At 40.5% G+C, this 72,089-nt stretch overlaps 1 protein-coding gene across 1 annotated transcript; it reads right to left on the bottom strand.

The window, feature by feature from the left end:
• Positions 1-10,606: 10,606 nt before the first annotated feature.
• On the bottom strand, positions 10,607-52,512 carry ITGB1 (integrin subunit beta 1). Its single transcript, XM_031616036.2, has 16 exons — positions 52,283-52,512; positions 33,993-34,062; positions 33,674-33,759; positions 32,038-32,260; positions 29,932-30,102; positions 29,430-29,668; positions 28,414-28,569; positions 27,231-27,326; positions 26,281-26,370; positions 25,226-25,366; positions 24,902-25,104; positions 22,905-23,143; positions 21,381-21,603; positions 19,903-20,135; positions 17,961-18,127; positions 10,607-11,819 (listed from the first exon to the last, which is right to left on the bottom strand). The coding sequence occupies exons 1-16, from the start codon at positions 52,289-52,291 to the stop codon at positions 11,754-11,756; spliced, it is 2,412 nt and encodes an 803-aa protein (XP_031471896.1). The 5' UTR covers positions 52,292-52,512; the 3' UTR covers positions 10,607-11,753.
• Positions 52,513-72,089: the final 19,577 nt, after the last annotated feature.

The following is a 72,089-nucleotide window of genomic DNA, read 5'->3' on the forward strand; positions in this document are numbered from 1 at the left end:
GTAAAGGTGTGGCCATGCCACCCATGCATACAGCAAGATGTTTTCTGCTGAATTTTAATTTTCTTTGCCTGTTTTCTTTCCTGATTATTTTTATTTTCATTTTCTAACAGTTTTTTACATTATTTACCTAGTGCTAAGAGTTGGTTCTCCTTGGAGAACTACCCACAATGATGTCCATGTCTTCCTTGTTTCAGGAGAGGAAGGAAGTGTTAATAGTGACTTCATATATATGTAATTCCATTTATTTTCCAATGAGCATAATTTTGCAACTAGAGAAGTGATGATGACTTTTCCCCACATACACCTTATTTATCCACCTGTCATTTGATACTGTAATACTTTCTACCACTATTTCCAGTACAAAGGTCAGTCTTAGTGGCTTATAGATCCCACTATATACCACATTTTTCTCATTACTTTCCCTGGTACTGGGATTTTAGAACTCTAAGCTCTAGTATCACCACATTTTGAAGGAGGAACTTGGAATTTGGCAGCAGAACATCTCTGATATAATGAAGTGAATTTGCTGTTTTTATGACAGCCATCAAATTTTGGCAAAATAAGCTCCTGAAAAAACAATTCCCATCTGTTCAATGAAAACCACTAGGTGTCTCTTACTTCTACCTATACACTGCCCAATTTGATTGCCTTCACCTCCACATTCTGTTCTTCTACGGCTTATTAATTTTAGGAAAATTGTATCTATCTGTAGAGTTCTTCATTTCCACACAGCTACTACATACTACATATTAATTAGACACTTAATCTACTGCCTCTTGTAGGTTCTGCAGCCATCAGATCCTTAGAACAGCTCTTTCTATAGCTCTGCTTGCTAACAAAATCGTAGTTTATGCAGAGGGCTTAGAGCTCAGCAGAACTTCTAAGATTTCTGTCAATGGTATTAAAAGCTGTAGTGCTAAAACTAAGATTGTGGATAATGTTTGAGACTCTCCTTGTTCAAGAACCAATGGGTGGAGGGCATGCAGGTGCAGTCTGACTGGAATGCATATCTGCTAGGCAGCTGTGTGTTAGAGAAGACAAAGAGAACTTGATTAGGAGGAGAAAAACAAAGTACAGTGACTAAGAACAAAGAAAAAATTTCTCTGAGAGCCTGGAATTAATCTGTAATTGTTGGAATCACTGTATGCATTTGCTATCAGGAAATAGATGTGAAAATACTGAAAAGATGTGACCTCTCTTTTGGTTCCTGTGGGGAGAAAATAGCAACAGGTTCATGGACAGCCATTTGTGTGGACAGTCTGAACATGCTAGTGTTCAGAATCTGTATAGGATAAAACATTTGCACTGATTAAATGTCGAGAGGGAGGAGGCAGAGAGCAGAGTGTACATCTGTATCTCCATCCTTTTTACAAAATGTTTGGAGAGGTCTATTCATATGAAAGCAAAAGAAAAACAACACAGAAGGCCCAATTTTAGAGGAATGCTAAATTGTGAATTGAGGGTTCTTCTTACAGAAAGAGCCATCTGTACAACCTTCATTTGGAGAACTTTGGTAAAAGTAATGTACTGTGGGCCTCTAACTTAGTGCTTTTCTTACAAGTTCCTTGCTTCCTTCAGTGCATGAAGCACCATCCTCAGGGAATGAAATTGTCTGTAATATTTCCAGCTCATTTGTTTTCATTCACTGCACATTCAGTTTGCATATTCTGAAGTAGAAAAATGCCTCAGAAAATGAAAAGATTAAGGCAGCTGAATAATCTGCAAGTAGGACTCAAATTTTCACCTCCTGTACGATCCTGGCCCTGTTATCCCAACAAAACTTGGAAAACCAGTGTAAGGTACAATTTGGAAATGTCATGATTTGTAGTGTGAGTTAACATTCCTATGTGCATGTGAAGACAGTGGGAATCCTGTTTGGAGCACACCAAGTGCTAACATCAGAAAAATTAAAGCTTTGCTAGCTCATGTTAAACCTCAAAACAGGTCAGCACTTCTGACTTTTGTTTCTTTATCTCATGTATAAAATAACACCATGACCTCATCCATCACCAAAGCATCTTTGAAAACATGTCATTTACCAAGTATTCATGGTGGTGACTTGCACTGTAAAGAGGAAAAAGTCATGAGGAATTAATAATCCATTTCCAAAGTTGTGTAATATACATACAATGTTATATGAATGTGTATCAACACAGAACGAAACTACTTGTAGCTGCTGGTTGAGGGTTTTCTGTCTTGTTAATTTTCAGATACTTGATATTAGTTTTTCTATGAGACTTGAAGATGTGTGAAGCACAGATAATTACCAGGAATTAACATTTAGCAAGCACATTTATTTATGGTATTTCCTAACCCACGAAGACTTGGTCATACAACAGTACATATTTACATACAGTTTATATGCAAGCTCATTGCTTACACAACAGTCCAGTCTAGCAGTCTGCTAACGATTATGCTCATGTGAAGTACAGACACACCACCACTGTGTTTTCACAGGTGGTTCAGTGTCAGTATCTTTCTAAAAAGTGATTGAATTCATCTGGTTTCATGGGTTATGCTTCAGAAAATATATGATATAATGAACATGCGCAGCTGCAGATGTTTGTATGTCTGTATTTTTAGAACATTAACCCCTAGCATTTGCTCTTGCTTTCCCCAGTCTGCTGGGAAAGTGCTACTCCAGTTTGTCACGGACCTTATGGCAGGGATGGGCTTTCTGCCTGTTTACCCAGGGAGGATTTCTCCTCAGTGGAACAGAATGCTCTCAGTGAGAACGTTATATGTACCCCAAGGAGCATTCCTTAAATTTTGCGTCAGCTAAAATGCACTCTACTGTTGTATCTCAAACTTCTCCCTGAATCTTGAGTTTATACTTGATCTAAGCAGGTCGTAACGGGAGAGTATTCCGTTACAGAAGTTATGCTTAGCACTCTCCCCATCCTCTGCACTTTAAAAGAGGATTCTCTCCGGGGCCGACGCTTCAGGTCAGGTGCAGTGGAAGGAACTCGACTCGTTGTTTCCCCTCAGGGTCCGCCAGGCGGCGGCCGTTGCGCTCGCGCCCGCCCGAGCCGTTGGCCGCCTCAGTCAGCGGCGAGAGCCGGAGGGCTGCGTGCCGTGCGGCGGGGAGGTGCGCGCTCCCGGCACAGAGATAGGTGTTATAGGACTGTCTGAGCGGGGGAGCTGCGGAGGAAATCACCTCAGGGAGAAGCCGAGGGCTGCTCCCGTGGCAACATCTGCGCTCAGCCCCTGCGCCCTGCCGGGTGTCACGCAATGCGCCGGGCCGCCCCTCCCGGCTTCCCTGCGCTGTGACGGATTGACCCGAGGGGCCACCGAGACACTCAGCATCCCAGCGTGGTACTGGTATGGGTGGGCTGGCTTAGCAGCAGAGATTAGTACATTCAAGAACCAGTGTATTAGTTTAGCAAAAGGAATCCGTGAGTGAGTGATGGTTCTAAAACTTTCCGTTTCAGCTTTAATGGGTGTATAGTCCTGTTTTCCTCAATAATAATTTCCAAAAATAATTTCCTCAAATCCAAATAATTTGCACTGAGGACATAAAAGAATTCTTTCATCTTTTGTCTCAAAGATTTTGCCTCACAGGAAGCACTAGAATTATAATAGCATGCTTCTATCTTTTGCCTCACTAAGTGCAAGGACATCTCCCTCATTCTATGAATAATGTTTTAAAAGTTGCTCACGATGGCCTAATAAGCAATGGAAGCTTTCCAAACTGGGGAGAAGCAGCTGGAAATTGGGCTCACAGTGATGAAGCTGATGATGGAAAATGGGGAAGAAGTGTGTGGGCACTCGACCACTCTAGATACCACTGAGTTTGCCCAAAGGAACATTAGCATATATTAATGAGCCCTTGAAGAAGAGTGAATATGTATGCCTATGTACTGCATATGTATGTCTTAACTGTTTAAATGTAGAACCTGAACTGTCTAAGTTCACCTTGCTTGTCAAGTCACCAGGTACATATCCTGAGGATGCTTTCTAACACCACACTGGGGTCAGAGTTTTCTTCCCAGATTTTGGATGACAGTACAACATAGCGACCTTCCTCAGACCAGAAGAAGTCCTTGAAGCACACGGGCTGGTGTAGTTGGACAGGCACGTTTTTTGCTCCCCCAGGAATGACTGAGTACGTTTGGTGTGCTGCATGTGGCAGCTAGAAGAACTGCTGGAAGTGCACACAGTCAGAAATAAGAGGCCCTGAGAAATGAGGGAAGTGTCAGGACTGCCTGTAGTGACGCGTGGCTGAAGTGCTACCAAAATAATTGAGCACACGGCGACAAACAAAACAAATATCTGTCAGAATAGTTGAAGGGAGATTATTTTCACAGTGCTGTGGTCATCACAATAATAAATACATTTAGATTAGATTAAAAAAAAGATAGCTCAGACAGGCTCTGAGAAGTTAGATAATCATTTACCTACTCTGACCATTATCTTGATTTACTTAAAACTTTTAAGTACTTATTACTCAGATTTATTTATTTATTTATTTTTAAGATAGAAAGACTTGCAATTTGCTGAGAAGCAGTAACCCAAAAGGAAAGCCTTAGAATACTTTTCCTGTGTTTTCCACGGTGCTCAGAGGCAGCTTGAAGTTGGAGTTGTCCAACCCAATCAGAAAAGCCTGAGAGCTTCTACAGTTTTACCATTTCAGGAAATGGGATTCCATTGCAACACTGTGCTTCTGATTATTCTGGAGCTGTGTATGGGCTTCTCCATAATAAAATCAAAACCCAGGTTTGTAACCCGAAACGTACTAAGTGCTTTTTAATATTGTCATTGCATTACTTTTTATTTAGGAAGATTTTGATTTAAAATTATTCTGAACCTAAGTACACAATATTCTGTATTCTCTGCTTTGTGTTTATATATATATATATATAAAATCTTATGTACAAATTATGCAGGTGCACGGTCACTACAAAAGCAAAAATGCCTACTCTTAAAAGTAAACACTACCATCTCCTGCCTACTTATTTTCTTCATAGTTTTGTGTTGTTTGAAATCCATATCACAGTGCCACATTGCTCATAATGATTTGATCTCTTTAACAGTGTAACAGCTGGATTTAACTTCTCAGCAGTGTTTTCGGTACAGGTTTTGGTTGGGGCTTGCAAGGAGGTGAAGATATGTGTCGGAATGAGTTCCATATGTACCAGCGTCATACTCTCACTCAATTGCATGCTGCCAGCTATTACTGAAGACTCAGCATAGGATGCCTTCCTGTGATCACACTACAGCATGTGATTACATCCCATATGGCACTTACAAATGGCATTCTGGTGAATTCCCCGAGCTCTATTAGTTAGAGCTCACTCTTCTGCATAGGTTGGCCTAATCTCTTCAGTTCCAGTTCTGACCTAAATTCTTATCTCATTTTCATTGACATATACTCTTTTTTCCCCCATTTTTTTTTTAACACACAAATTTGTATATAAGAAGCAGAATTAATGCCAATAACCTATAGCTTTCCATGGCTTGCTTTATGCAAGTGAGAAACTGCACAGTGAGGGCTTTCTGTCTGAGCTTTAAGAAAACACAGGAAGTTATTGTGCATGTCTTCTTTATACCAGAAGTGACCCAGAAGGGGAAGGGATATACTGTCTGGTTCTGCATTGTTTAGGGAGGCCTAAAGCAAGAGGAAAATGTGCTGAGAGTTATTAAGAAAAATGAGCTTGAAAGAATGAGTTTATTCATTTGTAAGCAATATATCCATTAGCACAAAATCCATTTGCAGCATCTAAGGACTATTTTTATATTGGTCTGATGTACTGATATTAACTGGGTCTGTTCTTCAAGTCTAATGCTGTTTTTATTGCTTTTCCTTACCAGAAACAGGCAATATCACATTGACACTTCTCAAGAATGAGAGAGAATTTCCATCATCAGCTCTTGCCCCAGCCTTAACTGTGCCTGGGGAGATGAACATTTTAGTTTTCTATAGTCCTCAGCCTATCTGAAAAAATATTCAAATCTTTCCATGGCAGTAAGAAAACAAAATCAAAGCAAAGAGGTTTGTCCATGACCCAACAGACAAAGCAAGCAATTCGGTCTGATGGCACAGATTAGAAATAGTTTTGCTGAATTTGTCTGCGAGGCTGCAGTAAGCATTTAAGTCAGTTGCAGCACTTACCCTTACACACCCATGGTACACCTTGATGATGGCAGGAAACAGCTGCTGCTGCAGGAAATGGGATTGTAACCATGGCTTTCCTTCCTTGGTTCTCCTTCCTTTTTCACATAATATTCATTAACTGCAGTGGTACATTTGTTTGATGTGCGCTGGTTTATTTTGTTCTTAAACATATATGACAAATAATACTACTAAGTTTTAATCCTTCTAATCTTTATTTTTTTCCCCCAGAAACATATTTCTGTCTTCCTAAATGTAACAGAAACAATAACAGGAGACAATTTCTTTGTACACTTACAGTGGTGAGCTTTATCTTGTGCTTGCTAAATGGCATTTTGCCTTCAACACAGATTCTAAAATGAGCCTATTGATGGTGCTAGTTGACTTCTTGTGATACATGGCTAATTTATGATCAGCTCAGGTATTTCTTCAATTTGGTAAGTAGGTAGTCTACCTAGTGCAAGCTTTGACTATATTTATACATATATATTACATAAGAAGTAGATTCAAGTCACATGAGCTCTGAAAAAACATGAATGGTTTCAAAGAGAACTGAGAGCTAGTGGAAGAATTCAGATAGGACAGTATCATGGCAAGGGCACACTAACAAATCAAGAGTTTTCATAGAGTTTCTTTCTATAGCATTTCGTAAAGACAGTGGGAAGGCCTCAAGTTTGTCTAAACAGGGAAACAAGAAGGGTTTCTTTAAGTACATTGGTCACAAGAGACAAGCAAAGGGCATACCCCTTCTGATAATGAAAAGGGAAAACTGGCCTCCTTGGATGTGGAGAAGGCTGAAGTCCTTCCTGAGTTCTTTGCTCAGTTTTCACTGCCAGTCACACACTGGCACTGCCAGATGGATTTGAAGGGTGGACTGGTCAGTGTTAAAGAACTGCCTGGATGGTTGTTAACGTGAGGGTTGTTGTTAATAGGTCTGCATCCAGGTAGAAGTTGGTTATGAGTGGTGTCCCTAAGAGGTCCACCTTGGGACAAGTGCTCTTCAACATCTTCATCTTAAACTGGGATTGAGTGTGCTCTGAGCAACTTTGCTGATGACACTAAGCTGAGTGGTGCAGTCAGTACAGAAGGAAGGGATGCCATCCAGAGGGACCTGAACAGACTTGAAAATTGGGCCCATGAGAACCTAATGAGGTTTAATAAGACCAAGTGCAGGGTGCTGCACTTAGGTTGGGGTAATTCTAGACGTGAATACAGACTGGGAGATGGAGTCCGTGAGAAAAGCCCCACCAAGAAGGACTTGGGAGTCCCAATGGACAGAAAGCTGGACATGGAACTAAATGACCATCAAGGTCCCTTCCAACCCAAACCATTCTATGATTCTGTGATACTGAGTTGAGATGAGGCACTGGAAATCAATGAAAAAAGAAGAAATCTAGCGATGTTGAAAAGGGAAACAGCAAGATTCCAAAATAGTAGATGTTTTTTTTTTTCCTTTTTTCTTTAAGAAAAATGTGAAGGAAAACTGTAAAACTACGCTGAGATTAAGTACCTGAGTATCCAGAAAGACTTTTTTGGAAAGTAAAGAGATGCTGACATTTTTTGAAAGAAAGATTGCTCTTTTTCACAAATTTCCTTAAAGCTGATAACACCATGAAATGACATAATTCGAGAGAAGGACAGAAGGGGAATATTACAAGAACAATTAATGATGCTGAGCTTGATTTATTAGTCATTAGGATAGACACAATAACTGAAGATGTGTCAGCTGATGAAATTGCATAGACAAAGTACATTATGTAAGATGAGCAAAAGGCTATGGACGCTGCCCTGGGGAATAATGAGAGTTGAACAACAGTAAAAAGACTCACGAAGACTAAAAGAACAGTCTTGAAATGAGTTGGAACAAGAAAAGCCATCTTCAAGCCTAGTGGATATAAAGTGCCAGGAAGGCAAGAAAGGTCAATGGCATCAAAAATAGGAAGAAGGCAAGAAGAAAACATAGGAGAAGAACAGTGGAAATATGTGCCAGGGCACAGCAAGGGTAGACTAATCCACAGGGGAAGGCCATCCAGGAGATAACGATAGCAGTAAGACCATCGAGGGCAGTGCCTTCACAGAGGAACATAACCCAACAGTAGGTGAACAAGGCGAGCAATCAGTCAGGTAATGGTTATCAGGATCACTGAACAGGTCACAAGACAAGTCACATAGAATGGCCTGGGTTGGAAGTGACCTCAAGGATCATGAAGCTCCAACCCCCCCCACTGCAGTCAGGGCCACCAAACTCCACATTTCATAGCAGCCCAGGCTGCCCAGGGCCCCATCCAACCTGGCCTTGAACACCTCCAGGGATGGACGGGGCATCTACAGCCTCTCTGGGCAGCCTGTTCCAGCACCTCACCACTCTCATAGAAAAGAACTTAAGCACCCTTCAAGTTCTGGAAGGCCACAATGAGGTCTCACCACAGACTTCTCTTCAAGCTAAACAAGCCCAGATTCCTCAACCTTTCCTCAGAGGAGAGCTGCTCCAGTCTAAAATGATGAGAAAAGATCTGAAGTGGAGTCAAGCTCTTGGTCAGAATCAGGGCTGATGAGAGCAATCAGCTTCAGACAGCAGTCTGGTGTTTGTCAGAAAATCTGTAATAGCAAAGCAAGTCCAAAGTCAAGGCCTGAAACAAAGTCAGGTCAGGATCAGTGACACTGGTGGCAGTTGAAGGGATGCCTACAACATAGCTAAGGCAAGGGCCTGAAAGCTTTCACAGCTCCCAAAACAAGGAAGAGAACTTCTCAAAAGAGGCCTAGAGCTTGTTCTCACACAGCTCTTCTTGATGCAGCCTTCTGCCCGTTTTACTCAACTGCATCATAACAGAGCTATATGGTTCATACTATTTAATGACTTACAGTGGACTCCAGTTAAAGAGAGTTTTGTGAGTGCTTCCATTGGGGTAATTCCCAGTCCTACATCTGACCATAATTCCTTTTTGCTATTTGCAACATTTCAGATAGGAAAATAGGATAATGTGATGCAGAGACTAGAATAAGAATCAGTTGCATTATGATACAAATGAAAAGATAATCTCTGTTTTGCAGAGGTTAAACATATAACATATTTGGAAGGGCAGTGTTGGAAAAGGAGATAATAAAAGTACATTTTTTTCATGATTTATACACTTTTAATTTTGGTGTTGAGGTGCTATAGAAAAATCATTTTTGTTGGGGAAATGACAAAAACAGTATGAAGGAAGACAAGTATTCTAATATCCAAAATAAAATCTCATCCCTTGAGACCAAAGTTGAATTGCAGTTCTGTGAAGTGGATATAAAGAAGATCAAATAACGCAAATTGTACATACAATGCAGCACTCACTTTTTCCTTATTTTTGGTCAGACTAAATGCCACTCTCAGCCTGTTTAGGTGCTATTTGGAATGGCAGTACAAGAGAGAGCATTCACAAAGTAAGAAGCAATTCAGAGCAGTACTGTGGATTTTGTTATGAATGATAGCAGGCTAAACTATTGCTTCTTCCGATCTGTGACTTGGCTCTCGTTTGCACCAACCAGCAAAAACATACCTGTTGCCAACTCCAGTAGCCCAAGGGAAGTGAGGTTGCTGCAGCTCCATGTCCACGGGTCCAACTAATAGTGAGCCTAAGTGCACATTCCCTGCAAATGTGTACATGCAGAGAACACGCACACACCGCATGCATAAACACACACAGAGCATCACCAAAAACAGCACTCAGAAATACAAACAGAACCAATGGCCTCATCCTACTTCCCCTTTCCGGCTAAGCAGAATGAAGTGGGAAATACAGACATGAACGCAGCGTTCATCCCTGCAGTGACTGAGCTCAGACACTTGGTCTATCCAGCCGCTGGCCCTTGCATCTCTACTCTCCTCCATCACCACCATATGAGCACGTGCCGATCCAGCTGTGGGTGCAGTCTGAACTGCTTGAAGACACCAACATAAACACAATCCTGCCAATCAGTGGCCTTACACAACCAGGGCTGCCCAGTAATTGGCTCCTACCTCCAGCTGCTTCTCTAGGGGAGAGGCGCTTCAGCCACCCACATTTCAGGGAACTGGGCTGCTTCTGCCCTCAAACTGAAAACAGTGAAAACAACTTTTAAAACAGAGCCCAGTTCATTACCTTTTCTTTTCTTAAAAACAATGCATTATTTTTCTCATTTGCTGTGTGTCGTGCAACAATATTAGCCAAACAGTCCATTTGGTAGAACAGTCCTAAATTACAGAAATTCTTTAGCACACATGCTGTGGCTTCACATCAGTTGTCATTCCATGTGATAAGCAGATAAGCACTGTGCTGCACCCTGGCCTTCGTGAACTTGGTACATCTAACTTCTTTTACCCAAGATCAGCTTTACCTAACCTCCTCTCAGGTTTGATCTAAAAAACATGCTTCATACTACTACAATTTTTATTATCTCTTGCCCAGTCAGGCAGTTCTCTTTTTTCTTTTTCATTCTAAATGAGATCTAATTCTACAAGATAAAGAGACAGCACGCAAGTATTTTAAGGTACTTTTATTTAATAAATAACTTCAGTAATAGCACTGTAAAAAGTGAACATCTGTTAAAATAAAAAGGCACTTAAAACAAGGATATGACTATAATGTTTGAATGGTCAAAGGCAAATATACATGGCACATGGCAAAAATGTGTGACTTGTCACATGACGAACTATGCAATCTTAGCTACAGGGCAAAGGCAAATTTACAGCTAAGACTGCCCAAAAAGAAAAAAAAATACTTGTGTTGATACAAAAATATTACAAAGAATTGCAACCAAATACGTTAAAAAGATTAGGAGTGTGACAAAGCACCAGACTAAAGAAACATTACACAAGAAAGACACAGTGTGATGTAAGGCCCTTATGTGTTTTGAGGATGTCTTGGTAAAGCACTTCATGATACTGCCCAACCAGGGCTTGAATTTACAAAGAAAAATGAAGCAAGTTACCAGTCAGCAACTTTCTCAGTAATGGCACATGTTTTAAAGCTATTTTTTTCCTTCTTAGAATTCTTTCCAAACCCTCCCATCTTAACCATACCCTGGCAATAAGCAATTATAAAAATTAAAAATAAGCATGCTCACACTTTTTCCACCTTTTACGCTGCTCATTTCCATCTCATTCAACTTACCATCTACTTAATCACAGGTCTAGCAAGCAGAAGCCCAGTAATTCAACAGCTCCATGCTACATGAGTTTCAATATATCTGCAAACTCAAGCCCTGATTTCCCTGTAAAGCTACAAATTGTAATGCTAAATGGCTAGGCACAGCCCTCACGCTGATTGCTTTAACCAGTTCCCTCCCAGTCTTGTCAAAGCACTAGGACACCCTGTAGAAGATCTAGATTCACAGCATGGGAGTGGAAAAGGTCAAAAAGGCACCATGTGACCTTAGCTGACTAGGCTACACAGTCTCAAGTTTTTGTTTTTTTGTCAGACCCCTGGCACTGATTTTTTATTTGCAAAAGAAATTAAAAATAAACATAAAAAAAATTACATATGGTACATTCTCAAAACCTGAACAGGAAAACAAACCTATATGTAATGAATTAGTAAAATCACTGCAGTTTGCCCTAAATCTATCTTACTGTGACTACAAAAATTGCTATGCTGCATACAGTGTTGTGAAGTCATACAAGCAGTGTTCATTTTCCCTCATATTTAGGATTGACCACAGTTGTCACTGCACTCTTGTAAATAGGATTTTCACCCTAGAAAAAGAAAAATATTTGCATTAACATTCAGAGATGCGAAAAAAGCAGTGTTTTTAACAAGAATGAACATTAGTTTAAGAAATTACTCATTAACATTTTGTCTGTACACAAACAGCTTAAGTAAAGCTAGTTTTCCCTCTAGCAACTTAAAGGCATGCTCAGCTAACAAAGCAAAGCGTTAGGCACGATCCTACTCAGTTTGTGTCACAGATTTCTTTTTAAAGCTGCTGAACCTCATACCTTCCTATCTCAGGCTGAGCAGTCAGCTCAAGTCTGGAGCCCAATATGGTTTTTAAAGAACAGAAAGAGAACTGCAAACAATATCAGTTGAAACTATGACTATTCAATGACCACATTCTGCTATAATTAACATTTAAAGAGCTTATTTCATATTATAATTGAATTTTTGGAACAGAGAGGGAAGACCTGTACCATCTTAACAGTACATATTCAATATTCAGTGTTGAACATCAGCAATTGTAATTCTCCTTCTATTCCTGTAGGTCCCCTCCTCTCTCCTGGTATGCACAAAATGCACAGTTAAATCTGAAAGATTGCTCTAGTGATGCAAACATGTTTTATCTTAGTAAGTCTTAGTCCATTTATGGCACATCCTTGCACACCTAGGATGAATAGCTTAAACTGTAAATGAAGAGATGAATCTCATTTGAGGGAAGGGCTATTGCAAGAATTCTGCCAGCACAGCCTAGATCTCCTGTTCTGTGCTCTTATCACAGCTGAGCTTCAAGCTAAATAAATGTTGTTTACCAACATCAAACTCTTCTGTGCATGTACAAATAATTCCTGAGGAAGTTCAGTACAGAGCAGATGTCAGCCTAAGTACAGCTCTGGCCAGAACCATATCTGGTCTTCAGGAGTAGGGGAGTATCTCTCCCTTTGAAGTACCTCTCAACTAAGATGTCTTATTACACCATAATTCAATTCTACTCTATTCAATTACATAGCATTTAAAATATTTCAGGCTAATTTTTTTTTCCTACAGTCAATCAAAGGAAATCCTGCTCCTACCCCTTGCCCCCTACTTCTGAATGTAATTTTTTTTCTTTCATCTTTGATAGTCTGGCTTTTGGTGTGGAACAAACTGTGTCTGGTGGAGACTTATTGCTTTAATAAGGCAGATTTTCAAGTAGATTTTTATTGTTCTACACACAGCACTTGAGATCAGATGGCATAGAGGAGGTGTTCTGTAAAGTGTCAAAATCAAGCGATTAATATTTATACATAAAATGGGTTGCATCATGCCACGAGATGCTGCTCTGAATGATCTTTTCATCTGTAAGGAACTTGAAGCCCCTATAAATCCTTAATCAGTATTTTCTGCTAACTCCTCAAGAGTCAGCATCATTTGGTTTGAGGTGAAGCTGCAACTAGGTGTCCAGTGTAGGCTAAACTCAGTAATGGCAAAAGACTCTTCCATCAGATCCCAGGCAACGCTCTCTTAGTTAAAAACCTATCATCTACTAGTTCAGAAAGAAATGGGGGGTGGAGGGAAAGTATTTATCATGGAAATAGTGTTGCCGCTATCTCAGCCAGATAAATTACCAAGGCAAAATTTCTTGTGCACCCCCCTGCAGAATATTTTTATTCTAAGACTTTGCAGTAATAACATGGAGATGAAACTGGAGGGCCAAAAAGAATCCAACTGTGAGGGATGAGAGCTTTCATCATCATGTTTAAATGCTTGGCAACATTATGTTGACTGTTTTCTAGTTAAGTTTTAACACAGACTTCTCCCACCCCAAAACAGTAAAAAGTATAATGCAGAGAAAATCTGTAAGCTTAATAGTCTGTGTCATATGCAGACCAGAAAATACATGCAGAGCTTTTTAATAGCAAGGCATGGTACAACATTTGTTACACCATGCTTTCAACCTTCAACACTCACATACAGTGAGGTGTAAGTTTGCATTTTTTACTTACAAAAGAGAGATAACTTCAGTCAGTTGTCAGTCCAAAGTTTAGCAGTAAAACTTGGAAATTTACAGGGTGGAGTCGGTATAACTAATCTGAATTTGGAATCAGTTCAAAATGCAGTTTTCAAGATGTGACTGTAAGTCTAATGCTTTTTCAAGAGAAGTAATGATATGAAGTATAAGTGCTCTTTCTTTAGAACAAGGCTGATTTTACAACGAAAGTGAAACGCTGTACCGTCTTCCTGCACACTTGCATTTATGTTTGCAAGAACTCTCAGAAATGCAGTGAAATTTAGGTCACAGAATAAAGCACTTCACAAGGTGTCTCCCCATATCAGCTGAAGTGTCTCAGGTCCCATTACAAATAATGGAGATTCAGTCAAAACTGTTCAGCTCAACCTTACACTCCATCAGCTGAGCAGCTTATGTGGCTCTACTGCCTTTTATCAGAACAAACGTACCCAAATACTTCCATGAAGCAGGCACTGACAGCACTGGCCTTGCCAGCTGAACTCAGGCACTGCTTCTCAGCCCTGGCTTAGAGAGATTGAGCTAGAGCTTTTCATTAGAACTGAGATGGAAGTAGCAAATGAACACCTGCTAGTCTAACACAACCTTCACTCCACCTGGGCCCTCTTGCAGCTAGGACATAGAACAAACTTTCAGAGGTTAGCAGCATTCTGCTCTTTTAACTGGTAACTACAATATGGTACACCAAACTTGCTTAGATAAATGCTACTGCTCTTTAGGTAAACCCATTTCCTTTATGCCAATGCAGAAAATGCATTGATTTAAGCATGCAACATTAGGAATAATGCTTCTGCCATAAGCCCTTACAAATGAAAAACATCATGCACACTTATGCAACAACAACAAGATGGAACAGTAAAAACCAACAAACAATAACTATATACAAAATAGGGTGAAGTACGTTGGAATAAAGATAGAGATATTTACAAAAGTACCTTTATCAGAGAATAAGTGCCATGTTCTTATAACAGTGCACATTTTTAACTGGACTAGGCTGTTCAGAGGTAAACAGTTTAGCCTGTTGAATGAAGATGAGCTTACAACACAGGATTCTTCTCCACGGATTTACTGTTTCAACAGTCCCCTGGAGTACCTACCTTACTAATGGGTTAAAGTCCTAAATCATTCTAAGGAACTGCTGCCCAGAATACTTAAACTCACCCAAATACAGTGCTCAAGAGCTGGTTCTTACTATTTTCAGCTCTCATAAATATTTTTACTTGTTTTAGTCCCCATTTTACTATAATTCATAATGATGTTCTACAATATGACTGTTGTTCATTATTTTACAGTAACATAAGACAGGTACCTGTCAATCTGTAAATACAGCAATTGAATCTGTAAATACAGCTTGAGGGGCAATGCAGACGGCATCACCCTGTGACTGGTGGGAGAAAACCACTAGCATACAATTAAAAAATACTCTTAATGGCAATTTTAGACCCTCAGAAAATCTCTGTTATTGGGAAAAGGAGGATTTTCTCCTTTTTCTTCCTAAGGCCAACATACTGCACCAATGCTTTCCTGGTGCTTGACAAAACATAAAATGCATGCCTCTCTATCTCCAAAGTTCAGCCACTTCTATGAATACAAGCAAAGATAAAATCGTACTTGAAGACCCCCACTCTGTTATGTTCCTTTTAATCTTCACAGTGAGTGAAACAAAAAGGCAGAATTCAATCTTTCCATGAACAAAGGAGTGAGGGGAAAGCTTTTAGCAATAAGTAAATTTTAAGAAGAAATGGCAGCATTGAGGATATCATATCCTGGGAGAGTCACAGAGCAGAGAATGAGACCAAAGAATGGAAGTTACATACCACATGGTTTGTTACATGCGTGTTCTGCACACAACAGAAAATACACAACTCAGTGAACAGCACAAAAGATGGTAATGGAGACTCAAACAGATGGATTCCATGAAATGTTAGGAAGGAGCAACAACTCAATTTCCTCTCCAAAAAAGTGCAGAGAAGGAAAAATGGAAAGAAGGTGAACGTGGTTGGTGTGGCAAGCATAACAAACATTTTTTACCACCAATTTGGGATACACTGAGAAGTGAAATGATTGTAAAGAGAAAAGGAAAGTACATTTAGCAGGCTAGAACTCAGAATGCTAGGCAAAGTATTTGGAAATGTTGTCACAGTGAGCACAAGTAAGAACTCAAATACTTTCTATTCCTATTTTCTCTCCTCATTTTCTCTTTACAAAATCTTAAATGCAACGCTGAGAAAGGGAGATAGCAGAAAGAATGAAATTACAGAGATAGCTCCTTCTTTTCCACTGGCTCCTGAAGCCTTTGATATTTAAAGGGATGCACTGCCTTCCCTACCTGATCAGATTCTACTTCCTCCCTTTATTCCATATTTCTTATCCCTCAACATTCATTTGACATCCATTCCCTCACTATCATCATTCATCTCCTTCACCAGCAACTGGGCGTCTCAGGGAAGGAGGAGACCCCCTAAAGGGCTCAGGAGAGTGCAAGAGCAAAGTCCGTGTAGGTTATCTGTCACTTCTGGTTTACCATCTTGGTGTTTGGGGTGCTGCTGTTTCTTGTTGGGGACGAAGAGAACTGAAGTTAGCAGTTCCAAACAGAAATTAGGGGTTCTCACAAAGTTTAATAGGACTCAGAAACTGAGGCAAAATACATTCAGAGGGGACAAGAACATTTTCTGCTCTTGTGTGAATGTTCTTTTCAAAGGAGGGCCCTAAGCTGACTGAGCTACAAGGGCTGATACTACCAGTTCTAACAGAAATAGGAATTGAAAGAATTAGGTGCATATTTAATTACCAAAGCAGCAAAGAATATGCATTTGACACTCCAAATATGGGATAGTTCTACGTTGATAAGCCAAAGCAGTTGGCCTCACCCTGTGAGGCTACTCTGAATGTTTCTAGGCTTATTCTAATTAAAAAAAAACCCCAAAAACCAAAAAAAAAACAACAGTAGTATTGACAAGCTGGGATATCTCAAGAACATCTAAACTAGGTTTGAAAACATACCAGCTTCAAGCAAACTCACTGCTGATTTGAGGGAGTAGAAGATAAATCCTTCCCTGAATTTCTGTTTTTCTTCACAATCCAGAGAGCTTTGTAAATCCTATCTACTATTTTGTTGTATACCCACATATTTATCCACAATGAAAATAAATCCATAATGAAAATAAATAACTTGTAGAATAGTTTTGTAAGCCAGTACTGGTGGTATTAGTAAGTAAGCAATCCTTCTGTCAAAACAAGTTAGATTTTCAAATTGCATTCTTTAAAACCCCAGAACCAAAGCAGCAGTAGATAAACTGTGCAAGACTCAAATTGTGATTAACTGACTGTGACACACAGTGAGTTTGAAGTGACATGCAAAGGAAACAAAAGGAAGAAAATGAAAGAAGATACAAACTGAGACTTAGAGACCAGCTTTACGTCCATAGTTTGGGTTCTTGAAATTGTTAATAGGACTCTTGTATATTGGGTTTTCTTGCTGAAGTAAAAGAAATGGTCAATTTCAAATAATTCAACAGGAAAAAAAAAGTAACATTCTCAAGTATCACCCAAAAAATCATGCTATATAAACGTAAAGAAAAGTGTTAGTAACATTTTTTCCAGTGTAGAACTAATTCATTTTCTTAAATAAAAAGATTTCCTAAGAGATTTTTAAAAAATTCTTCTCATCCAGTGTACACGGGAATTAGCAGATGCCTACATTTTCCCAGAGCAGAAACCCAAAAGCATGCCTAAGCCTACGGACCAAAGGCTTACATTTCTGACATTTTTTTTGTTGTCAAGAGGTTGAGAAGATTTCAACAAACCAGTAGCAACCATTGTTTTGTTAACGAAATCTCTTGCTGAACTATTCTGTCACCATCACATTTTCTCTCTGAAATTTTATTCCAACTGAAGTTACTACTCACTTTTCTAAGTCAAGATGTACTTCTTGAAGAGATCTTATTTATTTTTATTAATAACAAATTACACTTGTTTCTAGTCAGCTTAAAATAAGGATACTTCTGTATTCCTGCCCTATGGAAAAAAAAATCGGAAACAAAAAAGGAGGAATTGGGAGAAATTCCTGTCCTACGGAGAAACAAATCTGAAACACGAAGGGCATTTGACAAAAGAAATCTATTCCTCACCAACTACCATAGCTGTCATAGAGATAAAAGCCTCCCCAGCTTACCGTATCCCACTTGGCATTCATCTTCTCCTTTTCAAATTTAGCAAATTCTCTTCTGTCATGAATGATCATTAGTAGTTTCCAAATCAATAACAATGCAAGTCCAATGAGAACAATTCCAGCAACCACGCCAGCTACAATGGGTATGATGTCAGGGCCACTAGGGCATTCTAGGGCACAAAAACAAGAGAAACATGACTTTACAAAATGGTACAGGTAATGACTGTTCAGATGCTTTTAAAAATGTTCATTTTGTACTTAAGTCATTATTTCAAATATCTGAGAAACGCTAATGCTACTTTCATGTCAAATTACAGAAGTTTGGAATAGCACATCTTTGGAACGTTCCAGATATCTGTCCTTCTATTTTTTTGTTTAATCTTAGCAATAGAATAATCATTATTTTGATGATGAAATCAACACACTGGTAACCTCTTAAGCTATCCATTTAGAGAACTTGGATAAAATAACTAGTAATTGTATTTAAACATGCAGGAGCTCTAAATCAAAGATGGTGCTAGAGGGACAAATGTCTAGTTTGTCAGTCAACAGCCTCTATAGAGAGCATTATAAGGAAATGGTGTTCCTCATTTTTTATCTCAGATTAGATCCATTACTTATTTCTACATATTTAGCAATTAACACTTCTATGGGACAATGTTTTTAGGATATTTTCTCATCTTAGGAATTGGTCTCTGCCAAGCGTAAAAAAAAAAATAAAATCTTTGGATAAAAATATTGCACATCTTCAAAATAAATAAATGTTTGAAAGTAATAACACAATTGAAAAACGCATAAACTAATGGGGAAAAATAACCTTGAAATTAACTGAGTTAAAGAAAAATTCTCAATAGTCACAAACTGATGGAGGGCTTCTGTAGAGTTCAAGGCACGGACTGAAGGTATCACAAGCAAAGAGAATTCCTGTTACTCCTGTGTCTATATGAACAGTGATTCCACACAAACTGTGGACTCCTAATCTTGGTAGATGCTGCTGTAGGGGTGAGAAGCGGGAAGAGATAGGGCAGGGATTCTTTGGGAATGAGTAAGGAGTGAACATCTGCTCCACCAAACCTAGCTCTGCCAGACAGAGCTTGCTCCTCTCATGCCCGTATCATACAAAATCCTCTTGCAGAATACAAACTCTGCACAAGGCTTGGTTCCACTCTTATCTAAGGCAACATAAATTTATATGGGAAGAAAAGGACAGGTTGGGTTGAAAAACCCAGGTGGGTTGACTTGTCCAAAGAGAATATGGTGATTAAGATCTTCCTCTCAATACTTTAGAAAACATTTCTAAAGAATTTTAAATATTCTTAATTGGAAGTGCTATTTAACTCAGGAAGAATTTAACAACTGATGGATTTTAAGAGATGATCATTCAAGTCATCAGATCCCCAAAATTCCTTGACGAGTTCTAAGCATATCAACATACAAACAAGGCTTATATTTTGTGTAAGGCTTATAAAAATCTGAGTGGTTTTTTTTTCCCCCTTTGGGTTTAAGACTGGTTTCCATTTGTTAAAAATAAAAAATGACAACAAAAATCCACATGCACTACTACTTCTATTCTGCAGTATAAGCTCAGTCAAAAAACAGAAAGCAAAATTCAGATACATACAAGTCACTGCAGGAGAAGTAATACAAGCCCAAAGGTACCAAACATGAAACACATGAAAAACAAACTTGCATCTCTGATTCAAAAAACAGACACACATAAAACCAAACTTGTTTCTGTCAGCCCAAAGCTTAGAAAAAACAGGTCTAGAGAGACTTCGATTTTTTAAATGCCACTTTGGTTCTGGATATCCACAACTCTCACGCAAGGAACAGATACTGTTTCTGAATGCAACTCAGGCAAAACAACCAGAGCTACTTCATAGTACACAACATCTGTGAGAATTAAGGTGAAGGAAGGAAGAGAAGGCAACATTAGGTTTCATACCTGGTGTCTCTACCACGTGGACATTGGCTTCACCAATTGAATTGACAGAGTATGTGAAGTAGAACCAGCAGTCATCAACGTCCTTTTCTTTGCAGTGAGACAGTGGATCGGGCTGGCCAGGCTGTGGCAATTTGTCTCGACTTTCTACCCGTGTCATGTTAAAATGCATGCATTCCTGAGAACATGTTTCCTTTTTTTCTCCCTTCTCGAAAGCTCTGCACTGAACACAGTCCCTGTGGAAATACATGATCAGAAACAATGCTTTCTCATATGTTCACAAAAACTTTTTAGCATTTAATGTAAAGAAATGTAAAGGAGGAAGAGAAAAAAACAACGTGAACATAAGAGCCAAAAAAAAAACAAACAAAAAAACATGACTTTTTTACCAGTCAGAACACTGATGTACCTTTAGATTAACAAAGACCCGCTTTAGCAAATTCCTGTTTAACCAAATGACTCACAAGCTTCAAGGAAAGGGAAGGGAAAAAACCAACCAACCCAAAAGAACTAAATGCCTAAAAGGAATCATATCTACAACTTTTTCAACGTTTCCACCAGGAAAATGAATATCTTTAGACAAGATAGGGTAGGAACAGAAGGTTTACAATAAAACACTATCTGAGATACTGGGCTAAAAAGGACAAACTGGGTGAGGAGTTTTATGGTAAGTTATCACTCTGAATACTTCACTGAAAAAAAGCAGACTGATCAGGATTTTTGCAGCAGCTGAGAGAATCCTTAATACCAGGAATCAGCATAGCCACCAATCATAAATTTATTTCAAAAGTTTGTACGCAGAAAATCCTTCACTTCCAAAAACCTGGATTTCCTAAGACAGGGATGCAAATTTCATTGGCCCTCACACATTAAGGTTTAGTTTTTTCCTGTAAAGAATAATTAATAATAATGTCTATTCGATAATAACAGCACGATGGCATTCTTTCAATGTTTTTTTTTTTTTTTAACATCTTAAAATAAAACAGAAGTCTTAAAAAAGTGCTCAGCTGAAATTTTAACTCTTCCGGAAACAGCAGTATACTTGTGTTTATTTCTGCTATGTGAATTTCAAAAGGCCAAGATGATGGGACTTCACAGCCTGTTGCATTAGGCCTACGCTTTCTTCAGCCCCACAGAATTTTGGCTGTTGGTAATCATACATAAAGCTGTAACCTGTCCAAGTCAATCAAATCAATCTGAATGGATAAAACTGATTTAACAACACACACAATTCAGTGCGTAGCACAAAAACAGCAGGGAAAGAATTTAAGACATAAATAGTCTATTTGGGATCAATCAAAATTCTGTTTATTTTGTATTTCTTGATCCTCATCCAACAACTTCCATTATCTAAAGGGATTACATGATATTCCTACATTTCAGGATAGAGCACCGTATCAAGAGTCTCATTTCAAAATTCAGCATAAGTATGTATCACAGAACCAAACAAACATATGGGATTTGGCTTTCTAGTTACTTACTTGTGCTCTGCACAGACACCAAGGCAAGTCTGACACATCTCACATGTGGTGCCTTGGAATTTGGGATCTGTACAATTACAAGTACCACATTCACAAGTTCCCCTTCCATTGCAAATCTGTCCGTTTGCTGCCATGCATGGAGTGGTATCCAAAGAACAGTCACAAGCACTGCCAGTGAAGTTGGGGAAACACTCACACACTCTGCATTTGCAGATACCATTTCCTGTGCATTGAAAAGATATTTCAGTGAAATATAGTCAAACATTAAACACAGTCATGACAGTAAGAAACAAATGTTTGCCACTTTAGGATAGACACAGGGAAAAGAGAACCCCAGTGGGCAAAAAAGGGAAGACACTAATAAAGCAAAAGAGCTACAGATTTAATTCCTTGAAAGAAACTCTACTTACTGAGGTTTCTCTCCTTTTCCCGATTTCCTACATTTGGATTTCCTTTCATAAATAAAATAACTGATCACTACCGTCTCTGAACCTATCTTTACATAAATTTATAAAGTAAGATCTAAAAAGATCTTGGACTTCATATCACAGAAAAATGAAAGACCTTAGCTCCCTAAAAACTCATTCAACTGCTGCAACTTGCATCCCCAACAGGGCAGTTTGTATGGAAAGATCTACGGCTACATCTCTCCATCTCCACAGGAAATAAAGTGCTTAGGTCATTGCTCATCTGTCACCACATATCATCTTAGGACAACACCACCATCGCTCCTATCCTCTGGACAACTGATGAGCAACAGGCGTACTCTGAAAGAACCAGGCAGACTAGGTATTCTCTTAATTCTGTTAAAGCTTAGTGGCTTCTTTGTTTTATTTCTGGATCAGAGTCAAGACTGAAGTAGTAGTTATATACCCACTGAACACTTCCACATATAAAGGAGCCTAAGGAAGTTAAAAGGCAAAAATATGTGCATCAACATTAAATTAGGCAGTAGGTGCTAAAGGATTTTCTAAATTGCTTTTGATCCCAGAATTAACTGCCATTTAGAATCTTGTTTCAAGCACTTAAGGTGTCTCCCTGGGTCTTGCACATTCTGAGCTTCACTCACCTCTAGAATAGCCTCAAGACAGCATCTCACTGGTATCTTGTCAAGCACCAATTCAAACACTAAGCTGTAAGTGAGGTCATTATCTCTTTTTATTGACACAGTGGTTAAACTGAGCCAGTACAACTTTATAATGTCAGGACAGTTGTCTCAGCATTCTTTACTATAATATCTGAGCATAATTCTGTAATAAACAGCAGAAGCCAAATTCATTTTACATCCTTCTTGGAGCTGTGATTTAAGGAAGATGAAATGTGTATAAACACATTCTCTGCTCATGACTGCAAAGGGCTGTTTTATTAACAGCTGTTTTCAACCACTGAAAGTCTGCGTGTTACCTCTGTTATCACGTAGCTATGTATTTTTAAGGTAAGTGCAACTACTTTACAGGCTACAGTTGACAGATTTGTAAGCTATTGATCACTTTTCTTACAGAGAAGTCTGAAGTAATTTCTCACCTCCACAAATCAAACCGTTTGATCGATCGCAGTTGAAGTTATCACATTCACAATATTTGCCAGAATACACTTCGTTGGTGTTTTCTCTTTTCTTGCATACGCACTGTCCACAAATGCACTCTCCATTGTTGCTGCATATTTCTGTACTGTTCTCCCTTCTGCAGTAAGCATCCATATCCTCACTATTTACTTCATCTGTACTACATTCACAAAGTCTTCCAATACGTCCTTCATTACATCTGCAAGGTAAGAACATGACTGAAAATGTGAAAATCCACCTCTCTTGGCAAATAAAACAGCTCTTGAAGCTGCTGGATTTAGCTGGATGAAAATGATCTTATATTGATAACTTTTTCCAGATGAGAAGAAGTGTTACCACCCCTAGCTAGATTGCTACATAACCACTATTAATCTGGTGTGACAGAACAATAACTACTTTTAAGTGACAATAACTGCTCGATGTAGCTGCTGTCAAATTTCAGTGAAAGAAATCTCCCAAGAATAGCAATTAGGCAGGGGAGCAGCTGATCTTCAGAGCTGCTGAGCACCAGCAAATTCAACTGGGACCTTTGGGATTCAGCATGCTCACTGTCAAGGCTAAAACACTGATGAACAAATGGAGGTTATTCTTGTTCAGCTATTGACAAGCTACTGTCAACAAGACAATCAGAGATAATGCTTCCATCACAAAATTGCTGCTGTTGCAAATGAAAAATGCTGTTCTTACCTGGAGATTTTACCCTTGCAACAAACCACAGCGACATCAGTAACAGTGATACTAAGTTTAATAACTCTTTCTATGGACAAGGATGGAAGAAGCTGCTTCCATTATTTAAAGGGAACATAAAAAATAACTGCAAAATTAAGCAGTTTATCTATTGTATATAGATCTGATGTAGCTTATTCCTCAGCTTACTTAATATTAAGGTATTAGTCATAACTCAGTCTTTCAAGCTCAGTAAGCTACTGTCATCAGCCTCACCAGGAAGACTGTCCTATACTCGAAGTCCCATAAGCTAGAAGTCAATAACGTATCCATTGTTTTTAATAAATAGTCACAAGGTTTTAAGAACAAGATTTATAACGTTTTTATATTTTTATTTATTTATAGATGCAGTTTACTGAGCAGGAACCATCCCATACAGCTCCCTGAAGTCCTGGGTCCTGTTTTCCTAGGGAAGTACTTAATTGCATTCAGCTCTTTACCATTCATGTCTCAAGCGTTTCCAACAAGAAATGCTTTTCATTTTTGCTGTCTTCAGAAAAAATGGCTTAAACCCTGACTTACTAAGTTGATATTTAACTACTCTCCTGCTGGGATTTAACTCCAGAAAATCCAGTATAATGGGAAAAAATGGAAGTTACAAAAGCATAATTATACAAATGATTAGATCTATGCCTAAAGATTTACAATGCAATTGAAAGAAATATTATAAGGCCCCCAAAAGTTACAAAGAAAGCAAGAAAAAGAGAGCAAGGAGGGGATAAGTCATCCAAAATAAAAGGCTGCTCTTTTTACTTTTCCCTTCTTTGAAGCAACTGGTGCCAATCTGGGTAGGAGCTCCTATCACAAACTAGAAAGCCTCTGAACTTGAAATCAGTAGACTTTACATTAGAAAGATAAAATTAAATCAGTATGAATATTTGCAAAAATATCACAAAGTAATCATTAATTTTCTCTGCCATAAACACAAACTTTAAAATTAAATGTGGGAAATAAAATAAAGCATTAAGGCCTATATCCTTTAAGGGATTAAATCAAGGCCAAATTCTAATTCTGACTTGTACAACAATATCAATCAAATAGTATGACTTTCAGCACAGATTATTTGCAGAGATGAGGTATGTCAAAATGCTCTACAGGAAATAGAACCATAACAATAATAATTCTTCTTCCACTCAAAAACTATTAAACTCAAATCATCTTCAATTAAGCAAACAAAGCTATAGTTCATATTTCCCTTTTGCAAAGATAAATAAGCTGTCTGTTTATCTACCTGCATGCTCCACATTCAAACGTCCCATTTCCATCATGGCAGGCGGGGCTATTCGGTTCTCCTTCGCTTTGACACAGACAATCACAGATGAACTGCAGATTGATTTCCACTTCTTCAGTGAATCCCAGTGGTTTAATTTTAATTGTTTCATTTTGTCCTTTCTTTGGACATTCATTTGCTGTTACATTAATCTCAAACCTAACCTGCAAACAAAAATAAATGAAGTCTCACTTTATTAAAAGGAACTTCGTACAAAATAAAGAAAACACCAAGCATTAGAGATTTTAAGTGAAATTTGAGAGTAGCACATGCATTGTTGGTTACCTCATCTCCTATTGAAATGTTGGAACATTTTCTTCCGTCTTCCTGTGTGTCGTTCACTCCATTCTTGCAGTATGACTTGTAACTGATTGTCACTCCTTTTGGTAGCTTACTGTTTTCCAGGATCACCTCTGAAGAAAGGGACTAAACCAGTAGTTATTAGCTAACTCAGAATGGAGTTGCAAAAGCATTTTGATGGAAAAATCCAGGACAGTCTGAGCAAGGTAGCATTCTGACCCTCCTACTGATGCAGAGCCATCTATACACTGGGAAGTGCAGGACATGTGGGAAAATGAGCAGAAAAGGCTTTGGGACTCGATCCCAGCTCTGATGTGTGTTGTGTTCAGTGGCTCTTATGGGGAACATGAGCTGTCTCTGGCTCTGAACACAACAGAATCCAAGCACGATGCCCCCCCTCAGGTGTACTGTAGGCAGAAGGAAATGCTATGGACTCTGCCTGTGCCCAGCAGAGAGGGACACTCTTGGGGCTGGGCAGTGCTGGGGTGCCCAGAAAGCCCAGCTTAGGGCTGCCCATGGCCATGCCAGGTAACCCCTTATCACACCTCAGCCCTGCTACATGTGGGCATTGGGAGACATTTGTTTGTGCTGTGTGTTCTGAAGAGGGAATGGTGCTTCTTGGTACAGCACAGCTATGAGGAAAATATTCTGGGTCCAAATGTAGGAGCCACCGGTGTTGATGAAAACATTTTTCTTGGTGTCAAGAGAGTGCAAAGTGGGCCTCTGCTTTTTCATATAGAAGAAAGGCAGGTAAAAATCTGAAGGCTCTGAAGAAACAGGTTTGTCTCTTTTTTTTTGAAGGGAAAAAAATGATGACAACTTCTTTTCTTTCTATTTTTGTTTTAAGTAACTTTAACAGTGAATCTCTGTAGCCTTCTAATCTCCATTGCCAGTGTCTGAATGCCTGATGTGGTTTTATATTTATCTTTCACAATACTAATCTCCTGTTTTGTAGAAAAATTTAAAATCCACCTTGGAAAAATTTGTAACAACTTAGAAACAAGGAAAACAAATACCATGCAAACAAGATTTGAACTTACATTGTATGCATCAATGATCAACTGAATGACATTGCTGGAATTGGAAGACAACGTTCCCACTGCTGATTTTGGTATCAGGTTTTTCAGTTCCTGTAAATATTTATGGAAGTAAAAGGAAAATTACAGCCTTGCTAAGAATCCAAGTATAAACTGCACTGTAGATGTGTGTGTGGTGGCAGTGCATTACTTCAAAAAATAAGGCTGAAGTGTTGTCAGATTTTTGAGATCATACCAAGCACGCTGGAATAAACAAATATTCACCTTTCTCTTCTGCACTTTGGCAATTAAGGCATTCATGTTACTTGTAACAGAATAAAATAAAGATGTTCTCTTGCAAAAATTAGCCACAGATGTCCATGATTTTAAAAAAGAAGCACAACAGTTGTTAAGGTAGGTATACAATTTATGATTTCCAGAAGAAAAAAAACAAACCTTAAAATTTGAAAGGAGGAAAAAAAATGCATCTCCTTCACACAGTCATTTCCTATTTCATAATCACACGCAGCAGTTCAGTTAATTTTAACATGAGGAATATAAACAGATCACAAAGAACAAAACATGTTCCTTCATAAGTGGCTACACTTTCCTAAGCTATTTTGCTGTAAAAACATTCATAAAAAGTAGCATTACAAATACGTTCTCCACCTCCTTTTACTTATTAAGAAAGTCAAGGAGGATTCTCTTCCTAAGAAGTACAAGATCCATTTTCTCCTCGGAAATTATGTACACACACAGCATCACTTTGAACAAGTGGGGAGAAGGGGAAAAGCTTAATAATAAAAGCATAAATAACCAAATACTGGCTCTGTGATCATTTCCATCTGTACTTCTTCTAATTTCGTATCAAGCAACTGGAATAAATTCAGTCCAGATCTAAGCCAGCCTCTTAGCTGTCAGTCTCTTCAGGGAAAAGAAGTTCAGAGACCAGAAAATGCATTATATATCCTTACCTTATAAACTGCCTGAAACTCTTCAGTAACAGCAAAAATTGTCTGAATATTGTTCTCACTAAGCTTCTGTACCAGATGAGCAATAGAGGGATAATCCTGTTTAAATTAAATAAATACATAAAGCAAATCAAAGTTATGATACTCAGGTAGAAAATAATTGTTAATATTTTGATGTTATAAATACAAAAGAATTTTAGAAGCATTCATAAGACTTCATTCCAGCTTATCTTATAGCTCCAAATCAAAGCCACCCCTGCAAACCAATATCCATTGAAAAGATTGTATATATGCCGATTTTGGAAGGTCAACAGAAATGCTGTCATATTCCTTGACACTGAAATCCTCCAATTTCTGATTTCAATATTCTCACAGTTACCTTCAACATTTTTCCACACATTTGTGAAGAGGTATCTGACTTAATACCATTAAAACCAGTTCTGCTACTGTTCCAGAATAAGTTTTAAGTTGTCACTGGAGAAACGTTCTCTTAAATTTAGGAACACATGAATGTGCAAACTTGGTAAAGCTTACTGTGTTTACTCTATTCAGTAAATGTTTTTCTTTTCATCTTTCCTCTACTCCACCTCTCAATAAACCAGAGTGGCTAACCTACTTACCATAAATTTGGTATGGTAAGATTTCAAATAGTCTTAGGATTCTACAGAATTTCAATTAGCAATTAATGCAAAATTATGAGCAGCGAACTCAATCAGCAAGAGCTCAGGCTCAAATGACTCAAAATGCCTAACAGACTTAAAAATGAAATGGAATGAAATAAAAAGCCAACCCTCATGAACAGAGACAGCTGAATCTATCATTTGGGTCCTAAAGTAAAATAAGCTAAGTATGATGCTATATGTAACTGGGCAGTAGTAGAAATACTTCTAAGCACAAATAATAGAGAAAGGATGAAATAACAGGATAGAGCCAGCACCACAGTTTGCCAGTGGACGAGCAGAGTTATTAAGCACCACAAATGAAAGTTGACATTTCCAGAAGTTTTCCAACTACAACAACATTAACTCTTGCAGTTTTGCTTTTCTCATGTCATTTGATTTAACAGAGAGGCAAAAGGGTAAATTCCAAAAGATGTAGCATTCAGAATTGATTTTTTATTATTATTATTTTTTTGAGTTAAGCACCAGAAAATATTGATTTCCCTAAAGACAAAGTAAAGACTTACATAATAGTGGCTCATTGTGTACATATTGTTTTCCAGGTGACATTTCCCATCATTTGGTAAGACAATTCCACCAAGTTTACCATCCCCTGCAAAGTGAAATCCAGCATCCGTGGAGAACACCAATAACCTTGTAACATTTCTCCATCCAATCTGGTCCTTAGGAAGAAAAACAACAACCAGTTCAGGTATTTTGTACAACTCTTTTTTAGCAATATGGACCAACATTGAAGAGTTAAGTGCATAATAAAAATAGAGAGTGCACGATAAACGTAGGAGAAGCCACACAATGAAGGCATCATATTTAATTGTGTGCTCTAAAATATTTGCTGTAGGATTTTCACCAAAGGTAATGAACATTCCATCTGCTCTTTTAAAACAAGACTCTGGATTGCTTCATGAAGCCCTGACACCTTACACTCATCAACAGCATAACAGTACAGTAACAAAGAGTAAACTCAGATATCATTTTTGGGGAGTTGGTATTGCATAGGAACATAGAACTGTCTGTCAGATCAGAAACATGAAAGACAGCAGTGATCTGGATAAGAACTCCAAAACCATACAACAGTCTTGTTTTGACCTACTTCTGTCTAAGAAGCTGGTAGGAATTACCATTCATCAGGCTACTCTGAAACCTAAGCTAGAAGCAGCATATAACACTGTAATAATTGGAGCATAATTGCCAATTCACAACTCCATACACTTGTGAGCAGAATTTGACTTTTCTTTTACAGAAACCTCTAAAAACACCAATTTTGGAATGCATTGATCTTCTGTGAACACAACCTGGGACCATGTTCTTCACACGTAGTGAATGGATGAAACCAGCACGTCTACACAACACAAGTCAATGTGTTCATGCGGTCTGCCTAGCATACCTTACATTGCTAGCAAAAGTGGGACAAACTGAAACATCAGGCCAGCTACCATGAACACTAAGCTGTATTATTGTTATATTTCATCTAACTGAGCAACAATTAGAACATTTCACTTTAAAAAAACCAATACACGCTTACCCCACAAACAGCAACTTGCATTATTGCATCAAATCCACCTTCAGGAGAATCCAGATTCCCAGAAATGTGCTGTTTACCTACAAGCTCATTGAACTTATTTCCTTCACTAGTAAGACTAAGCACATTTTTATAGCTAAATGGACTCGTACAGTTCTGGTCACCTGTACAAGGATTTCTGAGTTTAGCTGGTGTTGTACTTATATATGGCATCACAGTTTTCTCCACAAAAGAGCCAAATCCTAAGAAAAAAAAATGAGAAAAACTCTGTGAGCTGAAGAATGTAGCTTTCTTATTTACAGAATGCAAACTCATTATAGATGATCTGACATTAGGAATGCTCCTCATAGTTGTTTACATTCTACTTTCTCCACCACGTATTTCCATATTGCTTAATAGATTCTATTCAGTCACAATACTGCTAGTTTAAAAAAAAATTCCTCTCCATATGTAATTGTGTGAAGAACATCAGGAAGGAAACATTTTAATAACAAATCTTTCTTACCGATTCGAAAATCTGAGGTTATCTTTTCCATCTCACGCATTAGAGCTGTTCCAAGGCTTTTCACATTCTCTAAGTCATCTTTCATAGAATAGGAGAGGTCCATAAGATAATAAAGGTCAATGGGGTAATCTTCAGCTCTCTTAAACTTTAATGAAAATGTTTGCGGTTCCCCTGTTTCACAGATTAAACAACAAACAGAAGCCATTATAAATTCCACAATAAGCACACTGGCAGGAAAAATGCCTTTTAAAGTCAAGTCTTACAGATATTGATGGAGGTTTTGAACTAATTAATGGTGATCTTTTTTTCTTCTGTTAATTGATATGATTAACATGAAATTACAATGAAAAAAATTCACAGAGCATTTCTTTCAGATGCCCAACACCACACATCTAAGGCATTTTATCTCCCCACAGAAGATACTAGCCTGACAAAAATTGTGTCTTTCTTACTTACTGCAATTTTAAATCTTGATGCTTGCAATAATTTTAACAAGGTTCCTGTAAGATCTAATAACACAAATTTTTCCATATCTATTTGCATTCAAGATGACTGCAGGAATTCTAAGAGTCTAGTTTAGGAATAACTATGTTAAAATAGGTTTATAAAACAACAGTTCTGGGTAGAATATTTAAAGGCACTCTGCATCAAGTATAGACTGAGAATGTAGAAATAGCAGTGAGAGTTTGTTATTGTCTGTTGCGATTGGAAGCCCAGGCCCTGATCTTTGCCAACAGAAGCACATGTCCTGCTCTGATGTTGGAGGACAGCACAGAATTGCCCTCAAGTTAAATGGAAGACAATTCTCTTGCCTATTGTATATGAAATAAGGAATGGAATTAAAAGTCTTTTTTTCTACCCCATCCTTCAGTCACTAATAGGGATTCTGCTGCTGATTAAGTCTGCTCAACAGTTAGCAAATATTTGCTTAATATTAGGAAAATAGGATGGGTAAAGGAGATGAATACATGGGTCTGGCAGCTATGCAGCGTGTTTTGTTAAAAAAACAAACAAACCAACAAACAGAACAAAACAAAAAATTTAGAGTTTCCTTAGCTACTGCTTAAAAGTGCCTGCACAGAAAACAAACATCCCCTGTGTATGCACACAGTCTCTAATCAGAGAACTTGTGACCAAGAGAAGTGCCTGTAAACTGAGCTTTTGGGTCATTAGGTTTCAGTTGCCCAGGTCCCTCATGTGTCTGCTGAACATTGTGTCAACAGGGTGATGATTATTTAGCCTCTTGAAGCTGAAAGGGTAACTAGTACTAAACACCAAAACTGCAAGAGGACTTCTGCTCCTTCCTTTTCTCTCCTTCTCATCATGCTAAGCTGTCTCAGATCACCTTGCATTTATTACGGCAGCCCCCTACAAGCAGTGATCCCCATACATAAGCTCTTCTTCCAGGTAAATGCAAGGTATTTTTTAGACATCTTTACAGCACCTAGGAACTCTCCTTAAGAAAGTCTCCACTATGTTCAAGCACTGTGTGAACTACAGGACTTGTTTCCTGCTATCCATTTGAATAAAATCTTTATGGGTTTGAAATGGTACATAACAGCTCTGTTTTTATTAATTCAGTTCTGTGTCCACTTCTTTAGCTTCTGGAACCTATTTTATACAGCGAACTGAAAATCTCGCTGCGTACTGCAAAACCAGTCAGCTCAGACACGCAGACTTTGAACAACTGGAATAACTCAAGCAATAGGATATGTTCTCCTAGTCTCTCTAGGCTTTTGCACACTCCTCCACATCCATTCCAAGAAGTAGCACTGCAGAAAATCAACTGCATATTACTGAAAACAAAAGAATCTAATCTTTTCGATACATCTAATGAACTAAGCAGACATATTTACGATCTGTATCGGTTTTCTCAGAAGATACATTGGGAACAAGACATAAAAAACTACCTTATCTTTTATAAAAATCTGTCAGTATTTAAAGTACCTCAACTCCTGGGGTTAACCTGAATAGTCCTGCTATTACTCATATAATCTGAACAATGATCATTTCTGAAACAGAATGACTGTACATTCAATACACAAATGCAGTTGTGGTGGTGGTGGCAGAAAAATCATCTAAAAACTAGAACGAAACCGTCCTTACCGACTCTTAGTTGCAGTACTAATTTCTGTGGCTGGATCTGTGTAATGGCCTCTGGTTTCAGCTTCTCTGCAGCACCTATCTTACGATTTGTTACTTCTCTATCTTCAAGCACCCGTTTGCTACCTCTGGGATTTTCTATATCTTGCTCAGGACAGCCTTTACTCTTCAGTGCTGCCAAGTCATCGCATCGGGCAGATGTTGGTTCTCCTTCTTGCAGAAAGTCCTAGAAAATATGGACGAGTAAACATTACATTTACAGCTCTGCAATTGGTTATATTCCACACACAACACTTTTTTTTTTTAACCATTATTCCATCTTTTAAAAAAATACAATAATAGAACACAATAGTTCATATTTTACTCAACGCATCAGTGACTGTAGCTTAATCCAGGAGTTTGCACCTATTTATGCTAAACTGTGTAAAAGATATCAGCAAGATGAAAGAAAATGGATATATTTCCAATGTCATCACTGGCAGAAGCAGCACATCTTTGTAAATCAGCTACTCTGGAAATTACAGCTGATGGGAAAAGCTCACATCTTCACGCAGCTGACAATTACGTGAACTTACTCGTACAGCCTACTTTCCAATTACCCTCCCTTTTCACTTTTTTTTTTTTTTGAAAGGCTCTAATTAGTGATTATGTAAGAGCATCTCAGTAGTCCACAATATAACAAAGGAGATGCACTGACAGAGCAGGGGAAAGACAGGCAACAATTCTTTTTTTATTTGAAGAAACTCAATCCAAAGTCAAGATCCGTTAGCAAGAAAAAGAAAAAAAAGCAACAACAACAAAAACCTCTAAACCAAACCACACCCAGCCTTGCTCAGAGCACAAATTACCATTCCCTCAAACATACAAAAAAGCTCTAATCTGAAATACGAATAAATATGGTTTCTAACTGAGGACAGTCAATCTCATTTTTCCCTCTCCTCAAAGTATACATGTATATACATACATCTTACAGCTTGTCAGCTCCTGATGAGAAGATGATGAAAGCCTCCAATAAATCTGACTGCTTAAGGCTAAATTTTAAAGTCAGGTCAGTTTACTAGAAATGCCTAAAGCTTACAAACTGAGTGGAGGGACAGTCAGCACACACTGCATGTGAGTAAAAACACAACATCATCTTATAGATGAAACAGGAAAATTTCCCAGTTCTCTTTAACAACCGTAATAAACCCATCCTCACAAACCAGTCACCCACCCCCAACTCTACACAAAAATGAGAACATCTTCCTTTCAAAAACAAACCTCAACCTTCTTCCTCTACTCCATCTATGTCTGTCCTAATTTACCTCTTACTCTAATGTCACTGAAAGAATATACTTAAATATGTCCAGATGGACTGCATGCTGCAACGATTTTAAATAGTTACGAGATGGCCTGTAAAATCTTCAGACACTTAACACTTAGAAACAGAAAAGTAAACATGTTGTGAAAAGATCTCCTTAATCCAGGACACTGGGAAAATCAGGGTACTGAATTTCTAAGTACAAATATGGATTCGATTAAGAGCCACAGGAAACTACAACTGACAAAAATAGACATTTCTATACATTTGAAGTATTTATTTAAATTTGAAACCAAGGGAAAAACAAACAAACCATGAAAGGAATTGTGCAATACTTACTGTTTTTTTACACCAACCACAGTTTGGTCCTGCCTGTATACATTCCCCACATGACTTTGCATTGGCTTTTATGCAGTCACTTCCACCTATGAAAGAACACAGGTCACTTTATAAATAAAGAAGTGCTGACAGTAATATAATTTTAGTTTGCTTCATACTGGTCCCATAAACTAAGTTCTAACTACAGACAAGTTATTAATAAGAGACATGAGTGACATATTGCTATTGGAACTCATCTAGCATATTAATCATCCTAAGTAATTGCTAAATTTAAATCGTTTTTAAGCAACATTTTAAGCACTAAAGTCAAGTGATTTACCTTGCTGAGCAGATCCACTCCATATCAAGCAACAGAGAATGCCAGCCCATGTGAGCAATGTTAAATTAGTCTGAAATACAAAACCAGATTGCGTGATTTACTGTGATTAGTGAGCAAAAAAAAAGCTGCACCAAATAACATGTGTAATTATGTTCCTTCCCTGGGGAATTAGGTACAGAGAATACTTAAATCACATGTCCTTGTCCACATCAACTGGACAGATGGATGTGTTTTCATCTGATACAATCACATTTGTGGACAAACCCTGTATTTATGAGATATCAAAGGAGGAAGCTGCTTCTTACGTTCTTTTGAAATACTCCTGTTAGATAAACCATCAAGGTATGAGGAATTTGGACAAACTCGGGGTGAAAACCAAAACCTGACAACATATTAACATCCTATTTAAAAACACTGATGCTCTGTATGTCATCAGAGAGAATCTTCAAAATAAAGATGATGGAGAAATATGAGAGAGAAACAGAGCTTCCTTATTCGAGTCTCTGCTTTAAGGCAAGAAAATCTTCCAGGCCCTTTTCAAAATTTTTTCCAAGGAAACTTCAAAGGACATTTTACAGCCCAGCCTGGCACCTTGTACTCCGAACTAGCGAGTTCCTGTCAAAAGGTGTTACGTACAGCATCACTGATAAACACTCAGCTATTTTTTTTTTCCTTTAGGCAAGAGAAAATTAACGGGTAACTTTCTTATTAAGAAAAAGACACTGTACCCTTTTCCCAAAGCTACAAACCTTAATGAAAACCTGCCAGAGCAGTAAGTACATGCAAACTATATAATCTATATGCTTTGTGAAACAAGATTTGAATGCTTATGAACTATAACCTACAGCCTGAGCAGCAGTGTTCAAGAATTAGTGCAGAGACTTCATATACCAGAGTCATCTTGGGATTCCAGAGTCAGGACTATGGTCTAAAAATCAGTTTCATACACCATTTTTTTCCCCCGGATTTTCTTCTACTCCAGTAGTATGTAGGGTCAGTTTTCTGTTTTCATATATATATTTGAAATGTTGAAGTTATTTTAAATTTAATTTCTCTTCTGCTCATTACAATAATGTGAATTTGGATCCTGGCCGCCAATTTCCTTTGCAATCCTAAAATGTTGCTGCTGACTGTGGCCCTTTCAGGCATCCTAAAAATATCAAAATTCACAACAAGTTTTTGTTCTAAAAGCTATCTTGTAATTTAGCCAAGGAAAAGGAAACTTGGCAGTCCTTTAAAATGAACCTGCCATTTTCTGGAAGACATACCATTATTCATATGAATTAGCAGCAAAGAGAACGATGCTTAAATTAGCACAGCAGTTGAGTTTTGGTTTTTGCACGCTGATTTAGGGCCATTCATAATTGTTGCTCTGCACACACAGACCCATAACTTAGACAGGACAGCTGCTCTAAAACCTGGTGGAGAAGGTTTCAAACAGAAGCCAACCCTGTGTTAACAAAAGTTTATCCAACAATAATATTACATGTGTCAGATTTTTTCTGACATATCACTTTGGCCCACTTGTGTCTTCAGCAGATCCTGCAGACAGAGAGCCAGGGAAGTCTGGACATCAGAGAATTGAGAGAAATATGGTGTGGAATAACTTTGCTGGATATCGTGCAGATGCGCATAAAAATTTTTTTGGTTAAAAGAAAAGAAAAGAAAAAAGCCAAATAACAAAATGGAACAGAAAAAACAACCTGTGAATTACATCTGAAGTAACTTTTGAGCATTCCTTCATTTGCAAACTTGTATGTCAGGAATACTCTTTACAAAATAGACTCTATAGGCAATCTCTTTCTAAATCAAACATGTGCAACTGCAAACCTGGACGGGAGGGTTATTGTGATCCAGGAAGCGCAGGCAGAATCACAGAATCACAGAATTGCCAGGGTTGGAAGGGACCTCAAGGATGATGAATCTCCAACCCCCCTGCCACACGCAGGGCCACCAACCAGCCCACCTAACGCTAGACCAGACTGCCCAGGGCCCCATCCAATCTGGCCTTGAACACCTCCAGGGATGGGGCATCCACAACCTCCCTGGGCAGCCTGTTCCAGTACCTCACCACTCTCTCTTTAAAGAACTTCCCCCTGACGTCCAACCTAAATCTCCCTTCCCTCAGCTTAAAACCATTTCCCCTTGTCCTGCTGTCACTCACCCTTTCAAAGAATTGATTCCCCTCCTGTTTGTAGGCTCCCTTTAGGTACTGAAAGGCTGCAATGAGGTCGCCCCGCAGCCTTCTTTTCTCCAGGCTGAACAAGCCCAGCTCCTTCAGCCTATCCTCATAGGGGAGGTGCTCCAGTCCCCTGATCATCTTCGTGGCCCTCCTCTGGACCCTCTCCAACAGCTCCCTGTCTTTCTTGTACTGGGAGATGTACTGGAAGATGGAGAACGAGCCTGAATGGAGGTCAGCAGGGGAAGCAGCCACAAGGAACACAGCACTCTCATCAGACTAGCAGCCCTGAGGGGAAAGCCTTATTGATGTGCTGGGATTTAGGTTCCTCCTTGCCTGGTTTCACCGACTGTTATAGGAACCTCACTTCCCTCAGTGAAGGGACGCACCACTGCTCCTGCAGTTTGGCTTTAGGCACAGACCATAATGGGGAGATCTTTTCAGTAAGAATAAAGCCCAAAGCTGCCGGCACTGGTTTAGTACTGCCTTGCTGGCCAAAATTATAAACAGTTCACCTTTTTAGGGCAGACCAGCAGTGGTATAGCAAGCCCACGCAGACTATATAAATAAGCCAGCAAAGATGTGACACAGTGCTAAAACTATGACTAAGACAATTTGGAAAAGAAATGTTCCTGTGGAAATGCATCTGCATGATGAATGCAGCTCTGGGCACCGGCTCCCCGTAAAGCTAACAAGGAAAACGTCCTTTCCCATATAAGGCTGTGACCGAGCAGCCCGCCCTCCCATAAGGGCTCACTTCCTTCATCTCCCACTTAACAGCTTTTCCATCTGCCCAGGGACTGAACAACCTCGGTACAGGGCTGCTGATTTGGGTGCAGCTGGGATTAATGTGAGCAGAGCCACACGCCGGCCTCCTCCCAGCAAGCTGGGCATGTCCATGGCAAGCTCACCCTGCATGTCAGTGCTAAGTGCCTGGCCCTGCTGAGCTGCAGGCTTTATGCTATGGACATACAGCAAAATGAAGGATGCCTGGATACGCGAGACAGTTAAAAAGAATCTTTGGAAATCTGTGGTGGAGTGGGAACTAAACCATGTGTCAGTATTTGACCACAGAATGTGGCAACAGAATATAACTCATTGTTAAGAGAAAAAAACATTTTGCACAAGATTTATATATTTTCCTATTACACTCATTCCTTTTTTTAATTAAACCCTAGAAAAATATCACAGAATCCCTGAAAAAGTGACGGTTTCCCCTGAAAAAAAGCAGCTTGAAGCATTCAAAAGGTAAGCTTGCCAGGAACTAACATCCCCCTATTTAACAGCTAAATGACCAGCTGGAGCCTGTTTAATAGGCTGTAAATAGTGTGCTGCATGAAAGCGATCTTAAAATTACTCCTGCATGTTTGCTAAGTATTTTAGAAAGACAAACATGGACATAACCTTGAAATCTTTAACGTGCTTTCCAAGATTTTTCACTAACTGCCTCATCAAACACACTTGAATAGACCTTTTTCATTGAAAAAACAAAAACAAAAAAACACCAACACTTTTATGGAAATCCCTGCAGCTTCTAATTTCAAATAAGAGACTCATCAAGTTGCAATGGGAGAAAAGGAGGATTACTTCTCTGTAGTGAGACTAATTCTGAAATTGCAAATCAAATATCAGCACCTTTGTATTCTGCTAATCATCATATGTTTAAAAATTAAATCTCCTCCACAGGATGAAAGCCTTTTGCAGCTTTAGAATTGCATCTAGAGCATTAACTAGGCAAATGGGATCAAGAAAAAAAAAAAAAACCAACAACAAAACAGATGAAAGTTATTGGGAGCATTAATTCCTGTGAAATCAAGTACTGATGGCTGAGACGCTCAGCCACTGCAGCACTGATCCATGCTGTAAGCAGAGCCCAAGTGGGACATGGAGCAAACATGAACCATCAAGGAAAGCTAAAACTTTGAGGCATCAGCCTCTGTGGCAGTCTGAGTCATGCCTTGCTGTGCAGCTTTACACCGAAACATGCAGCCACGCTTCAGAACACCAAGGAAGTATCTCGAGGTCAGATATCCGGCAAGAGCAAAGTTGCTGTGCAGAAGCCACCTTTTCGAGGCAATAACCACACACCCTGCCCCACTGGCAGCCACATCCCCACAGACCACTCTAAACCTACAAATCTAGAAATTAATAAGCAACTTGCACTTTTGGACTAGCGTTTGCACTTCGTGAAGACTACCATCTCTGTGGCATGGGGTGTTTTCATGGGTTTAAATTTGATTCTGGAACGCTGTACAAAATTGATATGTCTTTTGGAAGTGAGTTGATGTTTACACAGCCACTAATCCAGCAAAGCAAGGAGCTGGTTTAAGCCTCTGGGTGCAGAAATGCTCACCCTCCCATGGCAAATAGCAGTGAGAAGAATCAGAGGGGGATGGAGGAACAGAGCCTTGGCCAAGCCAGAGGACAGCTCTCTGAAGGAAAACCCCGGGGCTCTGTGCAGAACAGTGCCTGCAGGTCAGCCCCCACTCCCAGCCTGTTTATAAAAGAAGCAGGAAAAGGCACATTCCTAAAATAAGCAGAATTGAATACTCTCTGGAGATGCCTGATTCAGGCTCAATGGATACGATGCTGAAAGAGTTCTCTCTTCGCTCACTCCAGAAGACTTACTGACCTTAGTGAAAAGCCCAAGATTTCAGTGTGATTTTTAGAGACTGGCAGGATAAATCCCATTCACAATTCTGAAAGATGTGGAAGGAAATGACACAACATTTTTCTTAACTGAAGAAACCAAACCTGGTGACACAGAACATGTACTGCAGACCTCCAATACAGACCTGCACTGCTACCAGCACTCCTGGTAACCAGCAGGACCTCCTGCAGCCATCGACATTCACTGCAAACCCAAATTTGCTGAGTATGCAATGACTGCAAGCACAATACCTTCTGCTTGTATAATGCTTCACTGCCAAGCCTCAAATCACTATAAAAAAAAATGGTGGCAAATTGGTGTCTTCTTGCTCTATTTTTAGAGAGGTACATTGCTTCAAAACACACAGGTACAAAAATTAAAAGTGTTTCGCACCATGGAGTTAATCTTGGGTTTTTTAATCAAAGGTGTGCTGTGGATTCTCCCTTCAAGTCTTCAATAGTGGTCTTCATCTGAGACCTTAGCAGCTACCTTACTTAAGACAAATGTCACTGTGACACTGACTGCAGCTGGAACACACTGCTTGCAGAGTACATCCAGAGTGAATCCTAGGTCCACCACCACAAGAAGTTACATGACATACGAATCTCCACGTGAAGTGGAGATCTGGGGTCAGAACTGACAGCTGAAAAGTAGGATATCTCAGTCAAAGAAATAAAACCTTCACTCGCCCCACAGCGCTATTTGTTTCCCAGCTACGGACTCGGCCTGCTGCACAGCATGGTGAGGGCGTGCTCCCACACGGCCGCCACTGCCCTGAGCTGAGGGAGCAGCAGCCTGGGCTGCCTGCAGGCAGGGGCAGCTGGGGCAGGGCAGGGAGCTGGATGCAGACAGCCCCGGAGGACTCTGAAGTGCAGGCTTAGGAGCGGGAGCTGGTAGCACTACAGCTCGTGTGGAAACACCAGACGTGGGCCTGCTCACAGTGAGTTGCTGCATGGATGGATCACCCAGCCCAGGATGTTCTCACTCCCCAGCAGCTTCACAGAGATTAACCTCAGTAACACGGAAAGAATGGGACATTAATCCAGATCAACAGGCAAAATAACAAATTCTTCAGTACTGAAACAGTTTTTACACATCACATTGAGACTGCTTACTCAAACTGTGTCCTGAAAGAGCTTTAAGGCATGGCTTCAGCTGCTGTGAAACTAGAGGATAAAAAACCAGCAGTGCCTCATGCGGGGCTTCATTTCTCTTTGTCAGTCATCATCTCTAGGTTACTGGAATAAAACAAGCATGTTCAACAAATATCCATGATAAGTACTTCCATAGCCACGTAGTTGTAGTGACGCATTCTGTTAAAACAATATATACATATGACAATAGGATCTGCATATATAACATTGTATATAATACACCAGTTAGGGCTTAAATTTTAATTACAAAGAGTTAAAAACCTACCGGAAACCAATTTTCTTCTCAGGTAGGGAGAACAAACACTCTGGCATGTTTATCTGAGGTTAATCTGACACAGTGCATGCCACTGTTTTGCTCAGAAAATCCCCCTGTAAATTTGGAAGTAAAAAATGATGAAAATACACATTTCTGAATGTGAGAATCACAGGGAGATGTATCACAACTCTGCAGCTTCTGCAAGGGAGCCAGAATCCACCTCTGTGTGTAGTAAGGCAGGCAAACACACCTGGTAACACAACTGGTTTGCTCGGTCTCATTAAGATCTTACAGCAGGTAACTGGCCGTAGTTAATTTGTACTTACAGCTGCAGAAAAGTTCATAGGAGATTAAGTGGCCCAAGATTCACCAAAAAGGGATAGGACATAATGGGAAACCTGCAGGCATTAGGTTCTAAAATATACCCGTGGGTTTTAAACAGCTACTAAAAATCCAGTGTGTGCCTGTGTCACTTTGCTTTTTCAGCTGAATACCTGAGTTTGAGCACTTATCATCATCAACTTATCATTGCGACCACAGCTTCTGGGAACAGATAGGGACCTCTGGACATAATATCTGCTTGTGTGCTTAAAGGATGAGGTTTCTGATTGTTAATTTACAAAGGACACTGCTTTAAAACAGAATGGCTAACTCAACAAGCACACACACAGTTGGATCATAGCATTCCTTTATATGCGGTACTTGCTAGTATTTGTTCCTGGATTTCATGGGAGCCTTCAACATAATGGCAGTTTTAAGTAGTGGAATGAACAGTGATTAAGTAAATTTCTGAATACATTTTGGTCTTGATTTGAATCTCTGAGTGGAAACACATCTGCTCAAGTTAGGTGCCTGGCTGCATGGAGATGGAGACTTTTTTTGATAGAACACACAGATTCCCCCTACGGTCAGAACAAGTTTCAGAAGAATATTTATCACCTGCAGTGGTTCTATATGACATCTCTCCAACCCAAGAAAGATAAAACCAAGAGGAAGTGGTATATCTACTGGTAGTAGAGTACAACAAAGAGGTGCTAGTTGTTCCCAGATTTTTTATAGCACTAAGGTAAAACGAAGAATGACAAAAAATACCCTTGCAATCAGCTGCAAACCTAAACTATACTGAATACAGACAAGAAGTTGTGTAGCACTCCAGTAATTTGTAAAGATTACTTCTGCCTAGTGAAGGTAGAAATACATTCCAAAAAGAAAAAGTAAATAGATACAAGTCCAGATTCCATGCTGATGACAGTGACAAAATAACAGAACGAGGGGAGAAAAGAGAGTTCAGGGACTCTGAAGGCCTTGCCACTGACAAAGAACTTTCATCCATCGAGGCAGCAAACACCAAGAGCAACCTGGATCTCTTGCCCTTGTTGTGATGCCTTTTGGAGAGTACTGTGGTACAGACAGGACAGACGTTGGTTTGTAAGCACTGTTTTTTGAAGTAGGGATATTTTTTCAAACAGTATGTGTGTATTATGGCGTGGACAAGGAGTGTATTTGAATAACATTTTCTTCAACTGCTGAAACATAGTTTTAAGCCAAGGTTCCACAGCTAGGAGTTCCTTTGGAAAGCATCTTGATGCTTGTAGGCAAGTAGTACTTAGCCTGCCCAGGATCACCACATATAAGAAAAAGAGCCAAGCAAGGTGCTCTTTCTCATGAAAATATTATTTTTGTAACATGTTTATTTACACTTTTTATTTTTTTATTTATTTATTTTTTTTTACAAGTGACTTATCGACAGGTAAGTGTTTATAAAGTAAGCTGTATTTTGGGAAATGACTCTAATAAACAGGCACACTATGCTTAATGTTCAACATTAAATTAGAAGAGAAACACTGCTTTTCATATTCTCAAGCAGAGCAGGCAGAGCCTGCAGCTCCATCTAATTGGAAAAAAAACAGCAATATGCTTTTATTGTTTATTATCTACATCTTCAATATTCCCAGCTTCAACTGAAACATGTGCACCTTGTTCTGAAAGGCCAGCTTGTAACTTCTTGTATTTCTGCACCTCTCAAACCATGATGCTTACAAAAATACTTAATTGAAAATATAAAAATGTAACATCCCCCCATTTTTCTTTCTCTAATAAATTCCACATCAGTGCATTCTCTCTGCATCAAGCTGCAATTCCTGCAAGTACATCATGAATATCCTTGAATTTTAAGCCAGCACAAAACAATAAAACCTGTTCATAATGCTGATCGTGGTAGCATGCAAGTACATCACCGAGATGCTCAGCCTTGCAGAAGCGCCAAGAGCAAGACCACGTGTAAAGATACTGTGGTTGAAACTAATATTTTCTCTAACAGCAGCTCCTATAGATGTATACCTTGAAAGCTTCCTCTTTTATATGGCAACATTTAAGTCTTAAGAAACAAAACTTTTTTTTTTTTTTCCACGAGTCTTCACCAACAAAAATGTTCCCCAACCTGTTGCCAGAAGTTTCCAATAGCCCAAACTCCAAGCACACCACCTCCAGACTTTGTAGGACTCCTTACTGTGCCTGTACTGTTATCAGCAGCCCGTCTTCCATAAGAAATACACAGGTTTTTCATTACTACAAGTACCTCTTAACACAACTGCATTAAAATAAACCAAAACATCTGTTGTTGTGTCACATTTCATATGATTTGCGACCCACCAGCAGTTTCTACCACAATAATTTAATTTCCCCTCTTGCTTAATTTGACACTTTTGCGTGGGGACAGATGCACTCAGCACTGAGCTTGTTTGCATCAGTTTTGCTAGCATACATCACTTCTCAGCTAAGTTTAGCATTTCCAGCTCAGGTTACAATCAGGAACGCTATCGAATGATTTAAGCCATTCTAGCAGAAAACACGGGTGCTTGCTCCTTGTGGAAGTATTAGATTCCCACACACTCTGCACCACTTACTACTCCCGTAAGGAGCCTATTTAATTTTGTGCAACTCAAACCTCACATTCACCCACACACAGGGAAAAGTTTAGTTAAACATAGAAATATCACACTTAACACAGCTGACTGTAATTGATGCTTCTGAGGCTGCACTGCCTTAGTAATATTCCACAGCCATCATAACGCCTGCCTAAATTCACTTTAATCCAAGCTTCTGTTTTAAGCAGAAAGCAGAAGAGGGGCAAGTACATTCTGAAGTGAAAGAAACTGTCAGTTAATACAGGGTACTGCATTGCAGGTACTACAGGAAGCCATGGGCTGGCACACCACAGAGTGCAAACTCAACGGAAACTCCACTTTTACATGGCAGTGTTACCGCCAGTAACCATCATTAACACTCTCATGCAGTTTCGGCAACTAAAACCAAGATGAAAGCCAACTGCTGCTACAAGAAACCACAGTGCTGCATCCCCACCTCCAAAACTGAACCCTGTGCTCCGGGTCCCAGTGCCCACCATCTGCGGGCTGGGGGGGGTGGGTGCCTTGAGACACCCCTCTCCTCCACAGCAAGACCGACTTTCTGGAAAGCTTCAGTGGACCAAAGCAAACCTCAAAGTGGACAGATGAGTAGCAAAGAAAATGTCTGTGAAGTCACAGCAGTTGTCAAAGTGAAATCCCATCAAGCTTTTTGGGTGCTGTTTATTTTTCACTTCAAGATTCTAATGACAAGTGCCTACTATAATGTTTATATATAGTATAATGTTTATATGTAGTATCTAAATATTTAAATCGTGAATTTTAAAAAAAGATTCACTATTCTAACGCAATGAGGCCGGTACTGAAACAACTCTCATTTCCAACACACTTTGAATACAGGGTAAATAGCCAGGGAAGTGAACATGAAGAATTCATAATAACAAAAAGGTCATCCTACCAAGATACAGTTTTGTAGATCTGTATCTATTTTATGTATCTACCTACCAATAACAAAAATGACGATGATTAGTACACAGACAACAACACCTGGCTAGTTGTAAGCACACACTGGAACAGTGGACTTCTAGATTTCTGGAAGCCTGAGCACTGGCAAGAAGCTCACCTATCTGAGGAAAAAAAACTATGTCAATCCTAAAATGGCTATTTTTATTTTTTTTTTTTTTTACAAGAGATCCATCATAAAATGCTGCATAAAAAGCAGTCCTTGCCTTTATAACTTGTCTAAGAATACACTTTTGCTGCTTCCCAGAGCAGGACATTAAGCTTGGAGCCCACAGGCCTCTTCTGACAGGACAGCAAAGGGCAGTAACAGAGGAGCTTTCTCAGACATCTGAACTGACTCCCACTCCAGCACTGCTGAATGGAGACACTTCTTTAGGCCCCAGTTCCAGACTTTACACCACTCATCCCTAACTTGCGGCCAATCCCACCCAGCAGATGTTGAAGGCTCCACAACAGATTATGCCAACTTAACCATGGATCACTGCAGTCTCACACTCCTCTCATTAGCCACATTCTCCAATTCCTCCCCTTCACCTAAAGGTTACTAATGATGAATGTGGTCATCCACCTGAAGCAGCTGATCTGAATATTGATTTTTTAATCAAGATGTGGGAGCAGCTGGGCTGGTTGAACAATTTTCACTGCTGATGTAAGTACGATGAAGACCACAAGCTCTAGATAGGAGGGAGAGTGTGATCACAAGAATTAGGACCTGTGTTGGTATAAAGTGCTGCAGGGCCATGTTCTTAGGGAAATAAAATGTATGATCAGTTGAATTTGTGGTTCAGTGGGTACTGGGACACTTTATGAAGTACCATATTCAGCTCAATTTGAAGCCACTTGCCTACTGCACAGTTTTGAGCTATCTCTAATGAATGTGCACGTTTTTTCTCTTTAAACTCTGCAGAGACGCAGCATTACAACTCCTTCCAGCTACAAGAAAATGTTAATCTTATTAAATACTGACACCGCTCATTTAGAAAGTGAAACGGCATTGTGAATTATGCACCAAAAAGTGCCACTATCTGAGCAAGCTTTTTTATTGCCATCTAGACACTCTCCCAAAGGAGCAGCTGGCTGTGATAAAATTAAAGTGCTGGCAGCAATTCTACATGCTATAGTTACTCCTTAATGCTAAAGCAGAGTCCTTCACTGAAGCTGCTGAGGTCAGCAACATGGCTACGTAACATTTCATTTCAGCCTTTGAAAATGTAAGTAAGCCACATCTGCAGTGGAGGGAGGTACATACACAGAGAAAAAAAACAATGTTCATCATTGTTTACCAATTTGAAGATGCCGCTTAAACAACCTATAGCTGGTAAGGATAGCACATTCTTCCGAAAAAGGAAATTTGCTGTTTCCTTGTTTTTTTAAACACTTGAGTCCACACCCAAGAAAATGAAATTCTTGAAAACTTGTTTCTCACACAGTTTTTTACTTGACAAAAACAACATAGGCAAAATATGCCCTATTTTTGACCAGCACGGTAAAAGAAGATGTTAACTCCGTAAGTGTTGCACTTACAGATATTGTGCATGCAGGTTACATTCATGCGCAAGTAAGGATAGATTTTTAAAATCTGTTCTGATACAAAACCAGCAAACTGACATTTCAAAAAAATGCTCAGGCTTTGTGTTTCATGGAGATGAGCTACAGAACTCCTCTCAGTATCTGGACAGTCTTTGACTCACACTGAAAAGTGAGCACATACACTAAACACAGCCTTGCAAGATCTTTGATCTTCCAACCCAAGCCATCCATGACTCTATGAAAAACACCACAGAAACCTCAGAGAAGGAAATTCCTTACTTTCTCCCAGGCCCATCAAAACTAATTTCTCAATACAATGGAAAACATAACTTTGGTCAAAAAAAGAAATAAAGCAGCCAGAATGCACTGTTTCAAAGGCAGCAAATAACTGACCTTGCTTACACTTGACATCTTGTGTGCTGTGCTAACAAAAAACTTCCTTGGTTCTCTTTTCTACCATCATCAGAAGGGGTATTTCACTTGCTGACTGGACACGTGCAAAGTCTTCAGTCATTCCAGCACTGAAGATGCTGTGATAATATACTAACTCATCCCGCTGCAGAATGCAATGCAAATTTAATCACAACCAACTACTGAGATGTGTCAGCTCTCATTCCCCAGAAAGTGCTTTTTATTTAACACCATAAAGATTATAATCTTTTGTATTTACCTCCACTTCAGAAATAGGTTTCCTTTCACCTGCACTATCTTCACACCAAAGCCTGTACCAAAGAGCACTAGAAGCGGACAACTGAGGGTCTAGGCAGAGCTTGGATGTTGCCCAATTTAATACTTGAGCAATTGACTCTAGAGGGGATGCCGGCCAAGCTGCTGCCTGACAAGATCCTTCCAATGCCTTCTACAGCTCCTGCAGGGCTCCCAGCACCTGCATTACTGCACGGCTTGGCAGGATGGCATCACGCAGCATCTCTGCTTTGCAAAAATGACACTCCACATCCTTAAGTCATGGTTGTATGAACCAAACCACCTTATTGCCGTTGCTGCTGCGTTTTACGTAACTATGATCTTGTGGGCAAGATGCATGAACTGTCCAAGATGCTACCTTTGACTCACCATATTTCATTTAGGAAATGGCAATACTAACTCTTCCTAAATTGATCTCATCCAATTATTTTTCATCGTTTTTAAATAACCACAAATCAGTCATTTTTGCACAAAGACGATTTCGGTGTTTCAGTTCAGCCCAATATATAATTATTGTTTCTGATTTTACCACAAAGGATGAGAAAAGAAGATACTTTCACTTTTTCAGTTTGATTTCCACATCAAAAGTGCCATTATTTGCACAGCTCTACAGGTAAAAAGAAAATCATTTGTTAACAGGCACAGTAGAAAATTACCTGTGTATGAGTACTTGAACACAGCACGTATACCACACACAGTCTTGCAGTTTAATGCAGTAGGAGCCCATACAAACGATGGCTTGCCTTCCTGTTTATACACCAGATACTATTGTGAGCAGAAGTTAAAAATAAGCTGAGCCAAACCTAGGACGAAGTTAAGCGTAAGCTTTCTTGTACCAACCCAGAATGAAATAAACACATTACAAATACTACGTTATTTTTTAGGGGGGCAATGCTATATTGAGCGTGCTACAGCTAATATGCATTTTGTGCATGTGAGGAGAATTGGCAGTTAAACAGTTTCTCACAAATCAGAAGCATGGGGAAACTGACTACAGACACTAAAATTTGTTGGCAGAACATGAGAACTACTTTAATTTATCAAATATAAGCACAACGTTTTCTAAGGGAGAAAGAAAAGAATGAAAATGATTGTGAGAAAACACCACCCTCTTCTTAGCTCTTCCTAGCAATAACAAAGTTGAGATTCCTGCCTGTTTTACTACTCGAAACTTCTCCCACTAACAAAAACCACAAGAATACTAATGATGTTTCACTGCTGATGTTGGATTTAAAAAAAAAAAAAAAAAGAAACCACTTTTAAGACAGAAAACATATTTCATAACCCTTTTTGAAGTCGTTAGTAAACTGAGAAAGACAGAGACAAAATCATTGTTCTAATACACAAAAAGGTCTTACTGTCTCAAAGAGGATTACAGGTCATGTAGAAAACCTATTACCTTCTCAAAAGTAAGCACCAGTATTACAGTCTCACAAAGCCACTTGCCTGCTTTTATGCAAAGTTGGTACTAAGTAGTGACTCCCCCAATTCTCCCAATCTAAAAGAACTTCAGTTTGTTAATGGGAGAATAAAAAGCCCCAGGAAGCCCACAGAATCATTCTAATTATTTTAAGAGCAGAAAAGTAAGAGAAAATGGTTATTAAAAAAAAATACAGTATGTTTAGTAACAATGTTCTACAGAGAACGCTCTTAATACTGAAAAACACAGCAGTATCATTTAGTGATACATAACGAGATGCCTGCTGCCTCTTTTTCCATTCACAAAAGTCAGAATTTTCATTTTCTCTGCATGACATTTCCAAAATAAGCTATTAAGCAAGCTGATACACGTTTTACATCAGGCTAGAAACTCACACGGCTAAAACACATGCTACTTACTCACAGCGAAAGCTGGACATACTTTTTTCTGATACTTCTACTACTAATCCCTGGAGGAAAGAAGCACGTTTAGAGAGAGGTCTCACTGGAAATCCATCTGGACTTAAGATTTCAGCAGTTTAGGTTGCCAGGCTATGCCCATGGAGGAGAAATTGGAGAAAGAAAAGAACCCCACGAACTACAACCAACAAAAAGTAGAAGCTGTCTTCCCATTTCTCAGAAAAGAAGAAAATGACTCTGTGGGGCCACCCCCAATACGTCCATAACCATGACAACTCACAGGCACTGGTCAGTGTTGTGGTCAGCTGTGGTCACCTCCTCTCAGAAAGTCTGCAACAGAGTACAGAACAAAACCAAGCAAGGCAGAGAGAAGAACAACTACACAGAAAAAAAGTGACATTATACTGGCCAATAAGAGATGTCATGAATTATTATTAGAACAAACTGGCCAACTTCAACTTTTTGTCACAAAAGAAGTCCTATGTCTGGGCAAGATATTGCCAACACAAGACCACAGTGCAAAAAGTGTTCATCTACTGTCCTCCTGAAATGTCATGATTCTTTCACACTCTTGAAAAATAACAAATACCCTCAGCAGAAATAACAGCTCAGTGCCCCCTATGCTACAGCCTCTTTTTTAAGTAATGTTTTACGATACACATGCTCATGTAAATGGTTCTGAAGTACGTAAACACCAGATCAGCAATGTTAGAACCACTAATGAGAACACTACTAGGAAATGTCTTAAATCAAGGCAGAGTAGAGACAAGCACGCAGTCAGCACAGGGACGTGAGAGACAGAAAAATACAGACCCAACTCCAAGCTTTCTGCTAGTGGGAGATGACAATTTCAGTGGGGGTACAGAAAGTGGTGGATGGCATGAAAACACCTAAGACAGTATTACATATACTGGCAAGTACTTCTAAAAAGACAATTAAAAATATCTATCTATACCTTGCCTTAAGCAAATAATTCTTAAAAATCTATGTAATTGCTTTATGATCTCTACCAGTAATTTTTTTCCCCTGTATTCCAGGAATCATTACAGCTCTAAATATAAAGAGTTTGACAAAAGAAACGGCCAACCTAATAAATGAATAAGTAAATAAGCAAATACACACATACATCACCCGAAATTCCAGAAGAGAGAATGACAGCAGAATAGGTTCCACTACTGCCAAGCCTGGATTCCCTCTTTTCTGGCTCTAACCACTGTCTCTTCCAAGTGCCATGTGAAAAGGTACGATGGATCTTAATGCCAGCTAGATTGTCACACTTAATTAACACTGATTAAAAATAAATAAATAAATAAAATATTGTTTTATCAGTAGTTCTGCAACATCTGAGTGCTTGTAACAGCAGCTCCCATATGGAAGAAGTACAAAATGTATTCGGAAAGGGATGGTGAGGATGAGGAGGAAGGATATATCAATTACTGGCAACAGTCCATCCTGCCTCTGCTCGTCCCATTGACGTCCATTCCCCAAACCACATGTCGGGTGCAGCACTTTCCCTGAGTTTGTAAGGAGCTGAAGGCAGTACAGCTCAGCATCCAGACAAGTGGTTTGAATGTTGGGTGGTCCTGTGTGGAGCCAGGAGCTAGGCTTCATGATTCCTGTGGGTCTCTTCCAACTTGGGATGTTCCAACAATCTGTGAATTAGCCTTCTACTTGTGATGGTGAAATAAGCAGTGGCTGCTCTGGGCACTGTGTGCGGGTGTGCAGTGCTTCTGCTGAAGAAGCCCATCTCCCAGCACAAGGAGGGAAGAGGCAATCAAAAAAGACCCCACTGAGGCACAGATTCTCCTGCCACCCTTAACACAGCCAGAACAACCTTTGAAGGCCACAGTGCCGAGACTTGGACAGCATGGAGCCTGCAACAGGCGGGTCCATGTACACCACTCAGCCAAATCCAGACGGGAAAAGGGAGGCATGACAACTATTTACAAACAACTGAAGAGCATTCATACCAGAGGCAGTGAGGAAATGGTATTCAGGGTAACACAGCACACAGCATGTGCCAGCCCCAGACTGCACTGTTCCCTCTGAGCTTGCCTTTCTGCTGCTACCCAAGCTATCCACTTCCTCAGCTGCAGCAGATGTGCTCTTTTTAGGACGGCATGAAAGCAGTTACCCTACATGAAGTACCAGGAGGATGGCTGAAAGCAGTGGGATGAAAACATGGATCAAGAAAGAAAGAACAGCAGGAAAAGTTTCCGGACAGTCTGTGTTCAGCTGTGGGAATCACTTCCCAAAGGAAGTGGCAGAACATTAACCACTTGAGTCACTTAAAGCTCAGCAAGACCAACATTGGAATTCTGCACTCACATCAGAACATCATGAATATTCTAAAGAAAAACTTCAGTCCCTTCAAATTCATCCTTCACATGACTGGGAACACTATACAGGATCAGACAAATACACTTGCAGGTCTCCCTGGCTGCACTCAGAAGGAACACCTTGTAACCCTGAGTTTCACTGCTGAAATGAGTTTATTTATCCCCTGGCTGGCACAGCACTCCCAGACCAGCTTTGACTAAAGCATGCTCTCACCCTACCAGCCTGCTGGGTGTGCACCTTACACCACATGAAACATTTTGGAAAGGACAATGGATGAAGGTGGTGTTCTCCTGGTGAACGTGCCTCGTCTTGCCTGAGTGTTGCCAACAGCTCATTGCTTTTGCAACCCTTAAAAATATAGCTCTAGGCAGGCTTGCAAAATGCTACTTAATCATCTGCCAGAGGCAAAGAATATTTTTTAGCGACAGGACAATGAATCATCAGTTTCATCACTGTGATGGATGCAGACAATGAAGGTCTTCACAATGGTGAGTCTTGTTTGACTTCATCTAAGTCCTTCTAGAAGCACAACAGCTCTTTAAATAAATTACCACCAAGTCATCTCATCTCACAGTAGGAAACCAACAACCAACCTTCCCCGCCTCCTACCATCGCCTACCAGGTGGTTAATGTGCCAGGAGCATGGATGACCCCAAACTGCTTTCACCTATGTAAAGCCCAACTCCATTTCTGCACTTCAGCATGTGCGGTTAAGTCAGTGTGCTTCCACTGACCTGAATGGAGGCGATTCCTCCTCCCAAGATTTGTGCGTGTTGGCAACAACAGGACGGTGGCACCAGGAGCAAATCAAACAGAAAATCCACATTTCCACCCATCAGGTATGTGCACGTGTGCTGGCATGAATGGGCCGTATAATATCAAGGACAAACCCAGAAGTGAAGAAATGTTTGATTTTTTCGTAAAGAAAAGCAGTCACAAGATGAGCTGATAAGTCCGACAGGCAGTCAGACAAGGTTCCACTAGATAAAGACATCTGACATTGGGTCTGAACACCACCTAACCAGTGACTCAGAGAGTAACTTCCCATCCGATCATCTGCATGTGAAGGCGGCAGCATCAGACAGACTGCGGTGCTCCCGTTCTTTTAGGCCACTTCAGAAATCACCACGTGAACCAGACGGTGCACAGAGGCCTCACGTTCCCGCTCCATCCCGAGGTGAGCTCCCAGAGGGCTGCCCATGCTCACAGCCAACTAACAGCAAAATACGCACAAAGTTAAGCGTATCTAGAAGTGGAGACACTGCATCACGACCACACCGCCCTTCCAACATCTGCCGGTTTCGACAGCCCCGTGCAGCTCAAAAACCTAAAGACAGACACCCACGTTCCTGCACTGATTCACTCTTCGTGACCCTATTCCTGTAACTCCCTGCCCCGACGCCGTCGCAGGGCCCCGCCGTCGTCCTCCTAGCAGCCCGGCACCCGAAGCGGCGTCAAACTTTCCCCGCCGGGCACCGGGCGGACAAAGGGCCGTTCCGACCCCGGGAGGCCCGACCCGCCGTCCCGCCGCCACAGGAAGCCGCGGGCCGGGCGCGCCACCTTCCCGCCCGACCGCAGCGCCGGCCCCAGAGCCCAGGGGAGGCCGAGCGTCGCTCCGCCCGGGACGGGACCCGCGGCGGGGCGAGGCTGGCGGCACCGCGAGGCACCGCGCTCTCCTCCCGCCCCGGCGCCGAGGCGGGCAGCGCTCAGCCCGCTCCCCGCTCCAACCCCCGCCCCGTCCTCCCGCTACCTCGGCCATGGCCGCGGCGCCGCTCCTGCCAGGGGGCGCGCTCCGGCCCGCCCGGCTCCGGCTCTGCCCCGGGAGCTGCGCTGGGCGCGGCGTGGCCTCGCTCCGCGTCCTTCCGCCCGTCTGCGGGCCGCCCGCTGCCTCCGCGCCGCTCGGGGGTGGAGGGGGTGGGGAGCCCGGCGCGCGGGGCGGTGGAGAAAGGAGGGGAGGGGAAGGTCCGCGTTCAGCCGCTTTTTTGCCCGCCCCGGAAATACATTCCTCCCCGCTGCCGTCAAACCCTGGGCGGGGAGGAGCGCTCCGGGCTGCGGCTGGGGGTAGGGAGCGAGGGAAGGGCGCTCCGTGGGCAGCGGGGACCCGGCCCTGCCGCCTGTGCTGGCGGCGGCTGCACCGCTGGGAGCGCTGCCCCCGTAGCGCCGCACCGCGCCGTGCGCGTCCGCGGGACGGGAAAGGCTCCGCCCGCCGCAGCGCGCTACGGGCAGCGCCCGTGTGCCCGTTGCCCCCCACTTCCCCTCGCGGCAGCCGCCATCGCCTTATTTGGTGGGGTCCGATTAGCGCTCCTGCTCCCGGGCCGCTGGAGCTTCTGCCGTCGGGGCGGCGGTTCTCCCAGCTCCGCAGCCCCCGGGCAGGAGATCCGCTTGTCGCCACGCTTCGCCCGTGTGCTGCGTGCCAAGTGGGTGGGAGGCACCGGCGAGGGGTCGGCGTTTCTTCGAGTGCCACGGGAAGAGTGGAGCTGCCCGCGTCCCGTGGCTCAGCTTGCTGGTATTCGGCACGTCCCACGTGCTACTTAGGTTCTTGAAGGACTCCTGTTTTTGGGGGCAAAATGTCAAAGAGGTGTAAGCCACGTGATCACAGCTCACAATCAACTGCTGTGCCTCTGTAACTAACCTGCTACTGCTTCTGCTTATTCTGGGAATCATAGAATATCCCAAGTTGGAAGGGACCCACAAAGATCATTGAGTCCAGCTCCTGGCTCCAGACAGGACCACCCCAAATCCAAACCCTAAGTCTAAGAGCATTGTCTGACAGCAGTTTCCAGACATTCCTTGAACTCCAGCACTCAGGGCCGTGCCCAGTGCCCTGTGCAGCCCGTTCCATGCCCACCACCAGGGAATGGTGCAGAACCATTCCCTGACCCCAGCTGCCCTCCCCTGACACAGCTCCATGCTGTTCCCTCGGGCCCTGTCGCTGTCAGACAGCTCAGCGCTGCGTCTCCGCTCGCTGTGAGGAGCTGTAGGCTGCTATGATGTCTCTAACTAAAGGTGCTACAAATTGATAATCATTTTTTTTCCCCTTTTCCTGAGGTAGCAGCACTTTAAAAAGAAACACAGTACTGCCATATGTAGGCACAGCCTGTGCTTTAATGGTTGTTCCTATAGGCAAGTGCAGCTGTCCAGGATGCAGTCTCTTACCATAACTGCCAGGTCTTAATATTGGTACAGCTGTAATTTTAAAACTGGTTAAATGGAGCTAGAAGATGAAATGGAAATGGTAGGCTGCTTTCAAAGCACCTTCATCAAAAGCAAACACTGGGCAAATGAAGTGGAAAATAAATAACATGCACAGTCAGTGATAAAGAGCCCAGAAGCCATATGTCACAGCAGTTATGTTACATTATTAATACTGCCAGGAGCGGAGAAAGAAGCTGCCATAAAATCAAACCTTTAAAATGGTATGTCTCATGAAATAAAAGTGCAGGATGGATAGTGATCTGCCAAAAATATAAGAAATTTAAATACCAGGGGGGAGAAATGACTTTTAGGTAAGGCATGCCTCCTTCTTGAAGGGAAATAAAGGCCATTTTGCCAGAATATACAAATAGCAAGTAGATGTGTGCTGCAACGTATTGCAGGCAAGTAGTGGCAAACATCCTCCATTCTCACTGCCATGGCTTGCCAAGTCTGTGAGGAGTAAATAGAGCTGTGCAGTGAGCTGCTTCCAGCCTGCCACAGCTCTCGGCTCAGACATCTGTGCGACAGGTTGCTAGTGGCTGGCTGCACTGTGCAATAGGAAACTGTCAGGAGAAACCTCCCAAATGACTGAAAAGAATTATTTGGCTGCTTTCTGGACTCTGTTTAGAGAGTGCAGGTGTGCACAAACACCATTTGCTATTTTCCAACACTTCTGAAGTACAGAGGATGTCAGAAGAAGTTCTGGAGGTATCTGAGCCAACAGACACGATCACAGATGATATCAAAATATTTAATGTGGCGTCTCCATATTGTGGTGTATGCAACATGTGTGCAAGCGAGTGAACAAATCTGCGTGAAGGGGATGAAGCAAAAAAAGATTTTAAAGGCTCAGTAGAGCAGTCAGAGGTGTGTGGGTCACTGTTAGGCTTGGGGACCACTGCTGTGTGATGCTGGGGAACCAAGTATGAGATGATGTGTATTCCCTTAGTGTGTGCACCAGTCGGTTTGATATCATTGGATTTGTTGTTCTGCTAGCTATTTTTTTGTCTGTAAGTCTGAGACACTGTGGTTCTTTGTTACAAGATTTGGATATAAGTTGTTGACTCTTCTCCATGTACTTGCAAGCATCAAACCAATACAGTAATTGGAAAATATCAGAATTGTATTACTTCAGTTAGCTTAAATTAATTTGATATAAATGACTTAATTATATTAAAATAATATTCATTTTTTCCTCATTTCTTCATGTGTATTTAATAGCTGTGTTGTCCTTAGGAAACAATAAGCACTGTCATTTGGTAATGATGCCTTTCATTTTATGGGTAATGTATGTTCATTTTCTGTGAGCAATGCAAGAAGTAAATGTCTGTGCTGTAGAACAGACAGTCCCGGGAGAGCTGGCCAAGTGATGTCTCCAGAGATTGCAAGAGAAACAGCAGAATAGTTTGTTAAATACTGTTTGCTTGTATGAATATCCACATATCATTTTCTTGAAAAAAAAACATACCTATATAATCAGAAAAATATTTTAGCATTTTATTTTTTGCTTTCAAATTATTTACAGTGTATTAAGAAAATCATATTACTTGGTCAATACAGCTGATTTAATTACATAGAGTTATCTTTTATACCTGCTGGAGTTTGGCTATAAAAGTCCATTAAGGAATATGTTTTAATTCCATCTAGCTGTCTTTTAATCAGAGCCACTGGCAAAAGAGAGCCTCCTGTCACAGAAGAGCGGTAGCGGTCGGCGGAGCACCGCTGTTGGTCAGGTGGTAGTTGGAGATTCTCTGGCCAATTGTCAGTGCATCATTTTATACGTATGCAAAAATGTTTTCATTATTATAATATTATCAACATGATTAGTTGTCTTGTGGAGTAATCCATCTGTATCCACAGCTTGCCTTGCAGATAACCGTGTTTTGTTAGGACTCTTAGAGAAATAGCTAGGAATCCCAAGCTAGATTTCTTCCAGTACTGCATGTGTAAGGAGGCCGGCTGCATGAATGGGGGATGTGGAGCTGCTGCTGGGGCTGTGGGTGAGCATCCCCTGCCAGCTGCATGCCCCTAAGCTTCGGGATGTTCTGCACACTGGCCCCCAGATGCCCACCCACTGTCCAGCAGGCTGGAGCATCATTGCTTCCCAACTCCATCCTACTCATCATCTCATCTCTTCCTAACACAAATCCTTTCCCAGTTCCTTGTTCATACTACACTAGAAATCTCAGCCTCATTGAGTGTTCATTGATCAGTACTGCTTCTCTTCCCAACACACTTTGTTACTGGTAACAGAGTACTTTCTTTCTCCTTCTGTCCCTCTTTTTTTTCTTTCCCTCCCTCTTCAAAATGCTCCAACCCTACCTAGAACAACTGTTTTTCTTTCCAAACTAAAAAAAACCCAAACCAACAACCACACCATAAGCCCAAGGTGAAAAATATGAATCTAAATGCAAAAGGCAGATATAAGATTGGAGTGAAAACAGAACACCAAGGCAATTTTTCCAGGGTTAGTAAAGGAGCTAGAAACAGCAGCAGCCCTCTTGACCTCCACCAGGCTGCTGCACCTGGGCTGCAACCATCCTGAGAGCCCCAGGCTTCTCTGCCCTGTACCCATCGCCATAGCCATCACTGTGACCCTGTAGCTGCAACCATGGTGGTCACTGCGGCCCTGTACCTGCAGCCCTGGCTGTTATTGAGGCCTTGCGGCCCTGCCTGCGTGGCTATGAGTTGCACAGTGAGCGAGGGGCCCTGCTGTGACTGCTCAGCAAAGGGCTGGGCCTCCTACAGTCGGGAATGGAGGAGAGTTTAGATGTGGCCACAGGATTAATAGTGCACGTGTCATTAGGAGATAGACTCACTTAGTGCAGGAAGCCATGGTGCTAAGCGGTTGTGGTAATTGCTCTGATAACGGCCTCTGCCTCCTCATGAACATCCAGGAGCACTGCTGGGGATGCAGGTGGAGTGCTGCCCTGGCAGCCACACACAATGTGCCCATTATATAGAGCAGCAATTTACATTGGAGCCAGGTCCTCCTCTCCTGTGCAAGGGCAATAGTGACATGAGTCACGTATACATGAAGTATGATATTGGTTGTAGTCTAGCAGTAAAGGTTTTCTCCCCTGGCATGTACCTAATGCCCTGCTGGTCCTGCTCCTGTTCTCACTCAGCTCCTAGCAGCAGTGAGCTTGATAAATAAACATCTGGTTTATGATCAGTGCTTAGCTCTCTGTTCTGTTTAATCAGCCACTTGCGCCTAATGTGAAGGTAAAAAGGGCAGAGTCCACCAAGCCCTTCCTTCGTCTCCGTGGTGTGTAAGAACACTTCATGGCCTGACTGGCAGGCCCCCAGGAGGGCAGCAGGGCTGAAGGGTAGCTTTGGCTGTAGCTATGCTGTGTCTGGTCCATATTTCTCTGCCTTTACTCTGCCTTCTCTGCCCTTACTTCACCAAGAAAGCTCTCCCTCATCTTTTTGTGTGTATTTTTCTGTATCCAAAGAGAGACCATAAGACAGAAGGTGCAGACTTTATAGCAGGGTCTGTTGTGGTATGACTATGGTTTCAAAGCATTTGAATGGTGGGAAATGGTTTCAAACTAAAAGAGGGGACATTTAGACTGGATATAACAAAAAAGTTTTTTACAGTAAGGGTAGTGAAGCACTGGCACAAGTTGCCCAGAGAGGTGGTGGATGCCCCGTCCTTGGAGAAACTCAAGATCAGGCTGGACAGAGCTCTGAGAAACCTGGTCAAGCTGTAGGTGTCCCTGATCATTGGACTAGTTGATCTTTAAAGGTCCCTTCCAGCTCAAGTTATTCCATGTTTCTATGATTATATGACTTTTGAATAAGCTGAGCTACTTCTGCTGCAGTCCTATATTTTCATTGCTGTAATTAGCATACACATACACATTCCTTGTTTGCCACATGGATATATTACTTCCAAAGCTGTTTTCTGTGACTCCTTTGTAATTGCCAAGATCATTGATTATATGTTGAAATTCTATAAAATATTTTGTATCTTGTAAACAAGGTAAGAATCTTTTTTCACGCTTAGATGTGAAGCACAGTTTGTTCTTTTGATCCAAAATAAGGAAGTGAGTAGGACTTAAGCAAAGAGAGTAAAGATATCTAGATTTGTGATCCAAGGAAACACTTACAATCATGATAACACCAGACTAAGAGTTTCTGCATCAGCTCAGTATGGAACTAAAGCATGTTTGGTAGAGAATTTGATTTAAAAACTTCAGGCTTGGAGATATTGTAGTGCTTAATTTCCCAAGAAAAGATGCCTTTGGGAGATTAGAAATATACCCAAGGGATGATAATTCTGAATGCACAATAACCTTCTGAGTTTCAGCAGTTGGTTAATTCTTACCATGTGCTTCTCTTGTTCTGTGCTGCAGGAGGATGGGGCTCTGAGGCCACGTGCAGATCCTGTTTCCCCTTTTTCAGGGGATTCCCACTGCTTGGAGAAGCAGCTTATGTTCGTTAGGGGAAAAACTGAATTCCACCGCTACCAAAAAAGCATGCAAGGAAGGTTGTGAGAATTTTCCTTTGTAGAATTTTCCTTTCTCAATTTTGCCATGGGGGACATACTCCAACATTTTAAATGTAATACAGCTGAAATTCAGACTTTTGTAGAAGAAGGGGGTATAGGAATAAGAGAGGAGAATTTTGATATCTGCTGCTGAAAAGGGAGGAGAGGATAACAGCCTTCTAGCAGTGAGAGTTTGTGGCATGAGAGAAGGAGTGAGGACAAATTTTGCACTCATTGCTGTACAAGGGAAAGAAGAGTTATATGGAAAACAGGATTTTAAAAAAGACTAGAAGGCAAGAAACAGTCTGGAGGAAAAAAATGAAAATGCTGCCTCTGGGAAAAGAGATGTGGGCAAGTAGAATCACTATTGTATAAGATAATCAGCTGTTCTAGAAGAAAACAATGGCAAAAAAGGCAGACCATAATATTCTTTTTCAAATACTTTTTTTGTCAAGTAGAAGACCGAGTCCTGTTCTGAAATTCTTCTGAAATCCCATGTTTATCCTCCCTATTCCTACACACTCAGACTGATTCTCCTGACCATGTTTCTTCAAATCATTTCTTCCACTAATTTTTTTCTTTTTTTTTTTTTATTTCCTAGACTCATATCTGAGACACTTTGGCAGTAATGATGTTTGGATTAACATACCAATGATTCACAGCCAGAATCTCTCGCTTGTGCTCCTCAAAGATCTCCATATATTGTTCTCTTTCTAGCACAAGTGTTATAAATTGTGTTGTTCCTAAGAGGTTATGTCTGCATGTTAATAGCAGTTCTGTTCAAGTACTTATTTATCCTGCTATCTTGTCATCTATACAGAGGGTAATACAAAGCAGTTCTGACTTTATTTTGAGCTGATCACCGGGTTTTTCTTCCATTCCATAACTGCCAGCAGTTGTATTTTGCAACAGTAAATTGTCTTCCTCACAGGACTCATCATGAGGAGTATTCCATGTCCCAGTCTGAATTCACAGGCTTTTAAATATCTCATTAATTAAATCCTAGGTGTGAAACTACAATAAGAAAAGCTGTTGTTCACCAGTATCCTTAGCAGTGGGATATTCTGGTGACAGCTGGCATTAGATCTGCTACAAACTCAAATCTTAATCCTAGTTTCTGCTGGATATGAAAACCAGCAAGGAATGAAAGAAAAAAAAAGAAAAAAGCACAGTTGTCTGTGAACAAATACAGGATGGAAAAAAGCTCCAAAAGAAAGAGGTGGAACATCACAAGGAGATGAACTACACCTCCTAGTTCCTGATAAAAATGTAATTAAAAATTACTATGAGGATAAAGCAGTTGCAGGCTGTGCTGGATGTCACATTGCTCAGGTGGTGGGAAGGCATTTGGCTTTCAGCCTTTTGTCTCACAGCTTACTCGGAATCTGTGGTATTTTCTGTAACCACACACTTGAATATGTGGCATTGCCTTTCTGCCGTTGCTGAGGTTTAGCTAAAATTAAACTGTTTTCAAACCAGCAAATGTAAATTTTAAGTCTCTTTGCTTGGCTAGTGCCAGCATCAAAGAAAGACTTGTTCCCTGCATAAACCACCTTCCAGCCTTGCCTTTTCTCCACTCTGCTCTTTTCTCTGAGTCTCCAGGTTGCATCTACTTTGAATACTCCCCTTATCCCGGCCTTTGGTGTGCTTCCATCTTAGCAAGTGGCATTTACACCTTTGAGCTTCAAATGTTTTAGCTAGACTGCTTTGTTTCTGATTCTCCTTCAAGAAAGATGATATTTGAGGGAACTTGGCACAAACATCCTCGGAAGATATACTTGCACATTTCAAGAAGACGCTCCTCAGCTGGAGCATTTCTGGATCAGCGTGTGCTTACAATAGAGAAAGCTTTAGAAAATGTCAAATACTAATAAGTTTCCACCAAATATATGTGAACTGAGCTAGTCCAGTCACATAAAGCAGCTTGATTTACTAACTATCATATGAAAGGCAAAGAATGGATGAAAGACCAGATGATTGCTGAAGATCAAAATTTTGCCTTGAGGATGAGAGGTTGCAAGAATTATCTTTTTTTTTTTTTTTTTTTTTTAAATCTTAAATTTGCACAATTGGAAAATATTTGTCCTTTTTTTGCTTTCCAAAAAAAACCTTACACCTTCAGGAAAATGGTTTTCTTAGATGTATAAATATATAAAATGTATAATAGGAATAAATAGTATAATAGGATAATATATTATCCTGTATAATAGGAAAAAAAAAAGAATTACAGTTTTCTGACCTTGACTGGAGGCAGTAACAGAATCATAAAGTCATAGCATTGTAGATAGAATATCCCAAGCTGGGAGGGATCCATAAGAGTCATTGAGTCCAACTCCTGGCTCCACACCAGAGCACCAAAAAATCAAATCCAATATTTGAGAGCACGGTCCAAATGCTTCTCGAACTCTGGAAGCTCAGGGCCATGGGCACTGCTCTGGGCAGCCTGTTCCATTCTCTCTTTGATGAAGAACTTTTTCCTAATACCCCAACATCCTATTTTAATATCTTCTGATATTACAGGCAACACAGGTCTTCAAAAAATAGAGTATCCTTTTTTGTCCCAAACCCTTATTTTAAACTTTTCTTTATAAAAGCATCCTAAAGTCTAAAACTGCTTTCAAAATTCAGTCCTTTATTTTTATTGCTTTTCAAATTGTTTTATTGGTGTAAATATTTATTTGTGCATTATTGAATTACTCTGCGATGAATCTTCAGCAGCAGAATTGCTGCACAGAGGCTGCTGGATGATTGTCTTGGTGAAGACCAAGGCACTGTATTTTGTGGCTCCACTGTTGACAGTCTGACGAAGACCATCAGCCTGCTTGCAGACAGCACAGAACATTCTGGAGGGATCTGCCTCACACGGAACCAGCTAATTAGTTTCTAGGCTGATAGCACAAGTCGATGGGCAGTGATGCATACTGCCTTCTTTGTTCTATGATTATGGATATTGGGACTCTTCAGAATGCTGGAGGAAAAGTTTGTATGTCTAATTTAAGCTGTTACAGGAAGTTGCATGCTATCATATAAGTAGATTAGGGACTGCTGGCCAAGTTCTGAAGTTTTATAAACATCTTGCTCATTTCTTACTGGGCAGCGCTGTCTCTGAAGCATTTCCACTTAGTCATTGGCTACTCAGCAAGAATGATTGATCAGAAACATTTCTGTAATATAAGTCAGCCTTATCAAGTTTAAACACAAATATAACTCCTACAGCCAGGATGTTATACATGCTGCAAGCGGGAGGGACGCGAGCAGCTGTGAGTGCTGTTTACCCAGTCTGAATTGCCCTTTGCTTCTTTGCATGGGCTGAGAGCTGCTCGGCAGAAAGAGCAGTTCCCAAAGATTTTCAAATTGTTTTGCCTTAAGAGCATGTGGTTTGCCTTCCATTTTATGCCTTGATATCAGTACACTGTATGGGCTAAAAATAAAGAGGCAGAAATGTTAGGTATGCTGTCGTTTTATTTATTCCACTGATTTCATTGCCAGCTAATAGTAGAAAATGCCTTCTTGCCATATACTCCTTCCATATCTCAAAGGCTCCTTTGTGCTGGCTAGAGCTGTATTTTTCTCTCTGTGATGGTACCATAAAAGTACACTGAACAAACTCGAGCTGACTCACGGTTGGGGCAGACGATGCTCACAGCTCAGCTGATTTTGGATAGCATCAGAGGTTATTTATACAAAATGCTGAAGGCTTTCAAGTGACTTCTGTATGCTCCATTATAAAACTGCATTTTGTAGCAGGCACCTTGAGTGTTTCTATAACTATTTCATCTGTTCTACTTTGTCCTTTTTCAGTGTAAGTTAACTGAACTGTATTGTTTGCATGCATGCTTTTTCAGATTTTGCTGGAGGAAGGAAGGGACTGAAGTGAAAATGAAGGTTGTCATTATCTGGACACTTTCATCTCAGTCTTACTCTCAGGAGCAGCCTTGACTTCCAAGGCTTCCAACAGGAAATTGATTCACCTGTTGGAAAAGGTCCAGGATTGCTTGTGACACTAAACATGCAGAGGAAGTTTTGCCCTTTGTTCTGATTCAGTCGCTGGAGCAAAACCAAATGACACAGAACTGATAAATCAGTGTACAAAGCTTATATATACACCACTTTACTCTTTTTTCTTTCTTTACCACTTACCTACTTTAAGAACTGTGATATGCCTTGAAATAAGTTTTATCTTGGAATGCAGGAAAATGTATAACTTAACTTAGTGATAACAGATTTTCTTTTTCCCACTAAGTCATTTTGATAATTTCTTTTTTTGCAGACGTTATTGTTAAAGCAAATGCTTGGTGATGAGATAATTGCCTGTTTTTGTTTGACACTCAAAAATAATTATTGGTTGCAGTTTCACTCTGAAATCTGATTTAGCCTTTTGATCAGTGGTGGAAGAAGTATCCTGGATAGAATGGTGCAGGAAGCAAAACAGCACTTAAGTACCTACTCAGGCATAATTTATATCTAAAAGGAAATCCCAGGACAGTTGCATTAAATGATCTGTTATATGACAGAGGAGGTTTCATCCACCAGACTACACAATATGCAGTTAATTTCTTGCAGGAGTCCATTGACTGGTTTCGCACAGCTCACAGTATTTAAAGTTTAATTTCCCAAGCTAAAATCCAGTAGTCAGAAGTGTTCCCCAGTGGCTCAGAGCACAATCCTGACTAAAGGATTGTGGATTCCAACATCAGCTTGCTGTATTTTAGGTGTCTCTCCCTGTCACCTTTTCATTCCAGTATTAGTAAATAGAAGACAGATTTTCTGGTTTTAGATTTCTTGAAGTGAGGGAAATGAAGTGGATTTATTATGTGAATGGAATCTAACTTTGACCCGTGTCTATACATGTACATACCTATGCATACGTACGTATGTATGCTATAGATACATATAAAGGTATGTATGTGATTTCTAAAGATTTTCAGATCTTCTGCTCTCATGCTCTTCTAGGAAGTGACAAATTTCTTTTTTGTGTTAAAAAAATCCTTAGTTTAACTGTATCACAGTTGTAACTGTCTGTACTCTTTAATTTTACTGTTCACTGATAACATTTAAATAACTCATATAAATGAAGCAGCCATGTACTGAATTTTTAAAACTTCGTGAGCTAAACATTAAGGGCTAAATTCAAGACATAGATGGCTCTCCTCTTGTTTCTTCAGCAGTGTTGTTATGACATTCTCCAAGGAGAGCAGCGTGTCCGTTATCAACCTTTCAGTTCCTATGTTTCATGTTCTTCTGAACTTCTTACTTCTGGAAATAAGTGAGTTACACTGAATTTCAAATAGAGTATTAGATCTGAATTCCTCTAACATTTGCTGCCATACGCCCCTCAGATGCTACCACTGAAAACATGAAGCTTGTGAACTCATGAGAAGCTGGTGAAGCATGTTCTGCTGAGCGTTTGTAGCCTTTTGGTTTTCTTGCATTTTAGATGTTAACACTTCCACTTGATGTCAGCATGTATTATGCTAGGAAATTGCTCTTCCCATCTCCTGTGGGGAATTTGTGCCGGAGCATACAAACTGGTGTATTTCTGGTTGTATCACCATTTCTGGTTGTTTCTGATAGCATGCATGTGCTGCTGGCATCATGCGGCAGTCCTGTTCTTTTCCTTGTATTATCCCCTGGATTTGAGTTATCACAGTGAATAGATGTCCCATGTCTGCCAAAGTGTTGTGTTTCACATCCCAGGCCACCAGTCTCTGTTCCTTTTTGGCTGCCCCAAACACCATGTGGCTGCTATGGCCTTTCCCAGCTGCTCAGCTACAGTCATCTTTTTGGCTGCTGGTGCTGCTGGCCAAATCTTCTGTCTCCTGGATGGCTCCTCTTGAGCTGCCCCTGCTCAGCCTCTGCCTTCAGAACACCAGGCAGAAGCAGCAACAGCTAAAGGTCCACCTGAGTAGATCTGAGCGCAGAGCAGGATGAATGGCATACTGTGAAAAGGAAATAAATGTAATTCAGTGGTTCAGGATACATTCTATAAAATGTTTCTCAGGCAACCAAAAATGTTTGTGTCTCATGTTGAGTTTGCTGGAAGTCCACTACAGGGTCCAAATGTTATGGGACACACAACATACACCTGTTTCTAGCCAGAGGATGAAAAATATTCCATGTTTCTTTATTGAGCTGGTATAATACTTCAGCAAATATTGTAGGAATATAATTTGGGCATACAAGGTAGAAATATTACATATAGAATCATTTTTAACAGACTTCTGCCAGATGTAAGTTATTGTTCAAGCATGCAAATTGGAGGACCCAAAAGGAAAACCTAGCAGCCTGGTGGACTGCTTATTCTGTTGTTTCCCACTGCACTGGAAATTACATTCTTGAAAACAGTATTGCAGGCTGGCTGGCTGTTTTCCTGGAAAATAACTTCTGACTAAATAATAGTGCTTGGTGGAAACTCCATGGAAACTGGGGTGTCAGCTCTGTTTCCAGCTGCTGACCTCGTCCATGGCTCTGTTGTAGCCACTGGATCTTTCAAAGTGTAAATCCAGCAGTTTCCTCCCTGACAGGCTTCCAAATCTTTCCCTTTGCTGTGCAGAGGGCTCTCTTCAGACACTTTACAAGTCCATGAACTTTGCTCAGAAGGAATGGCTATCAGAAATTGCCAGTTTGGTGGCAGTAATTGGGTAAACTCATTTCATGCAGAGTCTTTGGCCTCACGAACCAAGTTAAATTGTAATACCAAAAAAGGGAAATTAGTTGAAATCAAGAATGAATTTGGTTTGGTAAAATATCTCGAGCAGCTGTTTTGGCAAATGCTGGGCTTGGGGTTTTTTTGGCTCCTAAATCTAGAGTTCCTTGCAAGATTTGGTATCTCAGCCAGGGTACATATTTTAATGTAATGGTGATATAAAAGGCGAGAAAAGAAAATGCACAGACTGTAGAACAATTTTATTTAATGTGACAAAGCTGATTCCTTTTTCTAATAGCTTAAATAAGTATCTGGTGTTATATTTTGTTTTCATTTTCAATTTTAATAATGCAGAACTACTTAGTTTTTGGTTGTTTTTTTTTGGTATGTTACTCATTTGTGTAGGCAGTGAAACAAAACAGCAGCATAAAGGTCCTGGCAGAGGCTTCTGAAGATAGAAACTGTACAATAGGTGTGCCTTTCCTCTGGGTAATAATTCTGCAAGGCAGGTCAGCATTGCTTCAAGTGGGATTGTCTCATTTTAACGCTGTTAAGTGAGTGGATATGCTATGATTTCTTTTCCCCACTACATGTTGCCAAAATAGTTTTAAAATTAGATTTCATTAAATCAAGGCAGAGTTCTTTGCACAGAAGTAGTTAGGAAGAAAAGAGCTAGCAGGTTTTTCAAGAGAATTAAGAATATCTGGGTTTAGTGTACAGAGACACCAATCCTCTACTGGAGAGTAAAGACACATGTGGCAGTTGGTTCTCCTCCTGTCTCGTTTTCTTGGGAAGGAAGAAGGGAAAAATATTCCTCCCATAGTTTCCTGAAAACTCAGACAGTGCCAGCAGATCTGGAACTGTAGAGTTCTTCTTCATCACCGCACTAAACTGAGTGCAGCAGTGGAGGGATGTATGTTGGCACTGAGATAGAGCTTACTGCAATGGATAGAAAATAAAGGTTTCCATTTGCAACACATTTATTTTAAAAATTTGGCCTTTTTTTTTTCCAGTTTAGCCTGGAAACATCCTAGTCAGCCAGAGGCTGCTGGACCTGCCTGTCTGCCAGCTCAGGGTCATACCTGACGCAGTGCTCCAGGGCTGTGCTGCACTGGTATTGTCCAGTTCCAAGCTCCAGGGAACATCCTGCCGTATCAAAGATATCCGTATTTGTAGTTAGCAGTGTGAGATTTTTTGACAAAATGGAGCTGCAGAAGTAATCTTCTAATTAGCTTTGAAATCAATTCATTTGGTCCTGTTATGGGCACCCAAATGCAGAGATAGGAGTTGCTGTTTTTCAGTGTGACCTTGGGTTAATTTTAGCTTAAATAAAGATTTTGGTAGAGTTTGTAAGCAGAGTTTTGCTTTGTTACCCTGAGCCATTGGCGCATCTCTGGAGCTGGCTGCTGGGGAAATGGCAGTGCCTGCCTCCCCAGGGCTCACGTCCTTCCTGAGGCTATTGATCATTGCTGGAGACACAGGAATGAATTAAGTGACTGCGGTAGAATCATTCTTACATATTTGTGTGCAAGGACAAGCCCTTGCTGAAGCTTATTCCGCTTTACATAATATAATAATATATAATAACATAATATGTTTTCTCTTCCTGCAAGTTTGCTTCCAAATACGTTTTCTGCTGCCTATCAGGAGCTCAGCTGATCTTGCAACCTTTGCCTTTGTGAGGAGGTTTAACACGTTTCTTTCCTCTGCTTGTTTCAGAACATTTATAGACACTTATTTTTCTTAAGAGATTTATGTTCCTCCCCTGAGTTTTCATTACAATTGACAGAATCAGTGCAAATCATCTGAATATGCAGAGATTGGCTAGGAAATGAAGGGAGGAGGATTAACACCTTACAGATATTCAAAAGGCACTGACATCAAGGATGGAGGGGAGTTTTCTATGACTACTTAGAAGCTTATGTTAGAATCAGGAATAACTGTGTCAAATAGAGCAAAAACTTATTTTTGGACAAGTGGAAGATGCCCCAGCTTTACTGCTTTGTAGAAGAAGCACTGGAGATAAAAGCCTTATGTGTCATCATTCGGTCCTCCTGAGCACTCTGGATTTCAGCTGTAGAAGGATGGAAAAGTTGACGTGAGTTATGGCTGAAGCTCTCTAGAAAGGAAAACATTTATTAGCCTTATTTAAATGGGCTTACAAGAGTGGAGGCAGCCCACAGCCGGAAAATAAGACTAAAAGGAAGGCACCACCCGTGCCCTGGGAGGATTGCAGCCTGGTGTGGATCTTTTGTCTGTACGTTTAGGAAGAGCAGCTGGTGATGGGCAGTGTTGGGAGCCATGGCCTGGCAGGCTGAGCAGGGCTGTGGACCTGGCTGCAGGTTGAGCTGTGTGAAGAGAGACATCATTGGCTTGCATCCACTGCACCAGCCCAGACTTGGCATGCAGGTTGCCAGTGCATGTTCGGACATCCCTACCTGCTGCTAGAGTGGGCCTGCCAGCTGTTGCTGCAGGGGAGGAATGGCCCTTCCCTTTATTTATTTATTTTTTTGAATAAAGTCCCTGAAACGGGCTGACTTTTGGAAATGTTTGTGCCTTGGCCTCATGGCCCCTTTCTAGGAAAATAACAAGACATGTCCCACTGGAAGATTATTGGACAGCACAAAACAACCCTGTGCCCATGTTTGTGGTTCTATCATGGGAGTTATGCACAGAAGCTCTGAAGAAACTGCTTGGGGAGCCACTATTTTACTTTTGGATGTTTTCTTTCTACTAAAAAAATAAATGATATAACTCAAGACCATGACTTACTCAGGGAACACCTTTGAAGCTGTATGAGGTTTGCACTATTAATATGCAAAAGTGAGATCAGTAACCATCTCTGTCCTGCTTACTAAGGCAGTCTGACACAAACTGTGCTACAGGGAACCATTTCATATTGGGGGATGCTCTTATTGTTTTCTACATATTTTTTCTACTCCCTATTTTATTATTTAATTTAATTTGATTTTAAATTTGGGGATCAAAACTGCACACAGTATTTAAGATGCATCCACATATATTTTCAAATCATGAAATTGTACAATATGAGGCTTTCTTAGGATACATGCTTTCAATTGTACTCCTTTGTTACTCATTAGACCTACCTTAGAAGCTATTCATGCAGAGACAACTTTTCTTCTATTTAGCTGGAAAATGTAAGATTGGAACTTGGAGGAGTCTTCATTATATAACACTATCACCAGCCCAAGCACATACTGGAGAAATATTCTTACTAATAACAAATATGGTAGTTTCAAACATTTATTTTTAACCCCACTGACCTGTTTTCGGAAATGATGGGGAATGACAGAACCTCCTCCTGTCTCTACTTGCTGTTCACTATTACGCTCATTCTTTCATTTATGCATCTCCATTTTCTTAATTTCATTTATAGTTGCCTGCTCTGCTTTCATACCTTTTCTTCTCTTTCTCTCTCACATCCTTTTCTATTTAATCTTCTCCCCCACTATTTATTCAGTTCAATATATTCTCCCACCCTGAGTGGAAAAATACATATAAAATCTCCAAGGAGCTCGTAGGGTGGAAGCAGCAGGAAATGAGGGTGCAGAACAAAGAGGAAATGGTGCAGCCCTGTCAGCAAAAGGGGGAAAAACTGCAAAGAGAGAGACTATGTGCTAAAAATCCAGCCAGAACTGGGACCATTCCTCTTGTCCTTCTGCCTAGCTTTGCCTCACTGAACTGGGGCTTTGGAGCCTTTATCTCCAGAGATAACAGAAGGAGAAACAGAAACACCCATAATACTAAACTACACCAAGAAGCACATAACTGACATACTTGATTTTGAAAGACACCAGGAGTAACCTTTGAACCAGAGTTTATTCCATTGAACAAGAGAAGCTGAATTTGTTTTCTGAGAATAGATTGTGAGAGCAAGTATTTCTGGGTGAGATGTTTTCTACATTCCAGAAATAACTAGTGATTTATGTGTGCTGTACTATGAAATCCGTTCTAAAGAAGTATGATTTTAATTTCCCAATGTTTATCCCTCTCCTCAGTCTTTAATAAAAAATTAAGTAGGATTTGAAACAGCTTTTCCTGCTGGACACACTCTGAGACAGAATCATTTTGATCACTGGCATTTCATCCAGAGCCCCTCAGCCTATGCCTGTGTTTCTGTTGGTGCTGTAGCTCGCGTTAATGAGCTGGAGTCAAACCGAAATTAGCTTGGTTACTGATAGCTCTGTAGAAATGGCCAAATGAAACTTAAGATTGTTTGCAGTACCTGCCTGGAAGGCTCTGTGGTTAACTAGAGTTGAGCTCTGTGGTATCATGGGTTATGCTCCTTGTCATATCTGAAGTAGATGGGGAACAACTATTCTGTGCTTCTCTGCATATTAGCCTAAATTACTGCTCAAGATGCAGTCATGACATTCCTTCTGCAGGGGATTTCTTCCAGCCAACTTCCACTCACCATTTAAAATACCATTGCCAATGTCACCAGCACTTCCTAAAATGAAATTGCTGCAGACTACATGTATGAAATAGTTTTCACTTCTATAATAAGAAAAATGTGTCTTGGTTTGTCAGATATGATTTACTTTTTATACAGTTCTTCAGTTTTCTAGACACTAACATCTGCCTGCTTATGTTAGCAAAGTAATTTTGGACTAATTTGGAATTCAGAGAGGACAACCTGTCAGTATTTCTTTTTTACCCTTTTCAAAATAAATCACTTTTCTGCTCAACTTAGAAGACTGAAAGATTATCATGTAAGCCAAGTTCCCCTCTGTTCTGAATTTCAGTCCCTTGTAAATGCTAATGATTACATGAAATGGCAGAACTGACCTATATACCTCTTTCCAATCTTGGAAGACTTCATGTTTCTGCAGCCATGATGTCACATTTAACGGGTTGGCCTGTGTTAATGAAAGGGATTCATAATGTGAGAATAGCTCAAAGCTACTGTAATTCTTTGCTGAACTGTGCATTGTGTTCAAGCAAGTGACCTGATGGGACACTGAAAGCAATTCTTTCACACATTTGTTACCCGTTGTGTTTTGAAGGGGCCTTTGCAGTACTAGAAGCATCTTACACAATTCATGCATTGTAGCCGTCCTGCTAACACCGCATTGGATCACAAGGAGCTGAAATACTGAGTCTGTAAGAGTGAAAGAGGCCCTTTATTCATGGCATATAAAGCCATAAGGGATCCTTGAGATCATCTAGTTTATCTCCTGCAGAACACAGGCCCTGCATAAATTCCTGTTTGAACAAAGTACATCTTTCAGAGAGTTTTCACTCTTCTCTTGAAAGCTACAACTGGTGGGGAAGCCACCACAGCCCTCAGGCAGCTCACTGCCTATTTGTGGCCTTGATTACACCACACCTGTTCCCAACTTGCTCCTGTTTTCTTTGGCCTGTATCCACGTCACCTCTTTGACTTTTTCTTGTTGAATAGACAGACCGGAATAAAGAGTAGAATGGTAAGATATTATTGAAAATATTAACATCTGAATTATATGTAGTTTCCTGGTGTCCAATGACCAAATTGCAAGAGTTACTCTAGAACATTGGTGAAAAGTATTTCAGTGTATGTAGTTAGGCAGCAAGGGCATTTCTGGGCAGGCCAGTAGGCATCTGACTCTGCAGTGCTCAACGCCTTTGCAGAGAAATGGCTCTTTGTGCTTTCACTCATTTCCTGTCAGTTTGGTAAAACTGCATGCAGCAAGTTCTGAGAGCAGCTCTGAAAGTGGCACAGGTGTATCAGCACACAACTGGTCCCCTTTAGGTTGCTTCACATTCTGCCCTTGTTTGTTGGAAGTAGTACGTTCAATTGTTCCCCTGCTATTAGGCAGCACCCATCCAACTTGATTAATTAGCTGATATTGAGTTTCCATGAGATATCTGTAAAAATCTGTGAAAAACTAAGAATTTTCTGAGACAAATTTGTGTCATGACATGGAGGTAGAAGTACAGAAGAAGTGGATATATAGATGGCTTAACTCTAGCAAATAACTTTTGTGAAAACTACTGGATTATTAACAAATAACAATTTAAAAAGTCCCATTAACTTCACACAGCAGACTTAGAATTAGCAACTATAGCTCCAGGCAGCATGAAAATTTATGACTCTTTACAGAAGATGAGAATGCTGTTTACATTTACTTTTTTATTTTCTATCCCCTACTTACATACAGGTCTTACATGTGATTTGTCAACGCACACAAGATCACATTGGTACTCCTGGGTGCGTGCTTCGTGTAAGTCAAAATATAGATTTACACAGTACTGCGATTTTTTGTAAGTTATTCTACTGCAGCATCCTTGAAACAAATATTACTTAACTTGAACTGTCTGGAATGCTTGGTAGGAAAAGTGTTTAACTTAAAACTGGAAAATAAGTTATCAGTAATTACAATTACATATCCCTTAAAAATACCAGGGATTTATCTGTACTCCTTTCCTCCCACTTTACTGACTGCCAGATAACTTTCTAGGTTAATGATACTTGCAGGCACAAATTATTCTCCCAAGACCTCTACTTTTCCATCTCAGACTGGTCCCACAACTGTGTAGAAACAGGCCTTAGTATCTGAGGCACAGAGAAGAGATGCCCAGGCCCCTACTTTTCTTAGAACTGCCATCCTGGAGGAATGCAGTGCTGTAGGGTTCAGTCAGGTATTCTTGACACAGACCAGAGTCTCATTGAACTACTTATTTACACAGTTGAAAACAGGTAACAAGAAATGCAAAACATGCAAAAATACATAAACGGAAACAAAAGTAAAAAAAATACCCCAACACTCATCTCTGCTGGGCACTCTGGTTAGCAGTGAAGGCTTCTTTTTCCTGTTCTGAGTCATCTCTCAGTGTGGTGGCTGTTTTGTACTGGTCTTAGCCCTATACACTGGGGAACAGAGTCAGAGAAGAGGAGCACTAGGTCTCTTTGGAGCCCACTTTTGAGAAAGAGAAATAGGGAATCATTCAAAGTCAAATTTCCCTTTCCCACTCTATCATCTAGTATTTGTTAATCCAAGTGAAGAAAGATCACTCCTTCTTCTGGCAAACTGGTGTTTATAATTTCCTGCTTAGATGATTTGGGACTGGATCTTTTTCAAGTAATCATGGACACGATTTCAAAGAAGCCGTGGCAATTACTAACAGCTCACCGGAAGCTGAAAGTTCTTTTCTGATAAACTCACCCAACAGAAGTTGCTCCAGTTTGTGCTAGTGAGACGGCTCAGTGAAGTGGCACCAGGA

The sequence above is a fragment of the Phasianus colchicus genome, chromosome 6 (assembly GCF_987193195.1).
Source record: "Phasianus colchicus chromosome 6, bPhaCol1.hap1.1, whole genome shotgun sequence".
NCBI classification, from domain to species: Eukaryota; Metazoa; Chordata; class Aves; order Galliformes; family Phasianidae; genus Phasianus; species Phasianus colchicus.

Bases quoted from the DNA above. Each gene is read 5' to 3' on its own strand.
- ITGB1 (XM_031616036.2), bottom strand. The intron at 25,367-26,280 runs GTAAGTTCAAAT...CTACTGGTTTAG, and splicing joins TGATCATTGATGCATACAAT to TCCCTTTCTTCAGAGGTGAT. The intron at 21,604-22,904 runs GTGAGAAATTAC...TTCAATGCACAG, and splicing joins AAACGGTTTGATTTGTGGAG to GAAATGGTATCTGCAAATGC.